This window comes from Coffea eugenioides, chromosome 7 (genome assembly GCF_003713205.1).
Source record: "Coffea eugenioides isolate CCC68of chromosome 7, Ceug_1.0, whole genome shotgun sequence".
NCBI lineage: Eukaryota > Viridiplantae > Streptophyta > Magnoliopsida > Gentianales > Rubiaceae > Coffea > Coffea eugenioides.
In genome coordinates this window covers 12,251,052-12,315,742 of record NC_040041.1, presented here as the reverse complement: position 1 = coordinate 12,315,742, position 64,691 = coordinate 12,251,052, and the positions used below count along the sequence as shown (strand labels likewise).

The following is a 64,691-nucleotide window of genomic DNA, read 5'->3' as shown; positions in this document are numbered from 1 at the left end:
TTGTATAATTTAAATTAAATTTAGTTCACCTATAAAATGGTCCTAAAATAATTAGTACACTATGATATATGTTATTTTAACAAAAAGATTTTTTTTTTTTTTACTATAAGTCTGAAATATCCATTACATATGTATGAGGGAAATTTTAGCATATTTGTATCTCAAATCTAATCATGAAAGTTAATTTGAGAAAAACTATTTTTGACAATAGAATTATTTTAAATTTAACCAACAAGTTTAGATTTTTTAAACAATAAAAGTGAAATATTTTGGGAACTTAGTTGTTTATTTTCCCATAATTAAAAATTTAAAATATGACAAATTATTCTTACATATTTCATAAGGTCGTATGCAAAAAAAAAGGTTTCATGGAATATTTAAAATGCTTCAAACACATAACATTTATAAATAATACGTACAATTGTAAGTTTCTTTAAGTAAAATAGTAAATTTATGCCACAAACTATTAAGTTTTGATGATTAACCAAATTTACTATTCTATCAACAATATTTACTATTTATCTATAAAAACTTACTATTAATTGAACTAAACTTACTCTCCAAAAACTAAGTTTCAGATATAGAGTAGTATTTTACTTCAAAAAAATAAAGTTAGTTCCATATTTATTCAAGTTTACTTTTTGAGACATAAAAGTTACTAATATATCGAGTTCACTTACTATTTTTTATGCAAAACTTACTAACCAAAATTTTAGGAACTATTTCATTTAGATGACCAGTACAACAGGTAATCAAATGGTCGCTAAAAGTATTTTTACCTGTTATACCAGGTAAAAATAGTTTCGTTACCATAACTATCGTCACTTCAGACTTTTCCTTGTAATTGATCTGTGTATTTTTCACTGATTAGCTACTGTGTGTATATTTGTTCGATTTTTCTTCCAAGTTGTAACTATATTCTTGAATTTACATGTTTATTGGAGCAGTTTTCTTTAGTGTGAGTAGAGGTTATTGTCAAATTACAGTTTCGTGATCAAGGTACCCTCTAAATAAATGTTTACGTTCCATGCATGTTATGTATTCATGAGATGGCAGGTTAATTGGCTGAAATTTAAAATCGTATCATAGTTGCTGTTTCAATTTATTACAATTGATTCAACTAAAATACTCCAAAAACTACCGCGCGGAGCGCGGGAATCTCCACTAGTAGAGAGATAAAAGTCACTCTCGGTAACTCTATATTTTTCCTCTCAAATCTCAGTTCTAAGGAAAGAATTGTTGGAGGTTGTTGGCATTTGACAACTCCGCTGATGCTGTCGAGTTGCAGGCCGGCATGTATAATTTAGGGTTAATTTCACTTTGTACTCTTCAATTACGCTTAAATTTTCACTTAAATTTTTAAATTGCTAAACGAGACATTTTAGTTTTTAAATTATGAAATCTGTCCCATTTGAGTAAAATCTATCTCATTCAAAATAGCCTGCAAATCTTGGACAATGGTATCACGTGCTATACTGCTCTCCTTCATCTTTGGAAGATTGTTCTACATGACTTGTTATATTGATTTGTCGATTGATTTTTAATGAGACTTTTGTTTGCACGGCGTCGTCCGAACTTTTCACCCAAGGGGGGATAAATGAGATAATGTGGCTGGTGGAGGGGGGAAGAGGAGGAGTGGATTGGATAGTTTGAGGGAAGAAAGTGTAAGGGAGAAATCTTCCATATTCAAACCTTCCCACATACACTGAAATACTAATAATAATAAATGAGATGATGTGAAATCATTTTTGGAAGTAAAATCTGAAAATAACCAAGTTACTCTTATTTTCTTGTTACTTGTTTGCTTCTCAAAACATTCGAAAAATATTTCATATTGTCATTGCTTGTTGTCTCTAAAAACATGAAAGAAAGAAAGAAACACAAAAGATTTTCAGTTTTTCCTTGATATAACGTGGTTTGACATCCTCATCGTAAGTATAGTAAACAATTATTGATAGGGAACATTAAAATGATTTAGGACTTCACTAAATTCTTGTAAATCAAAAAGTGAAGGGTTATCAATTAATTAAAGAGAACACCATAATCACTTTGGATTTTGTCGAGTTATTTCTGTTATCAAATAAGTGAAAGATATTTTAGACATTACCCAAAAGAATACGATTATAATACCTACAGCTATATCATTTACTCATATCAAGAGCACTATGTTAGATTTGATTCAAGGTTTATCCTCATAGCACAACCTAACAATGATGCCGAGGAATCCCATCTTAGCTGCATTTGCTAACACTATATAATCTATCTATCTATCTATCTACCTATCTACTATCTATTACCCTATAAAAAGTATCATCAGTCTTTATGTGCAAGAGTATAAGCAAAAATTGATTTTAGATTTTGTGATACCAAAATTGCCCTCAACACCAACAAATAGACAAATTGCATTGCATTTCCACAATAATTAATAAGAATTATGCTAACAGTTACAAAGAAATATTCCTTGAGTTGTGGTGAGTTAAACCAAAAAAAAAAAAAACAAATTCATTGATTTCATCAATAATTAATATCAATTATGCCAATATTTGCAAGAATAGAAAACATTCCCTTGAGGTATGGTGAATTAAATTGAAAAAAGAACAAATTTTAATTATAAATTATAAAAAAATATGATGACACTTAGTGGTTAATACTTAATAGTGTAAGCAAAAAACGATATTAGTTTTTGTAATACCAAAATTATACTCCTCTCTAATAAATGGACAAATTGTATTGCATGTCATTAATAAATAATATCAAACATGCTAGCAATTATAAAAATCAAAGATTCCTTACATTTTTATTCACCCAAAAAAAGAAGAACAAATTTTATTTACAAAATACCTAAGTTTAAAGAGTACTTCAAACATGAAACAAATATAATAAATTGTTAATATGAGTTTCTTAAAAAATACCATAAGTCTTTTTATTTTTTGGATACAAGTAAATTAAGTCGTAAGAGCACCTTTTTAGTATACATAGATCAGTATTGAGTAAGAAATTTTAACACAAAATATAGTAGGAGATAGAATACGATGGTAGACAAAGAGTTTTATGTTAGGAATTTATTTATTTAAATTGCAAAAAAAATTAAATTCTAATGAACTTTATCAATGGTATTCTTGTAACAACTAGCAGCATTAAACTATTATTAATGAATATTATATATATCAATGCCAATCGTAATAATAATAGATACAAAAGTGAAACATCCCTTTAAGTTAAAGTGAACTAAACAAAAAATATATTCTTTTCTATAAAATATCCAATTTCAAAGAGTACTTTAAAGATGATTAAAAATATATCCAAGTTCAATATGACTATTATATAATAAATAATCTTAGCATCTTACAATCTTTAATCATATAAACTCTATAATCATAAAGTATATCATCAATGAGAAATACAAATAACCAAATCAAAATATTTCTCTTCAAAGTTAAGCTAGTTAAACTCGAACAATGGAATTTCAATATATTTAAATACTATTATAATTACAGTAGCACTATAGATCATTTCACAATCCACTATTAGTCAAAAAAAAGAAAAATAATTAGAAAAAATCACTAAAACTAATAATTAAAAATAGAATGACTTAAAGGGGAACAATAAATTATTCAAAAAGTTAAAAATTTTATCTGAAAATACATAAAAGAGAACATTTAGGTTATCCAAATTTAATAGAAAGATAAAAATATTGATACTATTACAAAATAAAAATGCTCTTGGGGACAAAGAATGCTTTATTGGTTGTGCAATTGTGTTGGTTACTTATGGCAAATTAAGTTCAGAAATAAATACAAAATAATATAAATATTAAATATCACATTTTTTTTTACCTCAATTACCTTTATTCCTTCAAAACAAATAATTTTCTAAAAATTGTAAGAAAAAAATCTAAACGTGCAAAGCACGTGATCCATTACTAGTGAATAAGAGGACCCGGCAAAGCTAATTAAAATGGTGTCAACACTAAATATTAGGTGGTAGTATTTGATGTGGCAAACAATCAAAAGCGATCCATAGGCATGATTTATTGATAGCACAAGGAATCCACAGAATCAAAGGAATCTGTAGAATTCCAGCACAAGCTGGGCACAAGCTGGGAAAAAAACAAGAGAGTCAAAACAACTAGATGTTGCCTACAAGATCTATTTAAAACATTACACTGAAGGATTATTTATTTAAAAAACAACTTCTTGAAGCAAACTACTGGAAGTGAAATACAGATACGCAGCAGAATGGAGATCAGATGCTGGTAGTAGTGTCGGTTTCAAAACTATAGAGCTTCTTTTCAGGTTTTTCGAAGATGCCATGTCCGTAAGTGCGACTGATCATCTCAACCAGAAGAGGGAATTGCAACAATGAGTAAAGAACTATTGGAATAACAGAGAAAACTATGATTGGGTAGGAAATCCAAGCAACTTGTTTGATCAGCATCAGATAGAGAGCAGTACCAAATGATGCCATCATGGTGATTATCGATACGAACAAGCATGTGATTCCAAATATTAGCTTTGTGGGCAAGGACTTGAGAAAATCCCCTTCTGCATAACGTGCAGTGAGAATCCCCAAGAACATTAGAATTGATGTCGACGAAGTGAACAACGACAGTGCATTTGATGCCATAAAAATCAAAAATGATTTTGATTGAGTTTCTAGCATGACAGGGAGCCCTGTTTTACTATCATTACCACCTGGAACTGTGAAAGCTGTTGTAAACATGACTGCAGCGATGAGAGTTCCCACAATCATACTTGATCCTGCCGTATTTTTCATCCATCTTTCTCCCTCCTTAGCCAACACCTTATGCTCTTCAGTAAAGAGTTCAGAAGGTGTTTTATTATAGGCATTACGTTCTTCCTTCATCCTTGGTTGCACAATACTCTCAACTTCCTGCAAACTAATTCACGTCAGGAACAATCTCTCACTAGGACAGTACAAGTAAATAAAGAATCTTGCAGCTGCTATGTCACTATTTCATGACACAGTGACATGAGTTGCAACATAGAGATAGTTTGGCTGTCACAAGTACATTTGCAACATTGAAATTGTGCCACATACATTTTTTGTAGCATCATAAAAGCGACTGTCGTATTTGTTATGGGGCATGAGTTTAGGCAACATATCAGAATAATGCCACAAATCTACCGCAAAACCCTTTTTTTGTAGCTGAATGTTGATTTTTCGCGGCATTATCTGATGACGCATAAAGCCAAAATTCTTGTAGTTTCACGAGACATGAAAACAAAAAACATATGACTACGAATTGACTTTGAATTACATTGCTTACCTTAAACCATTGTATTTCCCTTTGCATTTGAAGAGCTGCTCCAGAAATCTTGTCAAGTTGAGACAATGGAGACAGCTTGGCTGCTAAATGTAGCAAATTGTTGCCGAAGAAATCATGCCTACGTGCTAGTATGCTCTTTCTTGTTTCCAAGGCATTTAAAAAGCTATAAATTTTCTCTTGGCGAAGCAGAATTGCATGTGAAAAAATTGTTCTGCCCTTTCCGTCTCTTTTATATATGATTGTGGTCTTATATTTGAAACTTTTATCAACGAACTCAATGATTCCTTGCTCAATCGCATCGTATAAAATTTTCATGATATCCATCTCTTCAAGGTCTTTCCTGCTCAATTTCCGGATTTCCTTAAATATGAGGTTCAGGAGTTCAATGGCATCTTTATGAATCAATTTCCTGTCATGACACAAACCAAGGCAACTGAATATGCTCCAACCGAGTCCATGCAAAACCTTCAGCACTGCAAGAAAACAGATACACATAGGATGAATTAAATGAGATGGAAAGCCATTAGTACCATGAATGCTTCAAATGTGAGATCAAAGGGAATAAAACAGAAGTCTAGCAGTTATTTAGTTGCACAACAGCATAAGGGCCTCTTCACAACTAAACAGACATGAAACTAGTATTATATGTCTTCAGAGATAGAAACTTGCATGCCTGCTTAGTGCATATGAAGTGCCAAATGAGTTGTACAGCAAAAAAAAGAGCAGAACTTGTGAACAGATATATGATAGGAATAATGCCTATTGGAATGTACAAAGAATGAAAAGCTCAGAGAAAGATGGTAAGGATAGGAAAGAGTTAACAACTATTTATAAAATTTTCCCAATTTCTTTCATTTTTTCTTCTTTCTCAAACCTTTTCTCAATTTCTCTTGTTTTCTTCTAAATCAAGTTGAAACTCATAAGAATCCGGATCATCAAGTAAGGGAGAGCTAAGAACTACAGCTTTGCCTGCTTACCAAGGTAATTTTTACTTAATTAATAGTTATTGGATTTTAAGAAAACAAAAAAGAATTAAAACATGATATTTATGAAGGAGAAATAGCAATATAATAAAAAGTGGCACAGAGAGTGGCACAAGATATGAGACAGAAGATCCGTTGCGTGAGAAAAATGGCTTTGCCTAAAAAAAGTGAAACCCATGAGAATCCTTAAGTTTAGCAATCGTATTTATGCACACATGTGAATGAAAAATCCCTTGTTCTTATCCTTAAAAGGACATAATCTTTTATCTTTAATAATCTTCTATCTTTTTTTTTCAAAAAAAAAAAATCTTTTTTCTTCTTTTATTTTAATAATCTTTCATTCCTACTAGAAAAGGCTCCAAAATGTTGGACTTAATCCTATTAAACTTGACCTTTCCTCTGGCTTCTCCCAATCATGGATAGCCCAATTCAAACACCCAAAGGACTGTGAATGGGCCGGTTAGGTCTGAGCTGAGCTCCATCGGTCCAACAAATTTGGGATTAAGCCTTAAGGTTTAACTGATCTAATCATAGCTTGAATCTAAACATAAAGGCCGACTTAATCGCGCTTGGGGCTTCATTAGGCTCTGCCCAATTAAGCGTCGCCTGAATAATTTTACATGTAAGTATATATATTTTATAAGGTAAATCTTTTCCTTTTCAATTTTTTTGATAGTGTAAGTAAAAGGGTTTAAATCTGAAATTTTTCACTGACAGTGTTTACACTATCAAATCATTGAATCCATATCCATATGATCCATGACACATGTGTAATAGTTGAATTTCAAACTCAAAGTTAGTGGAGTTGTCATTCATCCAAAATTGATAGCGTATACACTATCAGAATATAATATAGAAGATTAATACTATTTTATGGATCGTGCTGTAGTGAAGACAAGTTATTGGATCTTAAGAAAATAAAAAAGAACTAAAATATGATATTTATAATGAAGAAATATCAGTATAATAAAAAGTGGAATAGAGAGTAAGATAGAAGATTCGTTGTGAAATAAAACACACTCCATTTTGTCATCTAGCTACAGCAAAAATTGAGAGAAAAAAGAAAAGCTAGAGAGAAGATTCCTAACCCAAAAATGTTTTGCAACAGAAGGAATTTTGGAAGACGAAATTTGATATTTGACATACCAAAGCTAGTAATCTGTAGGCCTCGATTTCCTGTCAAATTCGTTTCATGATCAGTAATCTCAATGCTGTGGTCTCCAATCATGCTTGCTTTTGTTGTCTGATCATCTTTAGCAGAATCTGTTGGACTCCCCAATGGAGAATCTCCCATTAGACCTGGGGCATAAATACAGAGTATAAGTAGCATTCTCCAACACTAGTATGTTATTGGAAGATTTTATACTGACATAACAATCAAAATTCAAATTTCATACTGATATGGCAATTAAAATTCGTAGAAAGTAAGAAAAAAAATGCACAATGGCTATTATTCTTAGATTGTTTTCCTCATCACTGAATTAGAGTGCATAATATTGTTCTTCATTATATACAAGTCAGTGATCATTATTAAAACATTAACCCTGGGATTTGATGTAAAAGTAAAGTAGAACTGGAAAAGGGACACTAACATGAATGGATCCATCTTTTCCAGAAAACAAGTTTGGTTCCACTAGGAAATGCAGATGGCTTGTGAGCCAGTAACTGGAGAGCATAGTCACCATTATGATCTGGGGTGACACCAAGTTTTCGATATTGTCGAAGTAGCATTGAAGCAACATCTGTAGCAATCAGAAAGGGGTTAGGGGCACATATATTGAAGAAGGGTTTGATGCAGATTGGTATATTGCCTCTTACATCCACAATCTTACCATACATTTCTGCTGTAATCAGGGAATTAAGCAGTGTAGCTCCATTCTCACCCACCCCTGGGCGAAATAACCCTCTTGGTGTCTCCGAGTATAGATAATCAACCATATGCTTTTGACCATACAAAGCAGCCACTATGACAGGAAGCTGCCCATCAAGTCCGTCATTCTCCTTGATAAGAAGCCCGTCATTTTTTTCCACGATTTTTTTTGCCAACTTTGTTACACCACGGATTGCAGCAAAAGTTAGAGCTGTGCATCCATTGTCATTAACCATTTCCAAGTCTGCTTGTTCCATTCTCCTCAACAGTTCCTTTGCAATTTTCATGTGTCCATTTACAATGGCAAATTGAAGTGCAGTTCCTCTATGTGATGAAATTATGGCCCTAACAGCGCCTGGATCTTGATCAAGGAGACTTTTTGTGCGATCAAAATCGCCTGTTGCAATTGCTATGTACAAGGGCCTATAGCGACGGTACTCTTTTGGTCCTGTAAACATTAGAATTTGTTTCGAATAATATCTCTAGTATGGTCATCTATCATAATTAATGAGCTCGTAGAAGGCACAATAGAAATCTGAATGAGTATAAAAATTTGAAGAAGTCCGGAAAAACAGAAAAACAGCAATAATATTGTCATTGGATATTAAGCAATGACTAAATGAAAATTCCAGATGTGGAAGATATATTCTAAGTACTCTTTTGGAAAATTAGGCCTCCCAACTCGCAAGTCTCTGCCATTGTTTGGCACAGCAGAGCTACTACAGATGAATTGGAGTTTATTTTGACGTAACGTACAGCAAAATTCCCCATTGAAGAATTGCTTGCTAAATGAGCAAAAGAAAACTAATCAAATGGAATAAGCAAAAACATAAAGTAAACCTGCAATTGCTGAGTCATAACTTTTCTCGTGATACCACATGATTCAAAATACTTATCGAATGAACCATAGTGTTCTTAAAATTTGTCGAAGAGAGAAAACTTCTTCAATTCACTTCTAAAATTATATGTGAAACCGTAAACATTTCATAGCAACATGATCGAGAGTTACCTTCTTCTTCAACACGGCTGCTTTCATCTTCACGATCACCTTTTGCAAATATTTTCTTGGGCCTTAGTTTTTCCACCAAATGCTTCCATGCAACTACCGCAGAAGTGTGAGCTTCCTTAAGTTTAACATATGTGCCTGTTCCACAAGAAAGTTGGATGGCATGCAAGGCCAATGCATTCTTCTTCTTCCATTCCTCATGTTCTTGTTTCTTTTCTTCTCCATATTCTTGTCTCTCATCGTTTATAGGATCTTTCTCCTCTCCAGAAACAACACCCCAAAGGCCATGACCAACCAAATAATGTTCCAAGCATCTTTTCCATTCCTCATAGTTCTCCTCAGTGAACTCCTCGGGAACAATTCCGATTGCTGCTCTACCAATTCTATCATCTCCTGCTTAGATGCATAATCAGAAAGAGCTGTGAGATTAACTGATAGTCCTTTCAACTGCTCGTTGGACTCAAAATCAAACTAACAGTGAAGGCTCCTTTGCAGCAATATTGATGGCTCAAAATGTAACGGATTGGGACTCAAAAATTGCCAGTACCAGTGCTAGATCGTACCCATTTGGCTGGTTCGACCGGTTGAAAAGGAAACCGGAGTACAATGAAAAATAAATAACCCGTCAAAAACCGTCCAAATTGGTCAAAACAGCTTACATGGTTGAACCGGCCAGTTATTTACTAGAAATTTTTTTCATAGTATTATTCAGATTTTCTAATTCTGAAGTGAATAAAAAACTGTATCTTTGACTCAATCAAACTAAAAGCTCATTTGATTCATCCATTGATTCGGGTCTAAACATATTGCCCAGTATTATTGTAAAAGACACTATATATACGCTAAACCAATACTTGTGAATATTACAACGCAAAAGACCATAATAACATTGTTCATCCGCATGACTTATCACATTTTCAAGATTTCTTCCATCTTCTATCTCCACCACACAAAGTCCAATTAGGGGAATTTGAATGATAAAATGTTACCTATAATGGTCTATGACATATTGTTGAGAAAGTCAAACTATAATGGATCTAGATAATATAATTTGAAGATGTCACTTATACCATATGACTTTATTGATGTTACAATGATCACGTGCAAAACCGTAGATCAAGCTTATGAATATGGCTCATTACTTGAATATTAAAAGTGGTTATTTGAAAAAAAAAAATAGAGTCATTTATTGACTATTACAACTGCTGCTATATAATGCTCAAAATTATGAGCAAAAGGATCATCATCGAGAGCCTTATAAGATTTTGCATTTTGGCTATTTCCTACAACTCGAATGAAATTGGGAAAAAAGGAACAAATGGATAACAGCATGGCTTTTGTACTAACAATAAGTCAATAAAATGTTGTAATGAGCAGGGAATCAGGGAAAAAAATACATTTTTCAGACTAACCTGAAGTTTTCGTCATCCTTTAGCCGTAATCTTTTGTAACAGAGAAAGTGAAACTAATACAGTCATTGTATTACGACTAATACTTGCATTTATAGATGCATAAAACATTCTTAGGCCAAATATGAAATTAACAATATGCTTACTCTCTGTTTAAGTGATTCTCATTCTTATCTCTTTTGCACTTTTTTTTTCCTTTTTGTCTATCTTGTTTCTGACTAAAGAGATGTAACTTGGAGTAAAGTGGTTCGAGATGCGGCCATAATATTATTCCCACGTGGTTCACATGTCAAGGTTCCACTATGTGCATTAAAAAAAAAAAAAGTGGGATTCACTGTATAAATTGTTTGATTAAGCTAACAATCTTAGGGAGGGGGCGGAATATCTATTCATGATCCAAAAACTTGCCAGGCCCAATTTGATCCGTCCCAAGAAACACTGTATATTCGTTCTGCATTTTGTTACCGAAGCAGGTTAAGGGGGGCTCTCTACGATTGCTGAATGGAATCATGGATATGATCACAATTTTGGTGGTGGAATTTGAAATTTACCAAAAGTGCTTCACTTTTACGGGTCAATTCTGAGAACCCCTTTAGTTGAACTCTGGAATCACTGCCCTTTTGTTTCAATTAGGGATGTAAACGAGTCGAACCGAATTGAGTTTCGGTTTAATCGAGTCGAGTCTCAACATAATTTTACAAAACTCGAGCTCGAATTCGACAAGTTCAAAATGTCAAGTTCGAGGTTAAAAAATAAAAAATAATTATTTTATTTTTAAAAAATGAATAAAATAATAATTTTTCTTAACAAATAATAAAATATTAGAGATATATATGTAATTTTACTATTAAAAAAATAAAAATATATATAATCGAGTTCGATCCGACTCGTGAGCTAACGAACTTAATATTTTTGAACTTGAATTCGAACTCGAGTCGAGCTCAGATTCGACCCGCTTGCAATCAGCTCGCAAGCGATTCGATGTGTTTGTAGCCCTAGTTTTAACTGCATCAATGCACATTTTTGATACCCAATGTTTGGTTTGTATGTCAAATTAGTCTCTAATATTTTGACCAAAATAAAAGTGATTCTCAAAGTTTCTGATTTTAGACAAATTTAAGACAATTAACCAAAAATTGCAATAACTAAGAGTCAATACCAAATCGTTGTTAGTTGAAAATTTTAACTTTGCATTTTTGGTTCCTAATGTTTTGAAATTTCAATTAATATTTTAAATAGTTATCGTTAGGATTTTAAATATATGAAAAATGCATCCCTTGATCACAATAACCTTCCTGAAACCACTTCAAATTGGCACAACATAATTATTTAGCAGAAGGGGCACCACTTTGTTAATACACAAATAATATTCAAAATAAAAACTAGCACAAGAAAATAGAAAAACTAATTTTCTATTACATAACATTATTCTAATTATTACTACACAAATTCTTGTATGACTTGTGAATGTGGACCTTCGAATGTTTATAGTTTGGGATAGCAATTATTAAAGCTAGTAAAAGTAGGTACAAACATCAACTACTTATGGGAATGTTTTAAAAAAGTGTAAATTTCAGTGGTTAAACACTTTTTAAGATGCACCTTTTATAGTTAAAAAAGAATTGTCCATTTACACTCCTTGTGCTCTAGGTTTAAGTGGAAAACAAACCAAAACACACTCAGTAAAAGGAGGATTTAACATACACGCTCCAATAATGTGATTGGTTATTTGATTTTAGTGTGAGGATTTAGGGACATTTTTCTTCCAGAAATGCCTCCCAAATGAACGTTATCTATCTATAAAAATGTTAGGCTTTTTATAAATGGTAAACATTCATATGGAGGCATTTTCGAAAGAAAAACATAACTAAGACCTCACATTACTTGGATCAAGTAATGTGATGCACTGTAGGAGCAATTATAGTGAAATGTCCATTGACGGAGTATGTTTCTATTTGACTTCCAAGGGGTGTAAGTAGATATTTTTGAAGCATAAGGGATGTATTTTAAAAAGCGCTTAACTACAAGGGGTGTATAAGAAATTTACCTTTAAAGAACTTCATTTTGTTTTTTCTTGTCTTTCCTACCTATTAAAATAAGACTTTCCATAGGAAAGTTTTAAAATATTAACTTTCATGTTTGTATACATTGATGATTTTACTAAATAATTCAAATACTTCTAAAAAATATTTACTTCCTTTTAAACTTAAATGATAAGACATTCAAATGGAAAAAAGAAATATGATCAAGTTAATTTAAATATAGTATATATTCTTCATATTCTAAAGGCATGTTTTAATTCAGAATTTAATTTCAACATAAGTGGCCAAATGATACATCTCATTATCAATTAATAATTCATCGTGCAGAACAACAAACGCATACCTTATGCCAATTTTGTAACCAACTATGCTATAGAGAAAAAGCATATGCATAATTAGTGGCATGAAAATATGAAATGAAAACAAAAAAAAATGAAGTTTAATAAATTTTCCTTGTATTTTTCATTAGAAATTCTAGTACATGTCTAACAAAATTTTGATTCAATTCACATCTCATTTCATTCTAAAACATCACTACCAGTATTTAGAACTTAAGGAACTATAATGATTCAAAGTTCAAATATTGGAGACCCAAAGTGTAAATTCAAAACTGTTGACTGACACCAATTTACTTTTGACAATCAACCATTGTTGAATTTCTATTAATTGTCCAAAATATGCCCATAAATAGTAGCTTTTGGGACTAAATTTTAATTGTTTCAAATACTGGGGACTAGTTTAGTACATAGGGCAAACATAAGAGACCAAACTTGCATCTCTTCCTTTTCTCAATTAACCTCAATTTGACCTACATCACTTTAGAATGTTATTTAGGCTTTCAGTAAGAGCTAAGAAGTCATTTTTGACCTATGTGAAAATAACCTTGACCTCTTTTGCTTTAAAATTCAAATCCGTTGTTCCTAACCTCTTTTACAAAGCAATTGTTTTAGACTTCCTATCTTGTCCCCTGTGTGCCTATATTTGAACAATTTTGCTTTGTTTAAAAGCATTGGGGTTGAGAGCCTACAAGAATACACTTTACCCTCCTGTGATATACGGATTTTTCACATAATTTTCTATAGTTTCAAAAATTATATATAACACCCTCATAATTTGAATTAAAGTGTCAAAGCGACGGAATAATCATTTGTAACGGAACTCATAAAAATATTGAAATTACCCTTGCTTAAAAATTAAAATGGCTAAAGTGACCAAAATATATAAACATAAGATGTATGAAACTCTAACCCTGTATAGTTTTATATTTTATCATATAACCCTTTTATGGTTTAGTGCTTTATATAACCCTCGGTGATTAATAAATAATTTTTAACTTTAAATAGGGGCACTTTTGACATTGTAGTTGACTCCATTATTGAATGCAAATTTCGCTATTTTGACTCTTTAATCTAAATTATGAGGGAGTTATGTATATTTTTTGAAAACTTAGGAAGGTTATGTTACAAGGTGCTAAATCACAGGGGTTAAAGTGTATTTTACCCAAAAAATAAAGGGCATGTGATGACTTAGATATCTGAGCGTAACTTGTGAAGATGATTCTTTATTAGCGCATACAAGACATTTTGACTTGACCTAGGGCAAAATTATAGAAAATGGAGAAAATATGAGAAATGGAGGTGACACTTTGACGCAATTGGAATTTGGAGCAGCAAATTGATATTGGAGTAGTGGCAGGTTGTCGTTTGAGTTTACTCTCTTTTCTTTACAAAACCTAGACAGGATAAAAGGAAGTCAAGTATTCCAATATCATTCACTCTTTGATAACTTTAAAAACGAAAAAACAAAAACAGAACAAAACAAAAAAGATTCAGAACTATTTGAAAATAAGTAAATAACATTATCCTAGAAAAGAGTCAAGAAAATGAAAAGGCAAGTTTTGTAGTGCCCATCATCTTGATTGTTTGCAAAGAACTGAAAAATTCACTTGTTGCCTTATATATGTAATATTAACATCCTTAAGTTGACATTTGGGATAAAGGAGGTGATACCATGTAATTTCCTTCCACAAGAACTTGCCAAGAAGAAAAGTCCAAAAAATTCTGTGTTAAGTTTGAAGAAAAAAAAGAAAAATATATTATAAGGGTATTCAACACATATTATGGTAAAAGGTACTCCACGTCCTAAAATTAGCTTAGTTGGCAAGGACAATACTCAGGTAAGGACAATAATCAGGTAACTCAGAAGTCACTCAATTTACTTAGTCTTCCATTGTTCAAATCCTTCTCTTTTCTAAGGCTTCAAGTCCCTCCCATGCCGCAAAGAAAAAATGATAATGAACTGATGAAATAATGGCACAGGCTATTAAATGCATGTTATTACTAAGTTTTTTCGGCTCAACGAGGGCTCCTAGGCAGATAAAAGTTTCTATAGAAATTTTTAACATGGGAAAATTTTAACAAATGAAACTTTAAAATGTTTACAATTAGGAGGGCATGCAGGGATTCCACCAGAAGCTGTAGTTTACCTTGAGATGTTACATAAGGAATGGATAGATAAAAGTCACTCTCGGTTACTCTATATTTTTCCTCTGAAATCACAGTTTCAGGGAAAGAACTGCTGGAGGTTGTTGGGATTTGACACCTCCGCTGATGCTGTCGAGTTGCAGGACGGCATGTATAATTTAGGGTTAATTTCACTTTGTACTCTTCAATTACACTTAAATTTTTGAATTTCTAAACGAGACAAAATTATGAAATCTGTCCCATTTGAGTAAAATCTATCTCATTCAAATAGCCTCCAAGTCTTGGACAATGGTATCATGTGGTATACTGCTCTCCTTCATCTTTGGAAGATTGTTCTACATGACTTTTTATATTGATTTGTGGATTGATTTTTAATGAGACTTTTGTTTGCACGGCGTAGTACAAACTTTTCACTCAAGGGGAAAATCATAAATGAGATAATGTGGCCGGGGGAGGGGAGAAGTGCTTTGGATAGTTCGAGGGGAGAAAGTGTAAGTGAGAGATCCCTCGGTTTCAAACCCTCCACTTACACTAAAAAAATAATAATAATAAATGAGATGATGTGAAATCATTTTTGGAAGTAAAATCTGAAAATAACCAAGTTACTCTTATTTTCTTGTTACTTGTTTGCTTCTCAAAAATTCGAATAATATTACCTATTGTCATTGCTTGTTGTCTCTAAAAACATGAAAGAAAGAAAGAAACACAAAAGATTTTCAGTTTTTTCTTGATATAACGTGGTTTGACATCCTCATCGTAAGCATGGTAAACAATCATTGATAGGGAACATTAAAATGATTTAGGACTTCACTAAATTCTTTGAAATCAAAAAGTGAAGGGTTATCAATTAATTAAAGAGAACACCGTAATCACTTTGGATTTTGTCGAGTTATTTCTGTTATCAAATAAGTGAAAGATATTTTAGACATTACCCAGAAAAAATACGATTATAATACCTACAGCTATATCATTTACTCATATCAAGAACACTGATGTTAGATTTGATTCAAGGTTTATCCTCATAGCACAACCAACAATGATGCTAAGGAATCCCATCTTTGCTGCATTTGCTAACACTATATAATCTATCTGTCTATATATCTATCTGTTATCTATTACCCTATCTCTCTATTATCTATTTATCTATTATCTATTACCCTATATGATAGGTTGCATTTTTGTCATTTAATTTATGATTGTTTTCCCCTTGATTTCGGTCAAATATTGCATTAATTGATGGATTTTACTCAAATTTGGTAATTGGTGTTGGTTGTAGAGATCCAGAACAATTGTAGTGATAGTTACAAAAGTGAAACATCCTTTAAGTTATGGTGAACTAAACAAAAAATATATTTTTTTCTATAAAATATCCAATTTCAAAGAGTACTTCAAAGGTAATAAATAATCTTAGTATCTTGCAATCTTTAATCATATAAACTCTATAATCATAAAGTATATCATCAATGAGAAATACAAATAAGTTTCACCAAATCAAAGTATTTCTCTTCAAAGTTAAGCTAGTTAAACTCGAACAATGAAATTTCAATATATTTAAATACTATTATAACTACAATAGCACTATAGATCATTTTACAATCCAGTATTAGCAAAAAAATATAATTAGAAAAACTCATTAAAGCTAACAAAAAATTCATAGAATGACTTAAAGGGGAACAATAAATTATTCAAAAAGTAAAAAATTTTAACTAAAAAGACATAAAAGAGAACATTTAGGTTATCCAAATGTAATCAAAAAACAAAAATATTGATACTATTACAAAATAAAAATGCTCTGGGGACAAAGAATGCTTTATTACTTGTGCAATTGTGTTGGTTACTTATGACAAACTAAGTTCAGAAACACATTTTTTTTTATCTCAATTAAATTTATTCCTTCAAAACTTTAAGAAAAAAAATCTAAAAGCATCATATTCACGTTGAAAGCGTGCACGTGATCCATTACTAGTGAATAAGAGAACCCGGCAAAACCAATTAAAATAGTGTCAACACTAAATGTTAGGTAGAATTTGATGTGGCAAACAATCAAAAGCAATCCATAGGCATGATTTATTGATAGCTCAAGGAATCCACAGAATCAAAGGAATCTGTAGAATTCCAGCACAAGCTGGAAACAAAACAAGAGAGTCAAAACAACTAGATGTTGCCTACAAGATCTATTTAATGCATTACACTGAAGGATTAATTATTTAAAAAACAACTTCTTGAAGCAAACTACTGGAAGTGAAATACAGAATGTCATGATACGCAGCAGAATGGAGATCAGATGCTGGTAGTAGTGTCGGTTTCAAAACTATAGAGCTTCTTTTTAGGTTTTTCGAAGATGCCATGTCCGTAAGTGCGACTGATCATCTCAACCAGAAGAGGGAATTGCAACAATGAGTAAAGAGCTATTGGAATAACAGAGAAAACTATGATTGGGTAGGAAATCCAAGCTACTTGTTCGATCAGCATCAGATAGAGAGCAGTACCAAATGATGCCATCATGGTGACAATCGATACGAACAAGCATGTGATTCCAAATATTAGCTTTGTGGGCAAGGACTTGAGAAAATCCCCTTCTGCATAACGTGCAGTGAGAATCCCCAAGAACATTAGAATTGATGTTGAAGAAGTGAACATCGACAGTGCATTTGATGCCATAAAAATCAAAAATGCTTTCTGTTGAGTTTCTAGCATGACAGGGAGCCCTGTTTTATTATCATTGCCACCCGGAACTGTGAAAGCTGTTGTAAACATGACTGCAGCGATGAGAGTTCCCACAATCATACTTGAACCTGCCGTATTTTTCATCCATCTTTCTCCCTCCTTAGCCAACACCTTATGCTCTTCAGTAAAGAGTTCAGAAGGTGTTTTATTATAGGCATTACGTTCTTCCTTCATCCTTGGTTGCACAATACTCTCAACTTCCTGCAAACTAATTCACGTCAGGAACAATCTCTCACTAGGACAATACAAGTAAATAAAAAATCTTGCAGCTGTTATGTCTCTATTTCATGACACAGTGACATGAGTTGCAACACAGAGATAGTTTGGCTCTCTTTACGACACCTATAAATGCCGCTATTAGATGCCTGCCACAAGTACATTTGCAACATTGAAATTGTGCCACACACATTTTTTGCAGCATCATAAAAGCCAAAATTCTTGTAGTTTCATGAGACATGAAAATAAAAACATATGCCTACGAATTGACTTTGAATTAAATTGCTTACCTTAAACCATCGTATTTCCCTTTGCATTTGAAGAGCTGCTCCAGAAATCTTGTCAAGTTGAGACAATGGAGACAGCTTGGCTGCTAAATGTAGTAAATTGTTTCTGAAAAAATCATGCCTACGTGCTAGTATGCTCTTTCTTGTTCCCAAGGCATTTAAAAAGCTATAAATTTTCTCTTGGCGAAGCACAATTGCATATGAAAAAATTGTTCTGCCCGTTTCGTCTCTTTTATATATGATCCCGGTCTTATATTTGAAAATTTTATCAACGAACTCAATGATTCCTTGCTCAATCGCATCGTATAAAATTTTCATGATATCCATCTCTTCAAGGTCTTTCATGCTCAATGTCTCGATTTCCTTAAATATGAGGGTCAGGAGTTCAATGGCATCTTTATGAATCACTTTACTGTCATGACACAAACCGAGGCAACTTAATATGCTCCAACCGAGTCCACGCAAAACCTTCAATACTGCAAGAAAACAGATACACATAGGATGAATTAAATTAATGAGATGGCAAAATGTGAGATCAAAGGGAATAAAACAGAAGTCTAGCAGTTTATTAGTTGCACAACAGCGTAAGGGCATCTAAAGCATTGTCATCCTCGACTAAAGAGCCTCTTCACAACTACAACTAGTATTATAAGCCTCTTCACTACTAAAACTAGTATTATATGTCTTCAGAGATTGAAACTTGCATGCCTGCTTAGTGCATATGAAGTGTCAAATGAGTTGTACAGAAAAAAAGATGAGTTAAAAAAGTGGCATTATCACTTGATACTGACACTGTAAAAGAACAGAACTAGACAGACAAACTTGTGGACAGACATATGATAGGAATAATGCCTATTGGAATGTACAAAGAATGAAAAGCTCAGAGAAAGATGGTAAGGATAGGAGAGAGTTAACAACTGTTTATAAAACTTTACTAATTTCTTCCATTTTTTCTTCCTTCTCAAACCTTTTCTCAATTTCTTTTGTTTTCTTCTAAATCAAGGTGAAACTCATAAGAATCCGGATCAATCAAGTAAAGGAGAGCTAAGAACTACAGATTTGCCTACTTACCAAGGTAATTTTAGTGGCAGAGAACAATGGTTTTGCCTAAAAAAAGTGAAACCCATAAGAATCCTTAAGTTTAGCAGTCGTATTTATGCACACATGTGAATGAAAAATCCCTCGTTCTTATCCTTAAAAGGACACAATCTTTTATCTTTAATAATCTTCTATCTTTTTTTTTTCAAAAGAAAAAAACTGTTTTCTTCTTTTATTTTAACAATCTTTTATTCTTACTGGAAAAGGCTCCAAAATGTTGGATTCAATCCTATTAAACTTGAACTTTACTCTGGCTTCTCCCAATCATAGATAGCCCAATTCAAACACACAAAGGACTGTGAATGCCGCGGATCGGTCCGAGCTCAGCTGCATCGGCCCAAAAATTTGGCATTAAGTACCATTTAAAATTGATGATGTATACACTATCAGAATATAATATAAAAGATTAATACTATTTTATGGATCGTGCTGCAGTGATGACAAGTTATTGGATTTTAAGAAAATAAAAAAGAACTAAAATATGATATTTATAAACAAAAAATAGCAATATATTAAAAAGTCAAACAGAGAGTGGGATAGAATATCCGTTGCGAAATACAACGCACTCCATTTTGTCATCTAGCTACGGCAAATATTGAGAGAAAAAAGAAAAGCTAGGGAGGAGATTCCTAACCCAAAATGTTTTGCAACAGAAGGAATTTTGGAAGACGAAATTTGATATTTGACATACCAAAGCTAGTAATCTGTAGGCCTCGATTTCCTGTCAAATTCGTTTCACCATCACTAGAATGATGAATCTCAATGCTGTGGTCTCCAATCATGCTTGCTTTTGTCGTCTGATCATCTTTAGCAGAATCTGTTAGACTCCCACATGGAGAATGTCCCATTAGACCTGGGGCATAAATACAGAGTATAAGTAGCATTCTCCAACACTAGTACACAATTACTATATGCGGCAAGTTCGTATTCTTTTTATTGGAAGATTTTATACTGACATAACAATCAAAATTCAAATTTCATACTGATATGATGATTAAATTCGTAGAAAGTAAGAAAAAAAATGCACAATGGCTATTATTCTTGGATTGTTTTCCTTATCACTGAATTAGAGAGCATAATATTGTTCTTCATTATATACAAGTCAGTGATCATTATTAAAACATTTACCCTGGAATTTGATGTAAAAGTAAAGTAGAACTGGAAAAAGGACACTAACATGAATGGATCCATCTTTTCCAGAAAACAAGTTTGGTTCCACTAGGAAATGCAGATGGCTTGTGAGCCAGTAACTGGAGAGCATAGTCACCATTATGATCTGGGGTGACACCAAGTTTTGGATATTGTAGAAGTAGCATTGAAGCAACATCTGTAGCAATCAGAAAGGGGTTAGGGGCACATATATTGAAGAAGGGTTTGATGCAGATTGGTATATTGCCTCTTGCATCCACAATCTTACCATACATTTCTGCTGTAATCAGGGAATTAAGCAGTGTAGCTCCATTCTCACCCACCTCTGGATGTAGTTGCTCTTTTGGTGTCACCGAGTATAGATAATTAACCATATGCTTTTGACCATACAAAGCAGCCACGATGACAGGAATCTGCCCATCATCAAGCTTATTTTCCTTGCTAAGTAGACTACCATTTTTTTCCACGATTGCCCTTGCCAACTTTTTTTCACCACTGATTGCAGCAAAAGTAAGAGCTGTGCATCCATAGTCATTAACCATTTCCAAGTCTGCTTGTCGCATTCTCCTCAACAGTTCCTTTGCGATTTTCATGTGTCCAGTTAGAATGGCAAATGGAAGTGCAGTTTCTCCATGTGATGTAATTTTGGCCCTAACAGAGTCTGGATCTTGATCAAGGAGACTTTTTGTGCGATCAAAATCGCCTGTTGCAATTGCTATGTTCAAGGGCTTATAGCGAAGGTACTCTTTTGGTCCTGTAAACATTAGAATTTGTTTCGAATAATGTCTCTAATATGGTCATCTATCATAACTAATGAGCTCGTAGAAGGCACAATTGAAATCTGAATGAGTATAAAAATTTCAAGAAGTCCGGAAAAACAGAAAAGAGCAATAATATTCTCATTGGATATTAAGCAATGGACTAAATGAAAATTCCAGATGTGGAAGATATATTCTAAGTACACTTTTGGAAAATTAAGCCTTCCAACTCTCAAGTCTCCGCCATTGTTTGGCACAGCAGAGATGGCACAGATGAATTGGAGTTTTATTTGAAGTAAAGTACAGCAAAATTCCCTAGTGAAGAATTGCTTGCTAAATGAGCAAAAGAAAACTAATCAAATGGAATAAGTAAAAACATAAAGAAAACCTGCAATTGCTGAATCATAACTTTGCTCCTGATACCACATGATTCAAAAAACTGATCGAATGAACCATTGTGTCCTTCAAAATACTTATCGAATTGACTTCTAAAATTATATGTAAAACCGTAAACATTTCATAGCAACATGATCGAGAGTTACCTTCTTCTTCAACACGGCTGCTTTCATCTTCAGGATCACCTTCCGCCCATATTCTGTGGGGCTTCAGTTTTTCCACCAAATGCTTCCATGCAACTTCCGCAGAAGTGTGAGCTTCCTTAAGTTTAACATATGTGCCTGGTCCACACGAAAGTTGGATGGCATGTAAGGCCAATGCATTCTTCTTCTTCCATTCCTCGTGTTCTTGGTTCTTTTCTTCTCCATAGTCTTGTGTCTCATCGTTTATAGGATCTTTCTCCTCTCCAGAAACAACACCCCAAAGGCCATGACCAACCAAATAATGTTCCAAGCATCTTTTCCATTCCTCATAGTTCTCCTCAGTGAGCTCCTCAGGAACAATTCCGATTGCTGCTCTACCAATTCTATCATCTCCTGCTTAGATACATAATCTTAAAGGATGCCAATGTCCAAGATATATAGGCGGGTGCACAATTTAATTAAAACACTTACCTGAACTTACAAAGAACATAGATAATAAACAAGTTTATTCCTATTAGTCAAAAAGCAACTAGAATTGGTCCCTTTAGCTTAAACTGTGTGTCAAATTAGAGGACATTAGAGCACTTTTGGAGGCTGGCTAGAAGGGCTCAAAGAGGGCATTTCCACAGAAAGAAAACACATAAAAAGTGAGGTATACGAATTTGCTTTCGTAAGATGGTATGGTTATCTGTTCGAACAATAATCAGAAAACGCTAGACGCAGCTTTGAAAATGCAAAATTAGACCTACCCAAAACCAAAAAAAAAAAAAGAATGCAAAATTAGGTCATTGTTCAGAAGCATACCAACCAAAGCTAGAGATCTTGAAACCAAGCGGCAAGATGAAATAACGAACCAGTAACAAATTTCCTTCTCAATTCGTCAAGAAATAAATGAAGGCATTCGTCCTGAACTTCATTAACTGATTAAACAACCTCACAACCCCATCAGATTTCTTCCTTATTTTGGCCATTTGGAATTATGGACTATGGAAAAGTCAAGAAATACTGCAAGACTAATATACTAAAGTCCCTGTTACTGTTTGCCACAATGGATTCCAAGAAGAGCAGTGAGTTCAACTGATCGTCCTTTCAAGAATTAGCCTCAACTACTCATTTTGACTCTCCCGTGATTCTACATCTAATTAAGGAATGCATGGTGATATTTCACTGTAAATCAAACCGATGAGTGGCCATGCAGAGACATTGAAGGCCTCACAATGTATGGTGCAGGCCCCCAAAATGTAGTTACAGACCCACGTCCCACTCCTGGCGGTACGGTTTAGGCAAAGCTTCATATTCCTATAGTTACCAAAAGCTTCTGTTTGTTTGGCGGAAAAGTGAAGTAAAATGAGGTAAAGAAAAAGGAACTTCATCACTTGTTTGGTTAACAAAAGAGATTCCACGGACTCAACATTACAAGATTTTTTAAATGGGTGCCCATAATTTGTATTAAAAAAATTCTAATGGATGTCTCAGAATAACTATTAAAACACCTAAATTACAATTTAACGTAGTCTATGAATACACACGCATCAAATCGTTCAGAAATAAATATTAGAGAACAGATCAGTTCTATTGTTAAGAGTGAAATTGGCCATTTTAACAATGGAAAATTTAAGTCATAAGTAGAAAAGTCACTCAATTCAGAAATATGACTTTGCACCTCTTTGGCTGCTTACAATTCCAATGGAATGAAAACAGGAAAAAAAAAGAAAAAGAAAAACCAAATGGGGTAAATGGAAAACAGCATGACTTTTATGCTAATCATAAGTGAACAAAATATCACAATTGAGCACTTATGTAGAATAAAATGAGGGAACCAAAAAAACATGCACTATTTCTTTGGTCTAACCTGAAACTTTTGCCATCCTTTGACCGTGAACTTTTGTAATAGAGGAAGCGAAACCATAATGGCGCCCTAAGCATTAATTAGCACCGGTATTTATAGAAGCACACATCAAAGTGATTCTGATTAATGGGAATAGCATTTATATATGTACTCTTTAGACAAAAAGTGATTCTGATTAATGGGAATAGCATTTATATGCGCTTTATACAATTAGTGATTCTCATTAATGGGAATAGCATTTACGTACACTTTTGCACTTTTTCTTTCTTGTTATCTATCTTGTTTCTGATTAATGATATGATGTAACATAAATTAAAGTGGTTATTCGATACAACTGTGATATGCTATTCCCATGTGTTTCACGCAATCAATGTAAATTGATTGATTTTTAGCTAATCAAATTCGAACGAGCTGCTAGTCTTACTTTTTTCATTGTAATTATGATAAGTATTAGTATGATTATTCACAGCTGATTTTTCTTCATTTTATTATTCATATTATTATTGTTATGATCATTATTAATATAATTATGACTACTATATTATATTAGTATTGATTTTATTTTTAACTTGGGTTTTAGTGAGACTCAATGGATACCCTCTTATTTTACCATGAAAATTAAAGGAGAAGAAGAAGAGTTAATTTCATGCATTTCCAACCTAATCTTTACATACATACATTGAGAACTTGTAAAGACTTATATATATTATGGTCCATGCAACCTCACTTCCGCAGACTCCTATAATAAACCATTAGAAACCAGAAGGCTACAGTTCACGAATATCAAAAGGCTGGTTTACAACTTATCACATATTACTGATAACATGGAAGAAAAGTTTCACCAAAAAAAAAAAAAAAGAGTTAATGTTCAATTTTGTATTTATTAGGTAAATTGGCATTTATCCTTAAGACCATAGTCATTTCATCCACTCACATATTTACTTTTTAGAAGCACTTCTTATTTAATTCTCCTAAAAAACTAACAATTTTTCTTCTTTGAATGTCGCAAAAGTTTTTAACACATGCAGTATACAACTCTTCTCGAATTAAACGTAATCCATTACATTTTAGATTACATAGCCACATTAATCAAAGATAAAAGTACTAATAAATCTTAATAAACACACATGTTTGCTTGACCTCTGATGATATAAATTCGGCAAAGAATCCCTGAAAAAAAAAAAGCTTATCAGTTTTAGAATTAAAAGTCCAAAGTATTATTTGGACTCCATTTTTGTTGTCCTTGAATAGTCCATCAATTATTGGTCTTTTTGTCAAAAAAAAAAAAAAGAATATTCCATCGATTCCTTAAGAAAAAGAATACTGATAATGTCATATCCACAAATGCATGAAACAAACATCGAGCACCAATATATCTCTTTGGCTATGCTTTAGAACCAAATTCCAGACCAAATTAAATTGGTTAATTAGGAGCTAATCAACTCTCTCATGTCTATTTTATCCACAAAGCCATAGAGGTTGGCACAGCTGGTTTTCCCCATACTTTTCCAAATATGATTCGATATCACACTTAACAGTAGTAAATAAATTTTGATTTATATTAAGAGTAAACAGATAAAGGATCCTCTCTAATGACTTAGGAATTTACTAAGTTATTTGGAATCAAATAAGTGAAGGGTTATCGATTAATTAAAGGGAACTTTGTAATCACTTTGGACTTTGTCTAAGTAATTTTTTATCAAATAAAGGGTGGCAATTTTTTATACGATTTGAAAATATGATTCGAACCTAACACAAAATTAGTGGGTATGAATTTATTCTTCATGTGATCGAGTCAAAATCAGGTCCGACTCGATTAATCCGCAAAGCAAACAAGATTGACATATTTGACACGTCTAACCCATTTAACGTGTAAGTTTATAATTTAATAATAAATTGGAGGCATAAAGTAAATAAAAAGAAAACTAAACTAGGTTATAAATTAGTATTACGAGAACGGAATCATGAATATTATGCGAAAACAAGATATTTTATTTGTGAAAGCGTCGTAATTTTATTTTTGTTCATGATTTTTTTTTTTTTGTACAAAAAGGAAAACAAAAAAATTACTACAAGTCCCATATACAAAATTTAAGATTGGGCTGCAACTTTCCATATTTTTATGGAAACTCCATTATAGAAAAGTCCACCATACTACCAAGGTGAGAAGGCCAAAACAATGAATGTTAAACACATAGGTTATTGAGGTTAGGTTCGAATAACCTGTGAAATTAGCGAGTCATATTTGTGTTAACGTGTTGTTCATGATATTTGGGTCTCAACCCAACCAGCCAACCCGCAGCCCAACCTAATTGCCACCCCTAAAATAAGTGAAGGGTATCTTAGGCGTTACAAAGGAAAAACCACAATTATAATATGCACATTTATATCATTTACTCATATCAAGAACACTATATTAGATTTGATTTAAGATTCATCTTCACAGCACAACCAGCAAGGATACTGAGGAATTCCATCTTAGTTGCATTTGCTAACACTAAATAATGAGTAAGAGAACTCAGCAAATCCAATTAAAATATCAATACTACATATTAGGTAGTAATTGATGTGGCAAAAACAATCAAAAGCAATCCATAGGTATGATTTATTGATAGCTCAAGGAATCCATAGAATCAAAGGAATACGTAGAATTCCAGCGCAAACTGGGCACAAGCTGGAAACAAAACGAAAGAGCCAAAACAACTAGATGTTGCCTACAAGATCTATTTAAAGCATTACACTGAAGGATTATGTAAAAAGCAACTTCTTGAAGCAATCTACTGGAAGTGAAATACAGAATGTTATGATAAGCAGCAGAATGGAGATCAGATTGTAGTAGTAGTTCAGGTTTCAAAACTATCGAGTTTCTTTTTAGGTTTGTCGAAGATACCATGTCCGTAAGTGCGACCGATCATCTCAACCAGAAGGGGGAATTGCAACAATGAGTAAAGAGCTATTGGAATAACAGAGAAAGCTATGATTGGGTAGGAAATCCAAGCTACTTGTTCGATCAGCATCAGATATAGAGCAGTACCAAATGATGCCATCATGGTGACTATCGATACAAACAAGCATGTGATTCCAAATATTAGCTTTGTGGGCAAGGACTTGAGAAAATCTCCTTCTGCATAACGTGCAGTGAGAATCCCCAAGAACATTAGAATTGATGTTGAAGAAGTGAACATCGACAGTGCATTTGATGCCATAAAAATCAAAAATACTCTTGATTGAGTTTCTAGCATGACAGGGAGCCCTGTTTTACTATCATTACCACCTGGAACCGTGAAAGCTGTTGTAAACATGACTGCAGCAATGAGAGTTCCCACAATCATGCTTGATCCTGCTGTATTTTTCATCCATCTCTCTCCTTCCTTAGCCAACACCTTATGCTCTTCAGAAAAGAGGGCGGAAGGCGTTTTATTACTAGCATTCAATTCTTCCTTCATCCTTGGTTGTACAATACTCTCAACTTCCTACAAAACAATTGTTGTCAGGAACAAAGTCTTACTAGGAAAATACAATTAGGTAAAGAATTATTGTAGTTCTTATATCTCTATGTCTTGGCATAATGACAAAAAAGCTGCAACATAGAGAAAGTCTGACCGTCATTGCGACACCTATAGATGCCACAAGTACGTTCGCAACATTTAATTGTGCCACAAAACTGCCTCATTTTTTGCGGAGCTATAATAAAGACTGTCGTATTTCTTATGTGGCATGAGTTTAGGCAACATATCAGAAAAATGCTACAAATCTAACGCAAAACTTTTTTGCAGCAGTATGTTGATTTTCCACTGCATATTCTGATGAGACGTAAAGCCAAAATTCTTGGAGTTTCATAAGACATGAAAACGAAAACAAATGACACGAAAATGTGGTAGACTAAGGGTCTATTTGTTTCAATGTAGAATATTTTCCCTAAGAAAACATTTTCAATGAAAATCCTTTCCTGGAAAATATCCAATTTTCCCTTCATTTTCTGATATTTGGTGCAATTTTAAGAAAATGTTCCAAAAAAATTAAAATCCTCCAACGATAATATTATCCCCGGATTTCTCTTTTGCTAAGTGCTACTACTAATTATCATTACCTCTACCCACCTCGTCAGCCACCACAAACAATCCCCAATCCAAATCATTTCAAGTCCCAAAAAATAAATCAAAGAACAGAACTAGGAAGTCAAAATCTCTCAAACCCAGTTGCGCGTCATTGTAATTAACTCTTCTTCTAAAAATGCTCCTCCTGCCTCCATTGGCTTCATTTTTTTTCCTTCTCCAAAACTTCTCAATGCAAAGCCCATAAATGTGTTTGTGTGGCACAAGAGAAAAGGAATAGTAGGGAGGAACATAAACTAGAGGTGGAAAGTTGTGGGATTTGCAGAAGCAAGCGCAGGGACGTTGCTCTTGATTTGATCTCTGTTGTATGGTACTTATGGTTTTGTACAATAGCCAAGCGCCAAGGAGACTGATAAGTCGCGATAGTTGTTGGAAAATAACTTCCATATCTTAATTCTGGAAGTCATTTTACACCAAGTTATGTAAAAGATTTTCTACCAGAAAAATTTTCCTGACCTCTTTTGCAGACAAACAACAGAAATTGAAGAAAAATTTTCTGGAAAAGATTTTCAGTTCAAACAAACAGACCCTAAGATAAAATAGGATATTGACTTTGAATTAAATTGCTTACCTTAAACCATTGTAGTTCCCTTTGCATTTGAAGAGCTGCTCCCGAAACCTTGTCAAGTTGAGACGACGGAGACAGCTTGGCTGCTAAATGTAGGAAATTGTTTTGGAAAAAATCATGCCTACGTGCTAGAATGCTCTTTCTTGTTCCCAAGGCATATATAAGGCTATAAATTTTCTCTTGGCGAAGCACAATTGCATGTGAGAAAATTGTTCTGCCCTTTTTGTCTCTTTTATATATGATTCCAGTCCTAAATTTGAAAGTTTTTTCAACGAACTCGACGATTCCATGTTCAATCGCATCGTATAAAATTTTATCGATGTCCATCTCTTCAAGTTCTTTCATGCTCAATGTCTCAATTTCCTTAAATATACAGGTTAGGAGTTGAATGGCATCTTTATGAATCAATTTCCTGTCATGACACAGACCGAGGCATCTTAATATGCTCCAACCGAGTCCATGCAAAACCTTCAGTACTGCAGGAAAACAAATATACATAGAATGAATTAAATGAGATGGAAAGCCTGTAGTGTTATTCATGCTTCAGACGTGAGATCAAAGTGAATAAAATAGATCTGTAGCAGTGTATTAGTTGCACAACTGCATACGGACATCTAAAACGGAACTATACTCGACTAAAGAGCCTCTTCACAACTAAACGTACGTGAAACTAGTATTATTTGTCATTAGAGATAGAAACTTACATTCCTGCTTAGTGAATATGACGTGTCAAATGAGTTGTACAGAAAAAGGGAGTTAAAAAAGTGGGATTTAAACTACATTATCACTTGATACTGACAGTGAAAAAGAACACAATTAGAAGGACAAACTTGTGGACAGATGATAGGAAATAGGAATAGTACCTATTGGAATGTGCAAGGAATGAAGAGCTCAGACAGAGGAAGATGGTAAGGATAGGAAACAGTTAACAACTGGATACGGTGGTATAAGCTGCCAAAAATGGAAGAGGCATCCACTTTTTCATACAAGGGATAATTTCAGAAACCTCCCCTGAGGTTTCTGACGATTTCACTGAACTCCCTTGAGATTTTCAATATTACACTTGCATCCCTTGATGATAGCGATAACTATAATAACCTTTATAATTTTTCAAAGGACAAGCCATTGATAAAAAGGGAAAAAGATAACAAAAGAAAGGAAAATGGAAAAAGGAAAACAATTCGTCTTGACCAAGCCACATATTGTGGCAAAACTATTTCAGTTATGACCATTAAATTGTAACCTTATATCACTCAAATATGCTGATCAAGGAAAATGTCTCCTTTCTTATCGTCAGCTTGCCATCACTATCCCTACAACCTTTTTCAAAACTTCTCCTGAATTCCTGATCTTCTAAAATCTAATCTGAACCCTATAACTCTTTTTTATTCTGTTACCCTACTCATTACAACGTTGGTATCACTATCCATAAATTGAAATAGAATGGAAATCTAAAATTGTCATACCCATTAAAAGCCTTTATCTCACTTATCTTATTGTCATGCTACTGTTGTTGATGATGATGGAAGCAATCATCACCGCCAACAGCCCAATTGTTCGTATCATTGAGCACAAAAAAGCCACTGGATTACGGGAAAGTACAACTTGATTGCCTGTCCTAAACTACTACCCCAAACTTGCACTTTGTTGATGCTGCTTGGTTCCTCTTAATAGATAGCAAACTTGATCTCAATAAAATTGTGTCAATTCAGAGAAAAAAATGTGGGTTGATTTAGGATGACCAATCCAAATGTTGAGAGCAAAGGTTAAAAGAATTTTGGTAACTAAGGGATTGGCCGTTTGAGTGGGGAAAAGGTAAGAATTGTAAGTTTTATGATAAATAGTTTGATAGGCAATATATGGAAAAAACTTATAGAGAGGTAAAGATTGTGAAGGTAAGAACTACGACAGTGGATTTTGGCATCTAAGATAAAGAGTTTGTTCGAAAGAAGAAGTGATAAGAGTTTGAAAATTTGAATGGATGTAAAAAACCATGAAAATAGAAAACATCATGACATTGGTTAAGCAATAAAACGCATACTTTTAAAAAATTTTAATGATTATTCACATTTTGAAAATTAGATGAGGGCAATTTTGGGCATTCATATACTTTTTTGGTCTCACATCATCAAGGTGAAATCCAAACTTATGTTTTAAGGGAGCTATGTGTAATTTTTAAAACGTGAGGGGAGCTGTCTAAAATTATGAGAAACCTCAGGAAGGTTTCTGAAATTATCCCTTCATAAAAAAGCTGACTTAACTATGGCAAATTATCAGAGGGCGCCTCATGTTCTGACACATGGAGAACTAACATTGTCCTACATATCCATATTTGTGTAACTCTGTATATGGGGGAGAGGATCCTAAGCAGTTTTTCGGTATAATCACTTGAGGGAATTTATGGTAAAGATTCCGCCAGTTGAATTTTGAGCAGCACAGATGCAAATGCACAAGAATTGGTAAGACCAGAAGTTGAACATTATTTACGATCCCTATACATGTGTTTTGTTACTGTCTACATCTCTTGTTTTACTAAGTACACATTCAGTTTTATACATCTTCCCGAAGCAATATTCTTTACACTTGGGAGTCCAACTCACTCTGGAGGAGTCAAGATTGGCTTGACCGTACGTGAAGGACTTGATGTATACTTGCATAGTACCACAGCTTTTTTTTTTTTGGGGACTTTGGTGGCAGTGTATGGAACTATTGGGTGAGATGGGGAAAATTGGGGAGTAGAGGCTTTTAAGTGCAAAAGAAGGAAAATAGATTTTGGAAAATCACTATTTATACAACCTTCCCAATTTCTTTCATTTCGTCTTCTTTCTCAAACCTTTTCTCAATTTCTTTTGTTTCTTCTAAATCAAGGTGAAACTCATAAGAATCCGGATCAATCAAGGAGAGCTAGGAACTACAGCTTTGCCTGCTTACCACGGTAATTTTAGTGGCTAAGAACTATGAGTTTGCCTAAATAAGGTGAAACTCATAAGAATCCTTAAGTAAATAACCTTCTATCTTTTTTTATAATAATATTTTATCTTTTTTAAAATAATATTTTTTAAATAATCTTTTATCTTTACTAGAAAATGTTCCAAAATGTGAGACTTAGGGTGCATTTGATAAAATTAAAATATGAAACCCTAAATCTAAAGTCTGAATCCATTAAGTTATTAAATTGTTAAATACTAAATCAAATACATTTGAGTGTATATCATATTCAATGATAAGTGAATAGTTTATCACTTATTTTTTTAAGCAAGTTTTGTCTAAGAAATTTAATGCCACTTAATTAATTCAAATATTTAATTTGGTTATCAAACGCGTCTAAACATATTAAGATCTGGACAGTTGAACCGGTGATCCGCTAAACCCGGCAGTTTTTTATGAACTCGGTGGTTTTGAAAATTTTTCTAAAATTACCTTTTTACCCAATTTTTTAATTTGACCAACCACGCCAACATAGGCATTGTCGTCTTTTTGACAATAAAATGAGAAAAATTGAAAAGAAATTTGGGAATTAGGGTTTATTTCCTTGTTTGACACTTAGATTTATCATTTATATTTGTATATAATATCAATATGAATCCATGAATTAAGAAACATGTATGGGTATGGCTTGTGTATATGAACTTTGAAACATGAATAGGTTATGGTTTGTTAACATTTATGAATTTCTATATTTAGATTATAATTTATATGTTTATTTATTTATACTATATTTTTTTTATTATATAGTGTGACCCAACGGTTCAATCTGTGACCCACTGATTGAACTATTGACCCACCAACCCGGTCCTCCTGCCAGGTTGATGCCCGGGTTGATTTTAATAACTATGTTTTGAACCAAAATATAAGAGTCGATTTAATCGTAAGTTGAGCCACGGCTTCATTCGACTCTGCACAACTCAAGCTTGGCCCAAATAATTTTACATGTAAGTATATATATTTTAGAGAAAATGACCTGTTTCATCCCTCACATTTCATAAAAATATTCTTTTCGTCCCTCACATTTAAAACGAAGCAAATTGGTCCTTCACATTTAAAAACCCAAGCTTTTACATCCTAGAAATGAACTCTCAGTTGTGAATCAAACCATCTAATAACTCAATTACAAATTTTGGGGATAGAATTGATAGATCACTTGCAAAAGCATATTTCCAATAAATAAATTAAAACAATTAAAAATTCTTAATTAAAACCCATTTGTTTCTTCAAAAGAACGAAATAGTGCTAAGGCTCTCAAGCACTAAACCCTTAGTGCAACAAAACTGAGGAAGATGTCTAAGGGTATAGTGCCACTTAATTAATTTAGATATTTAATTTTTAATTATCAAACGCGTCTTAATATATTAAGATCTGAATCCATTAAATTTAAATAATGAATTGAACTATCAAACAGGACCTTAACCCTAGTAAACTTGAACTTTCCTCTGGTTTCTCCCAATCATAGATAGTCCATCACACAAAGGACTGCAAATGAGTTGGACTCGTCTAAGCTCCGGTCGATCTACTCAAAAATTTTGGGATAAGCCTTAGATATTAGGTGGTGTGAGTATAGTTTGAACCTAAATATAAGAGTCGATTTAATTGCGAGTTGAGCCACGGCTTCATTCGGCTCTGCATAACTAAAGCTTGGCCCAGATAATTTTACATGTAAGTATATATATTTTGTATATTACAATGTAAAAATGTAATATCCTATATACCATTATGTTAATGTCAAATATATATATATATTGATATAATTATGCTTTTATTATGAGTTTAGGCCAAATCCGAAGTAAACCAAAAGCCTCAACATATTTGTGATATGAGTGTGAGCTTAATATAGCAAAACACTAAGCCCAAAAGCCCAAAGATCTTATTTCTTTTGTAAGCCACGTTTGGACTTGTCAAAACTCACTCCCAAAAACCTCTTGGCGGCCCTAATCGCTTGTCATACTATTTGACCTACTAAAATACATCGCACTCCATTTTGTCATCAAGCTACAGCAAAATTTGAGGAGGAAAAACGGAAAAAATAAAAGCTAGAGAGGAGATTCCCACCCCAAAAGTCTTTAGCTATGGAAGGAATTTTGGAAAAAGAAATTTAATATTTGACATACCACAGCTAGTAATCCATAGGCCTTGATTCCCTGTCAAATTCTTCTCACCATCACTAGAATGATGAATCTCAATGCTGTGGTCTCCAATCATGCTTGCTTTTTTTGTATTTGCTATCTCATCTCCAGCAGAATCTGTTGGACTCCCCCATGGAGAATGTTCCATTAGACCTGGGGCATAAACAGATGGTATAAAGTAGCATTCTCCAACACTAGCACACATTTACCATATACAGCAAGTTGGTATTCTTGTCGTTGGAAGTTTTTATACTGACATGACAATCAAAATTCAAATTTCATACTGGAATGATAATTAAAATTCATAGAAAGTTAAAAAAGAAAAAAGAAATGCATAATGGCTATTGTTCTTAGATTGTTCTCCTTATCACTGAATTAGAGAGCAGAATATTTTTCTTCATTATATACAAGTCAGTGATCATTATCACAACATTTACCCTGGTATTTGATTAAAAGGTAAAGTTGAAATGGGAAAAGGACACTAACACGAATAGATCCATCTTTTCCAGAAAACAAGTTTGGTTCCACTGGGAAATGCAGATGGCTTGTGAGCCAGTAACTTGAGAGCATAGTCACCATTATGATCTGGGGTGACACCAAGTTTTGGATATTGTTGAAGTAGCATTGAAGCAACATCTGTAGCAATCAGAAAGGGGTTAGGGGCACATATATTGAAGAAGGATTTGATGCAGATTGGTATACTGCCTTTTACATCTATAATCTTACCATAAACTTCCGCCGTAATCAGGGAATTAAGCAGTGTAGCTCCGTTCTTGCCCACCTCTGGATGTAGTTGCCCCTTTGGTGTCACCGAGTATAGATAATTAACCATATGCTTTTGACCATACAAAGCAGCCACGATGACAGGAAGCTGCCCATCATCAAGTTCATTTTCCCTGCTAAGTAGACTATCATTTTTGTTCACGATTGCCCTTGCCAACTTTTTTTCACCACTGATTGCAGCAAGAGTAAGAGCTGTGCATCCATAGTCATTAACCATTTCCAAGTCTGCTTGTTCCATTCTCCTCAACAGTTCCTTTGCGATTTTCATGTGTCCATTTAGAATGGCAAAGTGAAGTGCAGTTTCTCCATGTGATGAAATTATGGCCCTAACAGCGTCTGGATCTTGATCAAGGAGACTTTTTGTGAGATGAAGATCGCCTTTTTCAATTGCTATGTACAAGGGCGCATAATGGAGGTACTCTTTTGGTCCTGTAAACATTAGAATTTGTTTCGAATAATATCTCTAATATGGGCATCTATCATAATTAATGAGCAATTGAAATCTGAATGAGTATAAACTGTTCAAGAAGTCCAGAGAAACAGAAAAAGAGGAATAATATTGTAATTGGATACTAAGCAAATCACTAATGACAAATTCTAGCTGTGGAAGATGTTTTGCAAGGCCTTTTTTTGGGTAAATTAGGCCTCACAACTCTCAAGTGTCCGCCATTATTTGGCACACAGAGCTTGCACAATTGAATTGGAGTTTCATTTGAAGTAAAGTACAGAAATTCCACAGCAAAGAATTGCCTGATAAAAGAGCAAAAGAAAAGAAATCAAATGGAATAAGAGTAAGAACAGATGGAAAACCTGCAATCGCTGAATGCTTCCCTCCTGCTACCACATGATTCAAGTTAGCTATCAAATGAACCATATTGTTCTTAAAATTTGACCAAGAGAGAGAACCTCTTCATTCCACATGTAAAATTACATGCGAAACCATAAATATTTCATAGCAACATCATCGAGAGTTACCTTCTTCTTCAACACAGCTGCTTTCATCTTCAGGATCACCTTCCGCCAATATTTTGTTGGGCTTCAGTTTTTCCACCAAATGCTTCCATGCAACTTCCGCAGAAGTGTGAGCTTCCTTAAGTTTAACATATGTGCCCGGTCCACACGAAAGTTGGATGGCATGTAAGGCCAATGCATTCTTCTTCCTCCATTCCTCATGTTCTTGTTTCTTTTCTTCTCCATATTCTTGTCTCTCATCGTTTATAGGATCTTGCTCCTCTCCAGAAACAACACCCCAAAGGCCATGACCGACCAAATAATGTTCCAAGCATCTTTTCCATTCCTCATAGTTCTCCTCAGTGAGCTCCTCAGGAACGATTCCTATTGCTGCTCTACCAATTATATCATCTCCTGCTTAGATACATTATCTTAAAGGATGCCAATGTCCAAGATATAAAGGCGGATGCACAATTTCAATTAGACACTATTACCGAATGATACAACCAAGATAGATAATCAACAAGTTTATTCACATTAGCCAAAAGACAACTAGCAAACACCTTAGTTCCTTTAGCTTATATAATTTAGCTTATATAAAAAAGTGATCTGTTCTTATCAATTGAACCAACTGGTATTGGCTCTGTACTATGTCATGATATAGTGTTGGCAAAGTTCCATAGTCAGGAATTCAAGGCCTTAACAATTGTTTGTACCAATTACACAAGATAATTTACATAAATGATTTTTAGACGGTATCCAACTACTAGTTAAGATATCTAAATTACACTTATTGGGTGCATGGTTCATGCTCCCGAATTGGAATTCGTATCATACAAAAATAATTAATATAGGTATAACCCTGTTTTTTTTTTTTTTTTTTGAAAAACCCTCCTATGTTATCTTTACAATATGTATTGGTTGGGAAAATCTTTTTAAGTTTGGGTATCAGAATAAGATATGTTTTTTAACAGTTTTTCCTGTCTTTTTTTTCCCCCTTTTTCCCCTTCCTGCAAATTCCCCCCGTTTTGGACGTAGACAGACAGCATTTCTTCCTTACCACCACCAATCAGCTTTCAAGCTCAAGAGAAATTCAAGCCTAATTACTACTTTAACCTCTTGAAATCATATTTATTTCCAAGATTTTCCTATCAAAGATAGATGTAAGTTGAAACTAGATATCCAAAATAGCAGAATGTTGATCATCTTCTTTGGTTCAAGAAGTTTATACTTGTTAGTTACTGTCAAAATCACCCCCAAACCTCATCACTAGAAGTCTGGTCAACTACAGTGACTAGATCGAAATTTTTCTGTTTGTCATTTAAAAGTCAAATTTGGTAATCAACTAAAACTTTCCCAATATAGTCAGGGATGCAGAGTCACATACTCACATTTCTTGATTCCAACTCTTCAATCCCCATACCTTTTTGCCAAGTAACAATTATGACAGTGATTCCAATTCTTGATTCCAAAACCCTCTTACCAAGCAGCACCATAGTTTATCATAGGATTATTTCACACAGATTTATTGCACCATTATATTGAGACATCTTCTTAAATTAATTCCATTATTTCTGGAATGCAAATAGCTGTACTGGGAATTGTCATCTCCTTTTGAAAATTTCTCTAAAATTTTGTTTTAACCACACAAAAATCTAAATTGGGAGATTCTTACCCATGAAGGATCATATATAATTGTCTATGACAACTGTTCAAAATAAAAAACGAGTCCCAAATGGAATTAGGTGATGTCCCTCAAAAAAAAAAGAGGAATTAGGTGATGTAATTTTAAGGTGTCACTTACACCATATTATCTATCAAACACAATCTCTCCATGCATGAGACAGAAAATGGGATTGTCAATTGGGCATTTTGAATTGAATTTTATCAAACCCAAGCTCACTATTAAAAAAAAATCTAGTGATGATGTTCACACTCGTCCACTCACAAAAAAATTGGATGCTATTGGGCGTTCTCACCTCATAAACTAGCTCGAGGGGCTTTTCCTTACACTTATAACATAGCACCCTATTCCTTTTACAATTGATGTGAGATAAACTCAATAGAATTTAATAAAATCCAAACTTTGCTTACAATAAAATCCAACTTCATATCTAGGCCCAAAATTATGTTCGACCTAGAGTGTGAGACTCGACTCGAAATTTTTCGAGCTGAGCTGACCAAGATCAAGTCTGCACAAACCCATATTGTCAGTCCTAACTGCAGAGCAAAAAAGGAACAACTGGAACATAGCATGACTTTTATGGTAATCATAAGTGAACATTCATAACCTAAATGAGCAAATATACAGACCAAAAAATGTGTATGTTTTTAGACTAACCTGAAACTTTCGTCATCCTTCGGGCTTGATCTTTTGTGATGAGGAAACAGAAACTATTCTAGGCACTCATTAGCTTAAGCACTAGCATTTATAGAGAGAATGATTCTCATTCTTATACACTTTTGCACTTTTTATTTCTTTTTATCTGTGCTCTTTCTGATCAATGATATGATGTACTGTAACATAAATTAAAGTAGTCATGCGACACAACTGTAAATACGCTGCTACTATTCCCATGTGTCCGAGACATGAGGGATTCCTTGCGTAAATTGATGATTTAGCTAATCACAATTTTGGTGGTGGAACATGATACAATTTTCTAATTTGCTTCAATTTTTTGATTCGATCTTGAAAACCCTCTTTTATTGGGCTATCAAATCAGTGTGCCCCTCATGTTTCAACTTTCAGTTGCATCACTGCACCTCCACTAACTTTCTTTTGTCCTCAGTTAACCTCGATTTGACGCCACATCCGTTTATAATATATCATTTTGGCCCACATTTGCAATCATTTTTGCTCTACGTTAGAAGGAAACAGAATGGTTTGGACAGTGCTGCCGGTGGCAAAGATCGGGCCAATGAAGCCCGGCTCGATCTGAGCCACTCATTTCAATCAAAATCCATCAATTGTGAAATGCGTGGCTTAGATCGAGTTGGACTTTGTTGGCCCGATCTACAATATTGGTCGATTGGTCTTGCAATAATAGAGACCCGGAATCCATGTTAGAATATTCCGAACCTCTTTTGCTTAAAAATTTATTTTTCACTGTAAATAGAGATCGCAGACGTAAAAGGACCTGATCCCACTTCAGGCCCCAACCCTTATTTGGGTTGTTGGGTTATTCCCCATTTTTATTACAAGGGTCGAACTCTGGTGAATGTCCTAACTAGGGATTACACCACCAGATCGGCTATCTTAGAGGGACTATTTTACATGTGAATTACAGTTAGTGAAATCTAAGTGACAATATTTCAATTGAGAGATCGAATTGGAACCAAAAACGTTCGCACGAGAATTTGAACCCTCACTGTAGTGCTGAAATCGGCATTGCCGAATGATGAATACCAATCAATCCTCACTCACCACATTCACATTTCACTATTAAAGAATATGATACTACCTTTTTGGACACTTGTTTCTCACATTTCATTGGCTTTTAAGACTATATAAAATTGATTTTTTTTCGACACTTAATAACTTGCCTAAATTCAAGCCCATCTTTCTAACCTCGTTTACAAATCAATTGTTTTAGGCTTCATGTCTTGTCCCTGTGTGCTTCTATTTGAGCCAATTATGCTTTCTTTTGTGGCATTGGGGGTGAAATGCCCACAAGAATGGTAGGGTTGAAAAAAAAATATAAAGGGCATATATGACGAATGAGATATTTGAGTGCAACTTGTGAGGATAATTATTCTTAATAGGAGCAGACATGATATTTTGATTTGACCCAGGGCACAATTGAAGAAAATGGACAAAAATGGAGCCATAGCGGTGGTACTCTGATGGAATTGGACATTGGAGTTTTACCTTTCCTTTTTCATCCTAGAAAATATATAATAAAGCAAGCTTGCTTTTCAGGTTCAGAATTCTTTGAAAATAACATTATCCCAAAAAAGAATCATTTGAAAATAGAAGGCAGGCTTTGCAGTACCTTTCCTTTTTCATCCTAGAAAATATATAATAAAGCAAGCTTGCTTTTCAGGTTCAGAATTCTTTGAAAATAACATTATCCCAAAAAAGAATCATTTGAAAATAGAAGGCAGGCTTTGCAGTGCATCATGATTATTTATAACGAACTAAACACTTCAATTGAGGTTTTTAACTACTTCACTTAGACTCCCTCTAATTTGAAAAATTATACTGACCTCGTTTTGATTGATAAGTTCGATAATAAAATCAACCCTGTAAGATAATAATGTGAGCTGATAAGTTGACATCCACGCTTGTAACAGATTTTTCCTCCAGCCTTACCTTATAGGCCCCAAAAGAAACTGTTTAACATTTTAAAGGTTTAAAAAAGCTCCCATAACGTCTATAGCTTAGAAATGGAGCTCAGATATCACCGACGATTCACTTTTTCCAGCACTCCTTCACAAGCTGAAAGCTTTTGCAGACTTTTGGATTTAGCTTTTTCAGCTTTTCTCCAAAGAAAATACTCTGGATGGACCTTAAAATCGGAAATAGAATTGTAGTCCTTAGGGCTAAATGGTGCCATTTGGCTTATACAATTCCAAAGCCCCACAAGGCCTGAGGTTGTTTTGGTAAAATGGTTGGAAAAAACTTATATAAAACCTAATCAGAATGTAAACTTGAATATATGACCAGCGAATTTTTTTTCCTTGAAAAACAGTTCGAGTGAGTTCAAATCCGATCACTACCATGAATCAAGGCATACCTCCAAAATCATAAGTTGTTTACGTGCAACAGCTGCTGCTGGTGATCGAGATAGAGAAGTATTAATTGGAGATGGGCAAGTGGATCGAGATGGAGAAATGATGGGGCAAAACCACAAAGTGTGAAAAGGTTGGCAATTATTTAGATGTTACAAGATGGAGGCTGGCATCAGCCGATCATACCTTTTTGGTACTGATAAGACTAAGACCAATTAATGTGAGCGATTTGAATTCCCTTGCAAAAAAAAAAATGATTTATTTAGAAGATCACATCATATGATCACTACTAAATACATTATAGAGATCAATTGAATATAAGCTTTTAAGCTTGATGGCCACCTAAAACATGAGCTCAACTCGGGATCTTCTATTTAACAAGTAGTGATAAAGTCGGATAGAAATTGATACAGAAAGTGAGATAAACGATGCCGGAGTCCAAACACCGGTTGTAAAACTCATAAACCACACCATGAGAGTTTTCCTTTGGAATTGCCAAAGATGCCCGATCCATATGTTCGATTAATCATCTCAACAAGGAGAGGGAATTGCAACAATGAGAAAAAAGCAACTGGAACAGTGGAGAGAGCAACAATGGGATAGAATACCCAAGTTAGCTGTTTGTTCAACATCAGATATATAGCAGCACCAAAAGATAACATCATGGTGACTATGGAAAAGAATAGGCATGCGAGCCCGATTACTAGTTTTGTAGGTAAGGACTTGAGAAAGTCTTCTTCTGCATATCTTGCTGTAAGAATGCCTAAGAACATCAGTATTGAAGTGGAAGATGTGAACATGGATAGTGCATTTGAAATCATGAATATCAAGAAAGCCTTTGTTTGAGTTTCCAGCAAGATTGGGAGGCCTGATTGGCTATTACCGCCTGGAATAGTGAACGCTGTAGTAAACATGACCGCAGAGATTAGAGTGCCCACAATCATACTTGATCCTGCAGTATTTTTCATCCATCTCTCCCCCTCCCTGGCCAGCACCTTATGCTCGTCGGTGAATAATGCGGATGGGGTTTTCTTGTTATCATTCATGTCTTCCTTCAGCTTTGGTTGTACAATACTTTCAACTTCCTACAACGTAATCATGAGGTTACCAGACAAATTCCTACTATATGCTATGCAGGTCTCAAAGTTGTTTTGAGGGTAAAAAACAATATGAGATGACTAATAAGGAAATTGATACAACCTTAAACCATTGTAGTTCCCTCTGCATTTGTAGAGCTGCTCCCGAGACCCGGTCGAGTTGGGATTGAGGGGACAATTTTGCTGCTAAGTGCAAATAATTGTTCCCAAATACATCATGTCGACGTGCCATTATACATCTTTGTGTTCCCAAACCATATATGAGACTGAAAATTTTCTCTTGGCGAAGCACAATTGCATGTGCAAAAATTGTTCTTCCCTTTTTGTCTTTTCTCCATATAATTTCTGGGGTAAATTTGAGAATTTCTACGACAAACTCAACAATTCCATGCTTGATAGCTTCATATAGAACTTTGTCTATCTCCATCTTTTCAAGTTGTGACTTGCTCATGTGTCTGGTTTCCTTAAATATACAGCTCAGGAGTTTAACTGCTTCATCATGAACCAATTTCCTGTCATGTATATGCTTAATATCTGGGACTGGAAAATCAACAACAGATCAGTAAAAAAATTATCAGAAGTTTTATTGAAAGTACAGCACCAGTAGATGAGACCAACCAAGGCATCTTAAGAGGCTCCACACCATCCTATGCAAGAGACTGATTACTGCAAAGATTATCATTAGATCATACAGAACACAAGATGAAAACTCAAAATTCATGAAGATGCTTCAGACAAAAAAGGTTTCAAGAAATCAGGTAAGTACAACATAGAGTATTTAACACAAATTTTCTGTAATTTTATTCGTTTGGAATGCAGTATCTGGGATTTTTTTTTTTTTTTGCATTCCAACCAGACTTCCTAATGTAATTGTCTTTTTCCTACCATGGGCTATAATCAAGAAAGTACTACCTACAACATTTTCGTACTAGAAATGCATGTTTGCCTGCATTAATCTGTTCAACATTGAACAAACAGCAAGAATATCTTAATTTCATTGCAGAAAAATTCATTTCTATTTTATATAGCATCATTGTAAAGTTGAATTTATAGGGTGTAAACAAGTTTGCCATTTGACATTGCTATCAAAAAGATTTCCTATTCCAGTGCAAATATATGTATTTTAGCAGCTGGAAAGAGAGGCGGGCAGATTTCGGGTATATACCACAGTGACGAATGGAATGACCTTCATGCAATCTCAGATCCCCATCACTCGAATCTGGAATGTCAATGTTGTGGAAATCCATCACACTTGACCTGTGACTTCCAATGCTGTCATCTTCATGAGAAGTTTGGGAACCTCTTGGACTCTCCCAAGGAGAATGCACCATTACACCTACCACAATATTATACTCCCTCTTATGAGTAGCTCTTGAATGCCATAGATGATTGATACAGAATATTGCAGCACTACATGTGAGTTTAAGGATGATTGGTATATAAATTTGCAATTAGTAGAAGTATATACTCACAGGAGTAGATCCACTTTTTCCAGAGGACAAGTTTTGTTCCACTAGGAAATGCAGAAGGCTTGTGAGCCAATATTCTGAGGGTGTAGTCGCCATTATGATCTGGGGTGACACCAAGATGCGGATATCGTTTCAGCAACATTGAGGCAACATCTGCAGCAATCCAAAAACAAGATTAGAAATGCATCACAGAATATGAAAATTTGTGGTGTAAAGTCTATCCTTTCTCTTAAAAGCATATTGAAGGAGGAAAATGGTCAAAACCATGGCTAGAGTAGAATCAGGAATAACGAAAATTAAAATGTTTAGGTATTGGACAGGGGGCTGTGACGTGTCAAACTCTGAACTTCCTGCAACATGAGGCAGGCATCCGAATATTACATAATATTATAGGTCTCTTTGCATACAGTCTTACCAAAAATTTCAGCTGTAATCAAACAATTGAGCAATGTAGCACCCCTCTCACCCTGAAGCTCGTCCTTTGAGGTCACCTTGTATAGGTATCGAACCATACGCTTTTGACCATACAAAGCAGCGACAATGACAGGGAGCTGTCCATCATCATGGTCATTTTCCATGCTAACTAGCTTAGGATTTTTTTCTACTATTGCCTTTGCCAACTTTGTTGCACCACTTATTGCAGCTAGAGAAAGTGCTGTGGCACCATACTCATTTATCAATTCCAAGTCTTGTGGCTGCATTTTCTTCACCAACTCTTCTGCAATCTTGATATGACCAACCAGAATGGCAATGTGAAGAGCTGTGTCCCTATGTGAAGAAACTCTTGCCCTAACAGCATTTGGATCCTGCTCCAGGAAACTCTTTATAGAATGGCACTTTCCTTCTTCAATTGCTTTGTACAAGTTCCCATAATTAAGGTACTCTCTTGCTCCTGGACATGTTAAGATTGAATTAATGTATAGATATATGACTTGCCTATTTGAACGAACTGTTCAAAAGAACTTTCTCTGATTAAGAACTAATCTGTCTCAAGAATGAGAATTTGATCAGATGATTAAACTTACAAAAGCAAAACAAATTTCATCAGCTTCATAATTGTAAATTACCTTCATCTTCCACATGGTTTTCCTCTTCATGATCATGCTCTTTGAACTTGTGTGGGCGCTTGATTTTCTCAGCCAAATGATTCCATGCAACTCGTGCACAAATGTGAGCTTCTTTAAACTTTGCATATGTGGCTGGTCCACATGAAAGTTGAATGGCATGTAAAGCCAATGCATTCTTCTTCTTCCATTCCTCGTGTTCTTGTTTCTTATCTTTACTTGGTTCAGGCTCTTTTCCAGATACAACACCCCAAAGTCCATGCCCAACCAAATAATGTTTCAAGCAAACCTTCCAGTCCTCGTAGTTTTCCTCAGTCAGCATCTCGGGAACAATTCCAGTTGCAGCCTTGCTACCTTTTTCTCCTGCTTATACATGGATCAAAAAGAAGATGCTAATGTTCCAGGCATAAGAAGGATAAAACTATTCATTATTTATTATCATACGACAGTTTTGAAGACTATAAAGAGCACAAAGAATCAAAAGGTTTCTTTACTTTACTGCAAATGCCGAAATTGCTACAAGAACTTTTCAGAATGGTAACTATGTAACCTCAATAGTAATAAAGTTGAATTCCTAACTTGGACAGTATTAGTAATTTTACAATCTTGGCTTTTCATATTGATAGCCTCGCGCTCATTTTCATCAGTTGAAGAATCATTAAAATCCAAAAAGAAAATCATTTTTTCCAATTTTAGCTTCAAAAAATGCCCTGTTTTAGAGAAATGGAAATGTTGCATTTACTATTTCATTGAAATTTTTGACTTTGAAAAATCAAGTTATAGGTCTACTTATTTCTATTGGCCAACCAAATATCAAAATGTCAAGAACAAAGAGAACATTGTCAAAGTACTACACTACAAATATTAAAGGTTAAAATCACCAAGGTTATACAAAAATTTCATTGTATAAGTAGATTTCGATGCATGACACATAACCTTTATTCAAATTTTAATTCTCTTTCTTGATATAAGAATACTGTATCCAAACCCCGCTAATGTAAATAATACACCGTCACTATAGAAAATATTATCAAATATTAAATAACTTAAAAGACATTCTACTGCATGCTATGGCACCTTGAGGATTACCTTTGTTCCTCAAGCTTGCCATAACCAGAACTGACCTATCTGAGAATGAATTAGCACTTTCTTTCTCCCTGCTACTATAATATGGTCCCCCGGGGTAATACAGAAGCTAGGAAGTTAGAATTGTAGTACTTTCAAAATCTCATAAACTTGAGCTATTAATGCAATTCGATTGTGTAAAATGACTAGTGAAATCTGATTGAGATTTACCAAAGAGCAATCAAGATTTACTTCTGGAGAATCCATCTTCTACCTCTCAATATATAATAGACTCTATTCGGCATATACATTAAAAATATATATATATATATATATTCACTAGTTGATAACGTGTGTCACGAACTCACGACTCACATTTTGGCAAGGGCTGCTTCAAATGGTAAATGAGTAACAGCATGTCTTTGACCACATCACCATGATTGCTACTCTAAAATGCGTCAAAGAGAAAATGGTGATGGTCGATCAGATTAATGGTCTGTACAAACACTTTTGCTCATTTTGTGCTTGCCACTAACTTAGTGGCAGAGGCTAATGGTTTGCTTGCCATTAGAGAACCCTCTTGGAGGTTGAGGACTTCTCTTTTCAGACTTGGAGAGACGAACGACGAATAAAAAAGTGAGGGTTCAACCTTAAATTGGAACAAGAAAAAGTGATGATAAACTTTTTAGAATATCAAATGAGTTGACTGTAGATTTTGGTAGATATTTCAGTGTTGAATGGGATTCCACTTCGTTGCTAGTACTGGGATGCCTTTTTTTCTCCAGCAAAATGACAGAATTCTCAAACTCGATCATATTAAGGGTTGTTAAGCGACGTACAAGTCTCAAAAATATTCAAGGGAAAGACTCGATTATTGTTGTATGGAAGCTAATTAACTTTTTCTAGTTGTTCATACATCAAGAACAAAGTAAAATCTTAATCTGATATGTTCTTAGTCCGATTCTGGAATCAGCTCCGAACAAAATCGTAAGAGGAACAACCAATCATAGTATCCTATTAAGATGTGACCTAAATAACCCCCGTCAATTGAATCCAGAAATATCCTACACAAAAAGTGACACCCATTATAATGGAAGTGAGTTATAACCCTAGCATACCATCACTAGTAGAGAATACAGTGAATTAACGGCAAGTTTTATAATCTATAAGTTGCTCAATGACCAATTAAAACTTGGTAACTAATTAACTATTGGGTCTAATTGTTACAGCTTACGCCAAATCATAATCAGTGATTTGTGCAAATGCGAAAAACATCTTAAACCTTGTCTAGTATTTGTACTATCTGTTGTCTTTGCTTCTTGGCTTCCAAAAAAGTTCAAAACTTATCATTCATTGCACGTAGAAATTTTCAGATTTAGAGACACCTTTCACAAGGTGCCAAAAAAAAAGAAGATTTTTTTCCTCTTCCCATCCTCCTGATTTCAAAGAAGAAGTAGAACCCACCAACTCCTCCTATATCATGCATAAAACTGAAAGCGAAAGGAGTTAATCGATGAAGATATGTGTTGGAAGGTGAATACAATAACATGTTTATAAGTTTAAAAAGCTTCAGGAATTGTAATTCATAAAATAAGATATCGTTTGCCTAAAAAAGGGTATTTGCTTCTTCTGGTAGAATCTAGTATCATAAGTTTGTGTTCAAATGTTTTCACAAACTGCAGTGTTTATGTTTCACAAGTTTGTGTCATGATGTTTCTTTATAAGTTCACAAAAACATAATCAAGGTGAAAAAATCTGGTGTCTATTAGTATATGTTTGATAAAATGCACGATAGAGCATATCATTTCTGCTAATGCTTATCCCTTCGATGGTTTAGAGGATATAAAAAGAAAAATTTTTACGATAGTTAATATTTTTTCTGAAGAGTTAACACTTCAGGCCCGAATGATTATTGGTGATTTTCCAAATCTGATGGAAGTTTTATAAGAGCACAATTAATGATTTTTCTTTTCTTTTCTTTTTTCTTTTCTAACTCATTCTAGGATATATTTTGATAGCGGGTGTTGATTATCCGGTGGACAAATTTTGATTGGTCATTGAATAACTTATGAATTGTCCCACGAATTGCTCAATAACCACCATAACTCTTTTAAGTTATTATTTTCCAACAAGACTAATTCTAATCTTTTTAATATCTTTTTATTAGTTGCACGTACATTGGATGCCTCAGTGAAATTTATGTCCACCTCGATTCTTTTATAAGTGTCTTGACTAGTGTTGTCTTTTGTAAATTGCTCGAGTGCTCATCAAGCACCAAAAAAAAAAAGGAGTTATGCCATTAATCAAGCTGTTTTAGTCATAAAATACATAAAAGGTGTGCAAGCATGCAGCAAATTGCAATAAAGAATGGTGCAATGTACGACATGTTTTAATGTGGTAATCCCTTAAGGGTTTGGTGGGGTGGGAGGCAAGGTTTGACCAAAATGCCACTCTTGTGGCTCTGCTTCAAATTTACGCACCCGTCTGGTCCGGTGGTGGTTCTGTCCCATCGGTCTTCATAGGCTCAGTTGAGCCTTCCCGTAGATAGAGTAGAAGTAGAAATAGGGATGATAATTGACAAAAAAAAAAAAAAAAAAAAAACAATTTTCTTGAACCTTTGCATATTTCCAACAAAGCAAACAAAACCAGACCGTGCATTTGTCTACAAGTGATATAATGATTACTGTCGTTTTGGTGACAAGTTACCTGCCATACCTCTTATAAAGTGCAGCCCCAAAGTGGAATTGAAGGGAGAAAAACAAAAAATTCGTCTGTTTGTGTTAAAACTGGTCAAAGAAAAGCCAAAAAAGGCCAAGCAGAAACACTGAATCAGGAACTTCGTGTTAATGCAAATGGAATACACGTTTCGCACAATTCACATATATATATATATATATATATATATGTTGAAACTACCCAAATAGCATGGAATCATCACAGAAGAAGCGAAGCACTTTAGACATATGTCCTATAAAGTATACATTTAAATTAAAGAAGAAAGACCTAAATTGTAAAAGCAAATTTAAAATAAATTTCACAAATTATTTTTGTTACTTTTTTTTTTTCCTTTATCATGAGAAGTTTGAAATTATTATTTTGAGAAAAAGCTTGTAAAATTATATACATGAAAAATTAATTTGCAAAAATCCAAAATGGAAGCTACAAAGGACGGATTCACAAATTTTTAAGCAATTTCCTGAAGAAACCAAGGAATTTATATCGTAAACGCACGAATTACTTAGCGAAAGTTCATAAACCTAGAAAGATTTTCTTTTTCTAATTTCTATAAACTATTCGAACGGAAAAAAATTTGAGAAAGAAAATAATATGAATTTTTCCTATTCTTCAATAACAAATAATATCACTGACTCTATTCCCTTTATAATATATATATATGTACCCTTTTGTGCTGAATATATTCTTTTTTGCTTCGTTGGACAAAGCCAATTTTACCACAAGAAAATTTTCACCTTTTGTTCCCTTAATGGAAGAAAAAGATCTCTGAAATATGTGGTGGGTTTCGGTGAATTTTTCTTAACATGAAATACTGAATTGCTAATGCTCTTATTTGCCTTGGTTATTGCAGCAAGTTCAAGAATGGTAATTTTTATTTATTCTATATTTGCCCTCTTCTTTATTCATCCTCAATATCTGCCTATCTTAATTTTACCCTCTTAAATTATTGCAGCAAGTTCTCTCCTTACCTCTTAAATTTTACCCTTACCCTCATAAAAAAAAATTTTTTAAAAAAAGCCCCTCTTAGGATTGCCCTTGTCCACTAAAATCAGGGTTGTGACTAGCATTAAAAAGGTTTAGGTTGAGTTAAGCTTAATTTGAGCCAAACATTAAAGTGGGCTGAAATTCCAGACCCGACCCATCCAAAATTAGTGCGGTGGGAGATTTTCTATCTAGTTTAGGCCCTCTTGTTTTGGATATCATAAGGGACTCGACTCATGGAATAGTAGATAAAATACCAAAGTGATGCATGTCTAAGCTTCTTTTTTTTTTTTTAATCCTATTCTATTATAAGCAGGGATTTTAAGCAGGGAAAATCCTACTCTATTACAAGGGAGGACACTACACATACCTGCTAGCCTGTCAAGTTGTCTTAGCTAAAAATGCAAGATCAATAATCGGTGTAGGTATTCTCTAAATTTTGTTGTGCCATTTCTAATGGTGGATTTAGTTGAAAATTAATTGAATTATACTTTTTTATCAAAAAATTTAAAAAAAAAAGGAAAGAAAGCACCTAGCTATACTTTAGATTGTATGCATGTTGATGTAAATGTGCCATTGAATTTTTCTTGAACCTAAAACATCAATCCCCAAAACTTAGTAGAACTTTATCTAAAAATTATATATATGTATATACCACTTGCCACAGATCCCAAAGTGGGAGCCCATGAAAAGTGAGCTTTCGTTTTTAAATTCGTTTTTTTTTTTCTTTTTTTGGGAACTCAATACGGATACAAATTAAAAATTCTGATACTAAACTAGAAAGCTTGTGAGTAGGGATGGCAACGGGGGCGAGTGCCCGCGGGGGGTCATTGGGGCGGGGGATGGGGCGGGGGCGGGGGCAGGGGAATTTTTTCCCCCCGTTTAGAAGTGGGGCGGGGGCCAGGGGTATACTTCCCCGCCCCACCCCGCCTCTTGTTTGAAAAAATATATATATATATGTACATAATTATATATATAATAATAATATTATCAATTATACTACTAATTATACATGTCTATTAATAAAAATTATTAATTATTTATACTAAATTTATTAATACATTTATGTTAAATTCCTAACTACACTTAATACAATAACACTTTTTTCTAAAAAAACACAATATTAATTTAGTAATTGTATTTATATCAAAAGTGAAAACTTGATTATTTTAGTTATATTTGTTTTATCATATTAGATTGTAGTCAAATAACCTTTGTTTAATTATTTTTATGAGTTTCAATTGTGAAGTTACAATGAATAATAATTTAGTGATATGTTGATATTTTAATACTTGATTATTTGCTCAAATTTAATTATAATGAAATTATATAATAAAATTTTTTAACCCCACAGATGCCCCCGCGGGGGAAGCAGGATAGGGGAAGCCGGGGGCAGGGGACGGGACGGGGGAAGCCCGGGGCGGGGGGAATTAAAATGCAACGGAGCGGGGTTTGGGGAGGTGTCCCCCGCCCCATTGCCACCCCTACTTGTGAGCTTTGGCAGCCCTGGTTTGAAGTGGACGATCTTATCTTAAATGGGCCAAATTTGGGCTATTAAGAGACCCAACAGATATCCTTGCCCAAGCTGCTTCATAGACACTTTTATTGACAAGTAATTTATGTCGATGATCACGGGCTTTAAATGGGCGGAAAAAGTTGTTGGAATAGGTACCACTTTAAAAATCTACCCTCCAATTTTCTTTTATTTGAGTGACTTCCATTTCTGCATCTTTTTTTATAAAAAGAAGGTAACTTTTATCTTTTTATTTCAGAATGCTTTAATCTAAATCACCGCTGTCTATATTATGGATTGATCGTATGACATTGACAATAACCATCCCTTAACAAAAAAATTTCCTTTCAATTGCATTTTATTTTTTAGGAGTGATTCAGAAAAATAAAGCTGCATAAATTTTTTTTAGATGAAATGTATGTAAGATTAAAAAAAATGTTCAAGAATGTGTTAAGGAATTATTCCTAATTTTTTCCAAAACATGACAATTTAAGCAAAAGATCAAGGCAATAAAAGCCATAAAGAAGTTTTTTAGTCACTATTTGTTTCCACAAGTACTTGAGTTTTTTTTTTTTTTTAATGAGTTATGGGAAGCCCTTTTTAGGATAGCTGTGATTTTGGCCTTCCAATTTGCGCAAAAATATCAATACAGCCCTCCAAACTAAATAGTGTCAACTTGGCCAAGTACAGAAAATTAATTTCAATACTACCCTCCAACTGAAAATGGTATTCTATTGCGGCCCTCCATTTCATTTCTGTCTAGTCCTTCTTTGTAATTTAAGAAGCCTAGGTCTCTCATAATTACTTATTTTACAAAACGTATATAAGAAAATTGAAGGCTTATGCATAGAAAATTGAAGACAAAAGTAGGTCTTTGCTTCTTGACATATGAAAGAAGGGAATGATATTACAAACCTGAAAAGGTTTCTTTGCAAACCACTGCAATGCATTTGGCCTATTATATACTCATCATTTGGCTTAAGAAAAATCAAATCGTGTTTAAAGAACATTTTAAGATAAGCAAATATCATTCCCCCGGTAAAAAAAAAAAAGGACTCAGATAGTTGTATTATAAGATTAATTCTTTTTTTTTTACCCCAATTGTGTTGTGTGAACGATTTAAGATTCGAGGAAAAAAAGGTTCAAAGATGGCCCTTAATGAGAGACTGAACAATCATTAACTAGATGGAAGCAAAACCAAAGAGCACATTACTATTTTTCAATTTAGAAGGCCAAATATAAATATTGAATTTGGAAGGCCATATTGAAAATGTTTCTCAATTTAGAGGGCCATACTCAAATAAGCACATTTTCATTGCAAAAGCTAATTGAAACTTTTTTCAATTTGTGCTGTCACATTAAAGTTTTTGCTCAATATGGAAGGCCAAATTGGCACTATCCCCATATTTTATTTTTAGCACAACATGAATGATGTGTGCAATCCAATTTGCCCTTTTTCGGTAGAAAAGATGGATGACACCATAAAAGAAATAGAGTCAACAAATGTTCGATTTCTTGGTTATTGTTAGTAAATTTAAGGTATTATTTGAATTGCAAGTTTTTGCCAAAAAAAAATTCTCTTGACTCATATTTTAATTAATTTCAAACGTCACATCGTTATAATATATTTTCCCACGGCAACTTCAAAAACTTGCAATGCTGACGGACTTAATCCTTTAAATCAATTCCAAGGTGAAGTTTCTTAGCATATCAACCCTTGGAAAATGGGGTCTAGTGTACCTTTTTCTTTTTGCAACGAGTTTAACTAATTTTCATGTCATTATTGTCAACTTTTATGTCTTTCCTCGAACCCTACCTTAGTAACATAAAAACATTATTATAGAAACAGAAATCAGCACATTCATAGCACTTTCGAAGTCCATAGACCTTTTACCATTTGGCTTCTCTCTGTTGTCTTTTCTTTCTTCCTAGTTCCCTCTACAAATTACTCCAATCGATCACTCCATAAATCTTCCTTCACCATGGATCCACAGGATTTTTCCACCGGCGGCAGGCCGTCTCCTAGGAGAGAACTACAGGGCCCACGTCCAGCTCCACTTAAAGTAAGCAAAGACTCCCACAAAATCAAGAAACCACCAGTTGCACCGCAGCTGCACCACCTCAATCACCCTGCTCCGCCGCACCTTCAGCCCACAGTCGACAACGAGTACCGCCAACCAGTGGTCATCTACGCCGTTTCCCCGAAAGTAATCCACACCACAGTCAATGACTTCATGAACTTGGTCCAACGTCTCACCGGCCGTTCTCCTCGTCCAGGCAACACCCCAACTGCCGCAGGCGACCTCTCTCCGGCAGCCCGTTTAGCTTCGATGGAGAAAGCTAGCCCGTCGGAAAGGGAAAAAGAGAGACAGCAAAGGGTTGGTTCTGATTTTGCTGAAGATTTGATGGAAATTCTTGAAGGAACTAGTTTTGAAATGGGTCAAAATCCGGGGATACTATCGCCGGCGCCGGGGACTCTGCCCCCCGTTTCGCTTCCGGGACTCTTCTCGCCGGCGCCGGATCCATTTTTGAACGGGAATAATATGTTCTTACCAAGCCCATCATTCTTGCTTTCTTCACCACTCATTTCACCATCCATTCCTTCGTATGATCTCTTCAACACATTCTTTGACTTTTAGTATTACTTCAAAATTTCCTTTCTTTTTTAATTTATATATTTCTAGCTTTTTTTTTTTTGGGGTATCCAAAACCCAAAAATTAGGCTAGTCCAGATTAGATTTTTTTTTTTTCTTTTTTTTTTTTTGGCCCCTTTGAAGAATTGATTATTGATGTACTTTTTATTAGTCTTGAAGTTTATGGGAGTAGGAAATTTCTCCACAAGTAGATGTAAAGAATTGATAAACTAACTCAAATCTTTTTAGCTAGAAGGATGGAAAAGTCAAAACAGAAGAAGGTGAAAAACAAATTTGTTCAAAAGAGAAGAAGCTGAAAACAAATTTGTTTCTAGAATTTTTTTTTTTTTGGGGTAGGAGAGGGAAAAGTCAAAAAGAACAAGTAGAAATTTTTGGTTGCATATGCTTACTTTGGCTTTGCAAGTATGGATGGGAGAAAGTTGGGGGAAAACTGAAGATGAAGCTGTTATTCAATGATTCTTGCCACTAGGTTGTTGGTGGGCCAAATTAGAGGAGTTAGGCTTATCTTTTTGTACTTCTTTTGAGAGTTGGTTGTAAAAAGCAAATGAGTTCTGTATATGGAATCTCATGATTCAATGAGAATTGTATTATATTTTTTTTCTTTTTATTGCTTAAATAAGTGTTTTTTTTTTCAAATGTCTTTGCATGAAAATGGATTTCTTGCATGTTCAAGGTTCCTATTGGGTAAAGGCGCTATATATTTTTACGCTTTTTTTCAAGGAAAAGAAGAAAAATTTCATTCAATCATATCACTTAATGCTTCGTTTACAAATTGCAATGGAGGATTAAAAATTGTCCAATTATACAACTTACCATACAGATTATAAGCTAATTTAGCATGCAGATTGTCCATAACATGCCCAATTATTGAGAAGTCTTGCTTTGGTTTAACAAAGAAAAAAAAAATGAAATCTTTGATTTAGTTTTCTTTTGTAACAAGCATGGAATTGTGAGACATCAGAGTGTTGTTACCAATTTCTCATGTAGTTATCATGGGATGAGTTTGGATATTTGGTTTTTTTTTTTCTCAATATTATTTTGTTTGCATTATAAACAGATTTTCTCAATTATTTTTTTATCTTTTTTTTTTATTTTATGTGCATCACATCACAAAACAAATAATGTAAGAAAAACATTTTTTTTGTATTGTAAATAATATTTCAAATAATATTCTGTTAAACAAAAAATTGTGCATTTTTGTTATTAAACATTTATCTGTACCAAGACTTTTGCAAGAAGATCATGGTGATACTAAAGAGACTTTTGCAGTGTGCTGACAAGTGTGGATCTACTTATTTTGAAGAAAAATAGTTTAAGCAATTTAGACTTATGTTTACGTTAATTAATTAATTATTTAAGGGGTCAAGTTCTTTTCTGATTTTAATTTTAGTATTTTACAATAAACAAATAATAGTTGAATTTTGAGCAATTTCAAACATAGAAAATCTGCTTTCATACTTAAAACCAATGTTTTGAAAACCGGACCGGACCGGCCGGTTCGACCGGTTGAACCGCGAACCGGCCATGGCACCGGTCCGGTTCAATGACATTGTTGACTTTGCTAGAAAACCGGTCAAAGACCGGTTGAACCGTGAAAACCCCCCGAACCGGATTGAACCGGCGGTTTTCCGGTTTTCAGCTCTCCCCCTTTTTTTTTTTTTTTTTTTTTTTAAAGTTTTGCAAAATGCAACTATCAAGATTCGAACCCAAGACCTTTGTAATAAAAGACCAATGTATTAACCGTTGCACCATCACATCTTATTAGTTTTTTTTGATAACTTATTTATATAAAGCAAACACTCATATTTCTTTTTTCCATTTTTCTTACAAAATCTCATCCCCTCATGGCTCTTTCTTTTTAATTTTCAACTCTCTCTCTCTTCTCTCTCTATCCTCTTTTCTTTTGTCACTCCCTTTTTAATCAAACCTCTTTATTTTTAATTTATTGATGTTTTCTTCCATCTTTTAATTTTGTTTTTGTCCATTAAATTGAAAAAAGTTAAAAAAGAATTTTTTTTAACCCAAATTATTTAATGCCACAACCACTCACTTTTATCTTAATTTTTTGTTTCTTATCAAGTTTACATTTCTATTTTCGATTTTCTTGACTTCTTTCGAACTCCAAATTTTCTTTTTTAAATTGCAATCTCTAAATCCCAAAACGTAAATTAAAATTTAAGTTCATAATATCTAAATTCTCAGAGACATGAATTTTGTATAATTTCAAAATATTGTGATATTTTGGGGTTGGATTTAGATATAATTGAAATTGAGATGAAATTTATTTGTTTTAACTTATAATTTAAAATTTTTATTTTTAAAAATCCAAGTTATTAAAAAATAGTAAACTTTTCATCATATAAAATATTAAATTAGTCCATTACATGTCTTATTTTGTACATATATATATTTATATAAATTATTTTTTAAAAATTCATTGAACCGAGGTTGAACCGGTCCGACCGGTTGAACCTCGACCCTTTCACTTCACCGGTTCAATTAACGGTCCGGTTTTTAAAACATTGCTTAAAACACTGGTGAAATGTTTTGCCCAGTTAAAAAATGTTCCTGGAAAGGAGCATACCTAATCCTACGAGTCAAACAAAGGCGGTCTTGCAAAACGCCAGAATAGTCAACTTTCGATGCGCGAAAGAATAGTCACCAGGTCCATGCCGCAGCTGGAGTAAAACGCGTCAGGGCATCCCGGTCAACCACGATTTTAGTTTTAGTTTACTTTTGTTGCTAAAATACTAGGTCTAGGAGGCTAGAAAACCGTGCTATGCACGGTTTTGTTCATATTGTAGTGCCCATGATTATGTGCGATTATGTTAATATTTTTTTATTAAATAGTAAGTGAATATTTTCAACATTAATTAACATGAAGTTTAATATTTTTGTAAAATGCATTGATATTTAATAGAATTGTGTTTAAATAATATGAAAAATTGTAATTTATTTGTTTGTTACAGTGAATGTACTATATTTGTTAATAAGATTTGACTAATTATATCTGAGTCTTGAACAATTGGGATATCAAAGTCAAAGACAATTATTTAGCATGGATGGAAACAAATGATAAAATTTTATGTACTTAAAGTAGGATATACTATTGTATTTACCCACTTAATATTCAACAAATATAGACTTTTAGCAATGAATTAATGGATTTTTTTGACACAACTCCCAACAACTACAATCATTTCTTACATTATAAATAAATAACTTCCACTCAATAGACAAATGAATTACACAAAATTTCTATAAAGCAACAACCACTAACTAAAAGTACAAACACTTGTTCATCAACAAGACTTAGCATATAATTATCACTTAAAAAAAATACAAGCAAAGAAAGACTTATGCTTCCGGATGTCTTCACTGGACCAAAAGGTCCAAAATTGGATGTCTTGCCTCAACCAAAAGGTCCTAAACCAAAATTTGCGTGGTAATCACAATCGAAAAAAGGACAACGAGAATCGCTTGGAAGGTTTCTTAAAGTTTCCTTGACCAAATCTTTACATGGAGTTATAACAACTTATTTGGGAGTTATGAGAATTATAATGTTGGGAGTTACAATATATTTTGAATGGAGTTATTATATAATTATTTGAATAGGAGTTACAAATGAATTATTTGGTCAAATGAAGAATTATTGAGTCTTTATAAGACATTCAAAGATGAATCAATTTTTAGGTTACAAATTCTACAAATTAACTACAATTTAGTATGAAAAAAACCGTTATACATTGAAATTGGACATTCAACCTATTTTCTAAAGGTTTGTGTAACCTATAAATAGTGAAGTTTTTGGAGAATTTTTTATATACACACTTCTCTCAACAAACGATTATTCTAAATACTATTTTTCCATATACTTATTTCTTTCTCCCTCATTCTAACTTTCTTTGGTCAAAGTAAGATATTGGGAAGCTTCTACTTCTCTTGATTGTGCAGATCAAAGGGAAGCAATAACCATAGAGTTGGGTTGTTGTATCTTGGAAATGGCAAGCTAGACCTTTTTCATCAGTTAAAAAAAAATACTGCAAAGGCGTATCGTTTTAAAAAGAGCGTTTTATGTGCCTCAACCCTACCAGATTTTTTAGTAGCTGTCAAATTCAAGGTGGTTAGCTTGAAGATCAGAAGTTATTTGTGTACTCTTCTCCAGTAATTTTAAAACCTAGTTCTCACCTCAACCCATGCCAAATTAGCTTTTGATGGTACAAATTATTTGCATTTATTAATGCAATATTGAAGTCCAACAATTTTAAGACGAAATTGCTCTTGTTCAAAAGGCTTTATACTAAAAAATTTTGAACTGGTTGTGAAACTACCAAGTAATTTTAGATGTGTCATGTTTATTTATGCACTCAAAATCTAATGATGAGGTTTTAAGAGTAAGTAATTGACTAATTCAATTGCCAAGACTTATAATTTATCTATAGAATGCAATGCATTTTATAATTGTTTAATCGCATTCAAATTTAAAAGTTCATTGCTTCAATGTGTATGATTTCATAGTTTTGAAGTATGCCTAAAGTTATGTTACTAGACATGTATATGAGTATTTTCTTACCATGCAAAAGTAAAAGTCTTATGACATTATAGTTAAAAAATTATAAACCAGTGGGCCATTAACTTGAATTCAACTCCAGTTGAGATATACTAAACACAATGCATGTAGAGTCAAGTTAAATTTCTAAGTCTGCAGAACGCCTCGTCTTAAACAATGATGATCTCAAAATATATGAAACACTTTGCAACTATTTAGTTGTTGAATTTGTTTGTTTGTAAAAAAGTCAAGTTTCTTGTTGCTGTTAATGTGTGATTTGTACCCACTAATATGGCTCTTACGCTTATGTACTATTCTGAGTGTATATTGTTTAGAGTACCTAGAACACTATTTCTATACTAGTTTAACGCATGAACTCCATGAATAGTCTTGAATGCATAATTGTTAGAAATAGTGGGGGTATGTAATTACATGATAACGCAGCGTTCTAAACTAATTGAGTGCATGACCTTTAAATGCTATATGCATTTGCTTTACCATTTTGGTACAGACTTTGAAATTTGATTGTGAGAGTATATTGAGAATTATATTATGAGTTTCTTATTCCTTGGATTGAGTGTGCAGATTAGTGGTGACCAATAAATGATGCATAATGCCAACTTGTGAAAAAATAGGGTGATATCATTTTATTACTCAATTTATGAGTATAACTTGTGGATTGATTTTGACTCTTATTTTGAGTTGTGCATACTAGCACTCACTAAAAAGTATGACCTGATGTGAAGGTATTCGAAATATTTTTTTGGTATTTTTGCAAAAGCAAAATTAACCATGGAGTTTTTTGAGAATGGCTTCTAGTGTGCTACTACATTATTGGCCATTGAGAAAAAAATTAAAAAAAAATTGAATATGAGCAAATATATGCCTATATTATGCGACAAATATAAATTGATGAGAAATTTTCTCACCAAAGATTGGTTCAATATATTTGGACCATTAAGAGAGATTATTTGAAAAATATTCAAGAACATCATATCTTTGCTATTTTATTGTGTAAAAGATAAATTTCAAACTTAAGTTAAGGATATGATACACATCAAGGGGAATGGGACTTGAGCCTAAAAATTTTTAAATTGGAACAATTTATGAGAATACAACTACCTTGGACTGTCAATCTCAAGAATTAGGTCAAATCATAGAATGGTTTGGGTGAAAAGCATACATTTATTATAAAATTATTAAATCCCTCTATATGGAGTAAAGCATGCTCGTGATTCTATGACAAAGAAAAGGTTATGATTTGATATAAATCTTTTAATGAATTCTAAAACCCTTTATGGGTGGGATGCCTTAGTCATAGGGGTATTCTTGATAGATTCACATTCACCTATGAGTGTGGAAGTAAAGGTCGTTTCCTATAAAAATTTGGCTAATTCTCTAAAGCACTTATGATTCCAGAATAAAGCACAAGGCCGTATTGTGTTGGTTTAAGAAACTTGTTAATTAATATCTTGAATATCACGTGTGTAACATAATCTTACATATATTAAAGTAGTTTTAATTTCAAGGCTTTAGTCCACTTTGACTCTAATATGAGGATTATGGAAACACTAAATGAAGGTTTCAAGGCAATGCCACTTTCATTATGCATGATGTTCTCACTTTGTCCAAATTTTTATCTCTTTCAAATTTAATTAAAATAAGTGGGGAAATGTTAGTTTATTTTAATAAAATCTTAAATTTTCCTTGGCCAAATCTTTACAAGGAGTTATAATAATTTATTTGAGAGTTATGAGAATTATAATGTTGGGAGTTACAATACATTTTGAATGGAGCTATTATACAATTATTTGAATAGGAGTTACAAGTGAATTATTTGGTCAAATGAAGAATTATTGAGTCTTTATAAGCCATTCATATATGAATCAATTTTTAGGTTACAAATTCTACAAATTAACTACAATTTAGTATGAAAAAAACCATTATACATTTAACTTGGACATTCAACCTATTTTCTAAAGGTTTGTGTAGCCTATAAATAGTGAAGTTTTTGGAGAATTTTTTATATACACATTTTCTCTCAACAAAAAGATTATTCTAAATACTATTTTTCCCTACACTCATTTCTTTCTCCCTCATTCTGATTTTCTTTAGGCAAAGTAAGATATTGGGAAGCTTCTACTTCTCTTGGTTGTGCAGATCAAAGGGAAGCAACAACTATAGAGTTGGGCTGTTGTACCTGGAGACGGCACGCTAGAGCTCCTGCATCAGTTAAAAAAAATATCGTGGGGACACGTATCGTCTTAAAAAAAGCGTTCTATGTGTCTCAACTCTACCGGACTTCTTAGTAGCTATCAAATTCAACATAGTTAGCTTGATGATCAGAAGTTGTTCATGTACTCTCCTCCAACAATTTTAAGATTTAGTCTACACCTCAATCCACGTCAAATTAATTTTTGATGGTACAAATTATTTGCATTTATTAATACAATATTGAAGTACAACACTTCCTATCTATTTTGGATTGACAAAAACTTGTATAGACTCAGTCTAGGGTCCCATTCGTAGAGCCAGCGATACAGAAGTTCCCACATCATCGATCGTTTGGAATTCAATATTCAACTAGTATAGAATTCTGTACTTCTCTCATCGATTTTGCGTTCTTCTTTTGACTCCATTCCTCCCATATTTCCGAAAGCCCCAAGATGCTACCCCCAGATGGAAAATGAGGTGGAGGCTGCAACTGAACCACATCTAATAGCTCCAGATCTTATATCATCTTTCTCGAACTTCTTGTCCTTTCTCATCCCCTCGATAGCGTAAGATATAGGATGTGTTTGGATAGTAGATCATTTGTGTTAGTACTAGTCTTTAGAAAAGAACAAATAGAAAAAAAAAAAAATGACAAAAGACAAAAGAAAAATCCAGAGATGAAATTTTGGTTAAATCAGGTGAAGTCGAGGAACAGGCATCAGAATATTTGACTCTTACTTGATGACGTGGAGAATTCTTCACTGATCGGTCTACAAGTGGGGCCGTAAACCAAGGTTACACAAGTTTTTGCCGGTTGAATTTGGGGCTTCCTAACTGTTACTATCAATTTTGAAATTTCGAGATTCTGCAATTTTTTGTGTCAATAGCTACTGTTAACATAGATATGGAGTAGAGTACGATTAGGGTTTTATTTCTTATATCATTTAATGTACGATGGTATAATTTTATAGTACGCATAAATTTTATTATCGATGAAACCATGTATATAAGTCTAGACCAAATACAGAAATTGTGTAGGGTTGCATCCACAATGTATGTATCCAAAGTTAAAGTTCGTATAATAAGGATAATTTTAAAAGCCTCTCCAAGATTTCTGATAATTTCACCCGGCGCTTATTTAATTCTAGATATTGCACTTACCTCACTTCATAGCTCAAAACAACTATAATAACCTTTCCAAAACAATGATACCATTCTATGCATTAAAATTTCAGGGCAAAATTTTTTAAAAGAGGAAAAAAATTTTAAAATGTAGTAAAATTAGTTAAATGGCTATCAAAATCCACAAAGTTGTCATTAAGTATTTCTTCTCACTAAATAGCTCTATCATCACCACTAATATTTATTTTTATATAATTTTGACCCTTCTCTTTTGTCTATCCAAGTTTGTCATCCTTCTGCAAAATCCCAATTTTCATATCTCACAATTTTTAGTACTAATCATGTTCCCTAATCCACCCATATTTCATTCTTCTCACTGTTTTCCTTTTTTGTCTCCTACCAATGTTCAATAAACAGTTAAGCCAATAGTAAATTGGGTAAATGAATATGGAGGAAGTGATTCAAGGTTTATGTAAGGCAGAATATTTGAGACAAGACGGGAAAAAAAATGATTACATTCATTGAATAATTTGATTTAAAACCAAAAAATGGACAAGGGCAATATGGGATATTAGTATGATTTTTTTCCGCACAACTCAGCCAAATGAAACCCAAAGCTACCAAGAGAGAGAGGAAGCGGGAAGGATGGATGGATTGGGTGGTATGAGAAGAGAGAACGTATATGAAAGGTTTTGGATTTGAAACCTCCTACTTATATATTTTTTTTTTTGGAAAAAAAACCCCAAAGCTACTATTTATGGGAGCTAGATGTAATTTTTTAAACATGGAGGTAGCTAGCTATAATTGTTATAAACCTCAGGGGAGATTTGTGAAATTATCACCATTAATAATAATGTACAAATACACTATTAATCATTTAAATTTATGTCCTAGAACAGATTTCACTAATCTGAATTTATATTAAACTTATTTGGGCCGTTGGGTTTTGGTGCGTTGCCATCTCAATTGTAAAGAATCTCAGTCCCATTTTTCTACTCACTGAAAACGTTTAGATTTTCCCTCAAAAACATTTAATAAAACGTGCAGATGGAAGGAAAGTAGAACCAGAAATCCTAAACAAAAGTCAGTCTTCACGGCTTCAGGCAGCCTCCTGTCATCAATCATGTGTGCATTGAACACGGGTACCACGAACATAATGCGGTTATACAGGAAAAAAGATATAATTGCTATCCATTATGCATTAATGAATGGCAATACTTTATTGGTCCTATCTTTTTTTTCTTGTTTCTTATTTTTTGTTTGACAAAAAGCAAATTTCATTAACAGATTGCTGAAATCATCCAACATGATTTGATTTACACGCACTGTCCTAATGGTAGGTTAAACATGCACAAGAAATATTAGATATAAAAAATTATGAATTGATCTGAAAAATTATGAATTATGAACAGATCTAAAAAATACAAGAAATTTCAAAACTATATTCTAATAAATCGCTGCAACTCTCTTATGCATTCATTAGATTTGCTAATCAACTGGTTTAAGCTCTAATATTAATGATGAGATACTTTGAAACAGATCCAAGATCCAATAAATTTCAAATCTAGATCTGAAATAAATTCAGGTCTAACAATAAAATAAGAAAAAACAACATAAACAAATCTTACTAGAGACTTTGAGACACAGAAAATTCTCACTAGAAACTTGTAGGAGAAATAGAGGACTCTCACTATGAAAATTTAGGATATATTTCATTAGAAAAATAAAATAAAACGAAATCCAGGAGAGGGAGGGGAAGGCTTTTTGAAAAGTTGGGAAAGAAGAGAAGTTCTTCCTTATTTTATCTTTTCATGGGCATTAGAATTGGGTGATTGACTAATGAAGGGCCATATTATACTTAACCCTTCTCAGGTAAAGTTCGAATGTGATTACTGGTTAGATTACAACAATGCACCAGATTGAATGATGCACCTTGCCATCATATTACTCCAGATTAGAACTACGAATGATTTGATCCCAAAGAATAAAAAAAAAAGGCGAGAACAGCCAAGCAATTGGCAACAGTAGGATTATTTGAAACCGTTGGATTTTCAATTCCATTGCATCTGCATAATTTATGGGTCAGAATTTCCGGATCCAAAGGAAGACGATTGGCACTTTGATGGTCTTTTGACCGTGTAAAAATTAAAGCAGACTGAAAAGGGAAGGTGAAAATTATTCTTCAACCTTTTACCGTAGACAACTTTGAACCACAATGTCAAGAGCAGTAAGCAAGTGTTTAAGTTGACAGGTAAGTCAAAGATGGAAGTTGAAGCAGTCATAAGCACCAAACATCAAAGAAAGTTTAAAAATGTTTAGTGAAAAGTAATATATAACTCTTTCTTTTGATGGGTTCCGAGCTATTTGCAAAACATGCATCAGAGAAGTCCAATGGTGCTAGTGGAATCATTTACAGTATCAGCAGATTGAATTTTAATCCAACAAGAAGAATACTCAAAAATGGGATCCTAAAGGTTTTATGTGGTTCTAAACCTTCACGTCATACCTCCAGGATGCTCTTCTGCATAATGCTCATCACTTAAAGGCTCCACAACCTTACTTAGCAGTATTCAGCCTTCCTCTCTCAAGTCCTAGAATTGGCTGAATCGCGTGTGCCACCAATCAATGTACCCACGCTTTCTCCCCGAATGGCTTTTGATATGTTATCCGGTTTGTTGAGATTGAAGACGACAACTGCATGAAGAAAAGTGAGGTTAAAATCAGCTTTAAACGGGTTAAAATGCAACGACGTTATTGGTTTATCAGCCCTGAAACCAAATAATGGTAATGAATATGAAACTTGAAGATACGTACCAGGAATGTTGTTTTCTTGGCACAGGGTAATGGCTGTCATATCCATAACTGAAAGTTCCTTTGACGTTACCTCGTGATATGTCAGGGTATCCAAAAGACGAGCATTGGGATTTTGCCTAGGATCATCATCAAAAACCCCATCGACATTTGTAGCTTTCAGCACAACCTCGGCATTTACTGCAAAAACATTAGAAACGCAACACAATTAGGAGCACTAAAATACTGACAGAAGAATTAAACACCAGGCAGTCTTAAAAGGCTTAATCAGCATAGTGCAGTAGTAGGGGTCCACAAAATTTGGTAGCAAATATGTGGTTTCCAAAGTTTCAAGTCTGCAAAAAGAAGGCGATCTTGTTTTCATGTCAAATATCATAAAACTAAGCCTTTCCTTTGGGGGCCATCTTTCATCGATTTTAGATGAGTGACAGTTCATTTATTAGGAGAAAAGGAACAAACATGGGGAAAATGCAATAAGCATTCCAAGTAATACATTACCCTCTCATCCATGTTAGACATTCTGAACATATCAGGGTCTGGGTCAGGAAAGTGCACTTACTCTCAGCACACCTTAAGGCAGCTGCAGTGTCTGTAGTGAAGAAGGGATTTCCTGTTCCAGCTGCAAAAATTACCACCCTTCCTTTCTCTAGATGGCGGACAGCCCTTCTGCGTATGTATGGTTCGGCAACTTCTGACATACGAAAGGCAGTCTGGACTCTTGTCGGGATCCCGATACTTTCCATTGTTGCTTGCAAAAATATAGCATTCATTACAGTTGCCAACATCCTGAACAAGGATTTGAAAACATTAGTGCCATCAGCCCAGTACCAATGGTCAAACATCCTAAAATCCTAATTGGTTGCAAACAGGAATAGTGAATGAGAATATTAATCCAGGTAAAGTAATAACACACATTAGAACCAAATCAAACCCAATTAACAAAATAAGCCAGATGGCTGACATCAAACAATGCTCAAAATCAATGACTTGGGATTTAGCCTATCTTTGAAATTTTGAGTAATCCTGAATCATTATAGAGAAAACTGTCCCTGGTCCTAGTTGAACTAAAAAGTTTACCTTGTCAACCTTCAAGTGAGTAAATAGGCTAATTGGTTGATGATCTAAATAGACCTTTGATACATGTTGTTAAGTTCTAATGCTAGATAATTGCTGGGAAAGAATCTAGATGAGGTCCCTGAACTCTAATCCTTATTTTGTCTTTTCTCTTTCTTGCAACTTTCCTGATTTCTTATATGGAAAAACTTATCATGCACTTTCTATAAAAAGCAAAAGGGAACATGGATAATCAAGAAATATAGAAATGACCAGAATTACTCTCCCTTTAAGATAGCCAACTGCCACTCAATCCTTCATTATCTTTTTCGCTCTTAAATCCGGAACCTAGCAAGTCCATCAAAGCTAACCTTTTCACAAGATTTTGA

At 33.8% G+C, this 64,691-nt stretch overlaps 6 protein-coding genes across 6 annotated transcripts in view; 1 reads left to right on the top strand and 5 right to left on the bottom strand.

The window, feature by feature from the left end:
- Positions 1–7,302: 7,302 nt before the first annotated feature.
- LOC113776921 lies at positions 7,303–10,577 on the bottom strand. Its single transcript, XM_027321972.1, has 5 exons — positions 10,562–10,577; positions 9,153–9,542; positions 7,866–8,591; positions 7,420–7,572; positions 7,303–7,310 (listed from the first exon to the last, which is right to left on the bottom strand). Exons 1-5 carry the CDS (start codon positions 10,575–10,577, stop codon positions 7,303–7,305), a joined length of 1,293 nt encoding a protein of 430 aa, XP_027177773.1.
- Positions 10,578–17,153: 6,576 nt separating this feature from the next.
- Positions 17,154–23,755, bottom strand: LOC113777777. The gene is made up of 7 exons (XM_027322976.1): positions 23,710–23,755; positions 21,861–22,250; positions 20,829–21,314; positions 20,589–20,738; positions 20,103–20,264; positions 18,317–18,789; positions 17,154–18,011 (listed from the first exon to the last, which is right to left on the bottom strand). Exons 1-7 carry the CDS (start codon positions 23,723–23,725, stop codon positions 17,364–17,366), a joined length of 2,325 nt encoding a protein of 774 aa, XP_027178777.1. The 5' UTR covers positions 23,726–23,755; the 3' UTR covers positions 17,154–17,363.
- Positions 23,756–26,289: 2,534 nt separating this feature from the next.
- Positions 26,290–37,669, bottom strand: LOC113777776. The gene is made up of 8 exons (XM_027322974.1): positions 37,585–37,669; positions 35,268–35,657; positions 35,103–35,126; positions 34,236–34,721; positions 33,996–34,145; positions 33,495–33,662; positions 28,393–28,865; positions 26,290–27,179 (listed from the first exon to the last, which is right to left on the bottom strand). The coding sequence occupies exons 1-8, from the start codon at positions 37,598–37,600 to the stop codon at positions 26,550–26,552; spliced, it is 2,337 nt and encodes a 778-aa protein (XP_027178775.1). The 5' UTR covers positions 37,601–37,669; the 3' UTR covers positions 26,290–26,549.
- Positions 37,670–40,432: 2,763 nt separating this feature from the next.
- LOC113776920 lies at positions 40,433–44,936 on the bottom strand. Its single transcript, XM_027321971.1, has 8 exons — positions 44,901–44,936; positions 44,694–44,799; positions 43,608–43,967; positions 42,956–43,432; positions 42,544–42,693; positions 42,237–42,407; positions 41,175–41,611; positions 40,433–41,059 (listed from the first exon to the last, which is right to left on the bottom strand). Exons 1-8 carry the CDS (start codon positions 44,934–44,936, stop codon positions 40,433–40,435), a joined length of 2,364 nt encoding a protein of 787 aa, XP_027177772.1.
- Positions 44,937–51,771: 6,835 nt separating this feature from the next.
- Positions 51,772–53,160, top strand: LOC113778358 (protein MKS1). The gene has a single exon (XM_027323746.1). The coding sequence runs from the start codon at positions 51,882–51,884 to the stop codon at positions 52,536–52,538; it is 657 nt and encodes a 218-aa protein (XP_027179547.1). The 5' UTR covers positions 51,772–51,881; the 3' UTR covers positions 52,539–53,160.
- A 9,543-nt stretch (positions 53,161–62,703) lies between these two features.
- LOC113777852 (uridylate kinase) overlaps positions 62,704–64,691 on the bottom strand; it is a 5,830-nt gene continuing 3,842 nt past the window's right edge. Inside the window, exons 5-7 of the mRNA XM_027323070.1 lie at positions 63,809–64,035; positions 63,253–63,429; positions 62,704–63,132 (exon numbers count right to left, since the gene is read on the bottom strand). Coding sequence (XP_027178871.1) covers positions 63,023–63,132; positions 63,253–63,429; positions 63,809–64,035 — 514 coding nt within the window. The 3' untranslated portion in view covers positions 62,704–63,022. The remainder of the gene's footprint in view (positions 63,133–63,252; positions 63,430–63,808; positions 64,036–64,691) is intronic.

What these genes read in the sequence shown, in the direction of transcription:
- LOC113776921 (XM_027321972.1), bottom strand. An exon ending in CAGCCGTGTTGAAGAAGAAG is followed by an intron (nt 8,592 to 9,152) that starts GTAACTCTCGAT and finishes TAATGTTTACAG; the next exon opens with GACCAAAAGAGTACCGTCGC. An exon ending in GAAAAGATGGATCCATTCAT is followed by an intron (nt 7,573 to 7,865) that starts GTTAGTGTCCCT and finishes TTTATGCCCCAG; the next exon opens with GTCTAATGGGAGATTCTCCA.
- LOC113777777 (XM_027322976.1), bottom strand. An exon ending in GATTACAGCAGAAATGTATG is followed by an intron (nt 20,739 to 20,828) that starts GTAAGATTGTGG and finishes TGATTGCTACAG; the next exon opens with ATGTTGCTTCAATGCTACTT. An exon ending in GGGAAATACGATGGTTTAAG is followed by an intron (nt 18,012 to 18,316) that starts GTAAGCAATTTA and finishes ATTAGTTTGCAG; the next exon opens with GAAGTTGAGAGTATTGTGCA.
- LOC113777776 (XM_027322974.1), bottom strand. An exon ending in CAGCTGTGTTGAAGAAGAAG is followed by an intron (nt 35,127 to 35,267) that starts GTAACTCTCGAT and finishes ATGTGGTAGCAG; the next exon opens with GAGGGAAGCATTCAGCGATT. An exon ending in GAAGCATTCAGCGATTGCAG is followed by an intron (nt 34,722 to 35,102) that starts GTTTTCCATCTG and finishes TAATGTTTACAG; the next exon opens with GACCAAAAGAGTACCTCCAT.
- LOC113776920 (XM_027321971.1), bottom strand. Translation starts at nt 44,936, where the DNA reads ATGGATTCTCCAGAAGTAAATCTTGATTGCTCTTTG. An exon ending in AAACCATGTGGAAGATGAAG is followed by an intron (nt 43,433 to 43,607) that starts GTAATTTACAAT and finishes TAACATGTCCAG; the next exon opens with GAGCAAGAGAGTACCTTAAT. An exon ending in GGGAACTACAATGGTTTAAG is followed by an intron (nt 41,060 to 41,174) that starts GTTGTATCAATT and finishes ATTACGTTGTAG; the next exon opens with GAAGTTGAAAGTATTGTACA.
- LOC113778358 (XM_027323746.1), top strand. Translation starts at nt 51,882, where the DNA reads ATGGATCCACAGGATTTTTCCACCGGCGGCAGGCCGTCTCCTAGGAGA.